Genomic DNA, 70,827 nt, shown 5'->3' with positions numbered 1-70,827 from the left:
ACTGGGGTGCAGGACGTGTTGGCTGTGACAGAAAGCAGTGACAGAGGCCTGCAGAGGACTGGCTTACCTTTGGGTCTCACACAGATGTCTGGACGGCAGGGGCCCCTGAGGCATCAGTGTCACCTGAGGTTACGCTGCACTGCGGGGGAAAAACCACCCAGTGTGTTTGGATTCTTACCCCGCTCACTGGACCCTGCTGTGCATCTCTCTGCTCTCGGGGAAAGCTTCCTCCCAGCAGTGGTGCAGGACCCGGGACCCAGACAGAGGCCAGGCCCTGGGCCTGGCATTCCCGCTGGTAGAGCCAGACAGAGGCCTGCATGGATTTAGACAGTTTCCCACTCACATTGGGCCTCCCCGAGCTCCTTGCCCCAAACACAGAAAGGATGACCCAGCAACCAAAGAGGCAGGTGCCTGCAGTACATGCTGGGGACACCCAGTGGCTTTGCTCCCCAGCTTTATCCTGAGGGCCTGTGACAGAAAGCCATAGCCCTCGGAACCCAGAGCAGTGGGAAGCCACCTCACAACCTGGCGGGGTCTCGGGCAAGGGCCTCCGCGGGCTCCACGCAAACCTCCCGTTCTCTCTTATTCCAGAAGGATCCAAGGCTTGCTGGCAAGACTCAGAGTCACTGTATGTCAGCCTTACGGGGAGCTATTCCCTGCACCTGCATTGCCACCATCTCCATGCACTGGAAGGGAGGGACAGAGACTGGGAGGCAGAAGTCATCACATGTCACAGCTGAACACGGCTCTACTGCCAGGGAAGGTGGGGAGCACGAGGTGCTGGTGAACTTGGTGAACCTCCCTGCCTTAGCAGGTACAGTGCTCAAGCACAGGACCCAGGCTCTTTCCCCTGTCATCCACTGTCCCCAGGGTGCTTGCTTAGTCCACATGTCCCAAGGGGGCGGCTCCCCAGGCAGCAGGAAAAAGAACCCCTTCCCCTTCCCTTTAAGGGCATGACCCTGAGATGCCCACACTGCTTTGGCTCACATCCCACTAGCCACACAGCCACACAAGGAGGCTAGGAAGGCAGCCTTCCTTTCAGTGACCATATACCTGCTAGAACTGCTACTGTGGAAGGCGAGGACAGATACCGCGAGCAGAGGGAAGAATCCACCCAGGTGTGTTGGGACCATTTGCAAGGTGTTTTCTGGGTAATCTGGTACCAAACAAAGTTAAAATATTAAAGTTTGTGAATGCTTTTTTGCAATTTGCAAATGATATCTCTCATTTTCTTTCATTTCGACACAATTCTGAGTGGAGAGCTGCAGCCAGCACATCTGGGCAAAGGAGCATGGCTTGAGTGGACCATGGACTTGTCACAGCAGGGGGAGGAAGAGGGAGGAAAGCACAGAACACTCTGGAATAGGGACACAGAGGGTGCACCTGTGTCTGGGCACAGGCAGAGACGTGGATTGGGAAGCATATGTGGTGAGCCCAAGCAAGTCGCATTGCCAGCACTTAGAGCAAGAGGGGCAGTGAGGAAAGACCATTGTGAGACGCCCTTTAGGGCCATGCGGCTGCCTTTACAGACATCATTCCCACCAAGCAAACCCCAGATGATTACCAGCTTCCCAAGGAATCAAATTGGGCAGAGGGTGGTGCCCGTTCATATGTTAATATGTAAATGAAATGCAGTAGTCGCTGTCGTGGGTCTTGTCCATTGAAAACCTCTTGCAAGTCTGGGGACCATGACATTGTGAGTTAGCTCTGATGCTGGCTCATTGATACAGTGAAGTTTCTGAAACTGCCAAGTGAATGCACGTCACCAGAGCATAGGGACCCTGTGTTAGGGGCCTGTCCCACTGTGAGCCCGGCCCCTGTGGGTAGCCAACTGGTGTGTCCTCCGCGTTTCTCTCAGGCATGGCAACAGGAGGTTAGCCCAGCACTATGGAGAAATATGCATGCGTACACCACAATGACTGCCTGCCAGCTAGAAGGTGCAATACGATGGCAGAATGCGCCCAGACAGCCATCCGTTTGCTGTAGGAGGCACTAGTGATGTCACCAAGAACCACAGAAACTCTTAGGGCAAACAGCACAGAAATCCCCAAAGTCTTTCTCTAGCGCTGAAAAATAATACTATTCCAGTATTTGAGTTAATATCTCTGATTTGAGATTCATATATTAGGGAGAAAAAAGGGACAGATCTCTTGCCAATATGCTACAATGGAAACAAAGTAATGAAACTTTACAAAATGCCCAAATCAGAAGTACATTAAAATATTAATATAATGAAAGGTACCCAGTGCCCCGCCTGTCAATTTTCTTAAGTGATCCTTTCATGTTCTGTGGAAAAGTATAGACACAGCTATTCTCAATAAATGTGTAATTTGGATGGAGAAAAGCCCAGAGCTGGCATAAAATACGTCTCTACTCGTTGGTTTTTAGATGTTTCTAAAATGAAACAGAGCAGAAACTATTTCAAAGCTCTGCGAAAGTGAGCTGTTTCAAAGAGGCAACAAATAAAAATGAAACTTGCAGAACCCACACACAGGCTTCTGTAGGTGCGTCAGCCTGCAGTACCTCCCAGCACGTTCGGATTCCAGCAGGACCGTGTGCACCTCAGGACCCAAAGGTCTTTTTTGTTCTGTGATAAAACACCCTTCACTGCCTAGAGCCAAGGCCGTCACCTCAAGTCTCTCTCCATGCCATGTCCTTCTCGTGCCACTGTCCCAAGGGGATGAAAGGGATGTCCTCTGATCACCCAGACACTCTCAAACCTTGACATGTTCAAACACCAGCATCCTGTGGGCCCTTCCACAAGGGCCACAGGTAACAACAAAGCCCTCCCAGGCTGCCCGATGGCCTCACCGAATGTCCAGCTGCCCCTCACTGTCTGCTTCTCGCACCTGTCAGGAACGAACTCCTATGCACGTCTCTCATGACTGCCATGTGGTGACAGAGCAGGGACATTGGACAACTACTCTGTAGTCATGTAATGCAGAAGGAGCCCTTCGTCTTTTTCTTTCTTTCATGACATTGATGGTTTGGATTTATAGAATGTTCCAAATTCTGGTTTTGTCGGGTTGCTTCTCTGTAATGTCGTTTATCTTGTTCCTGCATTCCTTGCTTTCTGAAAGTTAGGCCTCAGGCGGTGCTACCCCACAGAATTGCGATGTGTGCCACACACATAATTTGAAATTTTTCAGTAGCCACATTTTTAAAAGTTTAAAAACAGGTGAGGTTAATTGTAATAACATACTTTGTTTCACTCACCATATCTAAAATCTTATGATTTAACACAATTGATTTTTTTAAATTATTAACGAACAATTTTACATTATTGCCTCAACACTAAGCCTTCAAAATGCAGGACCTATTTTATGCCTAGAGCACATCTCATTGGGACTAGCTGCATTTCAAGGGCTCAGTAGCCACCTACGGCTGGCTGGTGGCTATGATTCCGAATATCACAAATCTAGAGGCCTGAGTGGATTACAGGTAACAGTTTTGGAGGCAGTGTCTCTAGGTGATGGCATGTGAGCAAACCACACTCAGAGGTGTTACGTTTATGTTAAGGCCAGCACCTTCCTCCTTCTTGGGACTCAGTAAGGAATCCTCAGGGTGACACTTTGGCACCATACAAATAGTCTTCTTGGGACAATTGGAAAAATTTGAAAGAGACAAGACATTAGATGGTTTTATGGAATTATTTTGATTTTTCTTAGGTGAGATAAGAGCTCTGTAGGTGCAGAGGAGAATGTCCTTATTACTAGGAGCAGAATGACATTTTTAGGAGTGAAACATCATGATGTCAGCAACTTCCCTACACACTCTATTAGCAAAAATTTCATACAGATATACATATACTAATAGAGTGATAGAGAGGCTGAGCAAATATGTCAAATATTTATAATTTTTGAATCTAGGTGCCAAGTATATGCTTGTTTATTGTGCTATATTTTCAACCTTTGCATAATTTTGAAATTTTTTATAATAAAAAGTTGAGGACAGATTTTTTTTAAATAAGAGTACTTGCAGCAACTATACTAAAAGTCTCCCGTGTGTTATCCTACTTAATCCCTAAAGTGACCACACAACAGGGAAACCAAGGAACAGAGAGGTTCGGTGATTTGCACAGAGCCACACAGCTCATGAAAGATGAGTAAGATTCGAAGCCAGGTTCTGAATCACAAAATCATGTTGCTTCCTCAGCACTCAAAAGAATTACAGTTCAGAAAGGCCATTTTTTCTAGATCTTTACTAGCTCAGTCTTTATTCTAAAGACCCAGCAGCACTGGGATGTGAACTTAGGAAAACAAAAGCCTTAATTCAGGACCCTGACAGTGAGCCCACCCACTGGATGGCAGCCAGGGCGCTCCGCGCAGGCCTAGACCTATGAGTCTCCCTGCTACACATCCCAGGACCTTGCATATGCTGTGTGCCATCACCAGTAACTAGGAGGCTTTTCCCCTACCACCCACAGGCTAAGGGCAGCCCAGTCATCTCAGATACCACTGGGGCTCAAGCAACGTTCAATTTCAACTCACTTCTCTCTCATTGGTTCTAGAACAATAATGGTGATGATGAGGACAGCTGCTCTTTATTGAACACTTGCTACGTGCCAGATGCTGTTCTGAGTGTTCTTCATATACTACCTAATAATTCTGCCAACAAATCTGTGAGGCAGGCTCTAGAAGGAAAATGAAGCACAGACGCATAGGTGGTAAGTAAAACCTGGGCAGCATAATTCCAGAACGAGCCCCTCCACCATCACGTGGCAAGACGGGAGGTATCATCCCAGAGTTTGGGGAAGGGGAGAACACACATTTGTAGGACACCTTCTCTGTGCTGATATTGGGTGGAGCCTTTAAAACCCAGTATCTTGTTTAAGGTGCAGGACCACTCCGGGGCACATAATTATCTGCATTTCACAGATGAGAAAATGAAACTTGGGAAATTAAGTCACTTTCCTGAGTCTCACAATTAGGGAGCGGTTCCTGCTATATAGTAAAAGTTAATAAATGTTTGCTAAGTGAAAGCACAAATACATAGTTTCCTAAGTTAAGAAGTAAGAACACAGAGCTGTCATATATTCTGTAAACTAGACGTATTGTTTCCCAAAAAGAACCATGGCCTGATGCCCAAGGGTTCTGTCCCAACAGAGCAGCCCTGACCCTGGTGTTGGAGGGGGTACCTGGGGGACAAAGGGACCTGGGGCTGCATCCTTTCATTTGCGCACAAGAAACCCAAGGCAACACCATCTGCTTCCGAGGAACAGGGTCTGGAATGAAACTCAGGGCAGGTGGAGAGGGCAGGGACCCCATGAGGACGTGTCTGAGCTATTCTTCCAGGTGTCCCAACTTATGACAGCAGCATAAGTGGCATGAGTGACCCCACTGGTCACATTGGAAAAGCAGGTGAACAGAACCCCCGAGAGCTAGCAGAAAAAAGCGCCCGCCCTGGGTAGGCACAGGTCCCTGACACCAGGCCCTGCTAAAAGCCCAGGCCCCACGTGCCCTCAGCCAGGAACTGATGGGCCGTGTGCAAACTGAACAACTGTCCACAGCAGCCCTGCAGCTGTGAGGTTGCTGGAGAACCTGCCTCAGACCCTGCTGCGCACTGCAGGGCCTCTGGACCTCGCCTCCAGCTGTGTGGGTTTTGACACCTAGAGACCCGACCTGGAGGTCTCGCAGAGCCTGCAGCCCCTGCCCAATGCCCACAATGCACATGCAGCCCCAGGGAGGGGCACACCCTCACCGCCCACTTCCCTCACTCCGGCTCCCTGGGATTGGACCCCATGATAAAAGACAACCATGTCCTGTCTCACACTGCTTTCTGGGGAGCCCAGGCTAAGACAGAACAAGGGAGTCCACAGACTCACGCCTAGGAAAACAGCACACGAAGTTGCTGAGGCGTGGTCTCAGCAGGTTTGGGGCTCTCCTGAAGGCTGGTGTAAAGACCTCAGCCTACCTTTGATAACAAAGGTAGAAACTACGGTTTCTAAGTAGAAACTACGGTTTCTAAGTAGAAGCACATTTCCTTTTCCTAATCCTTGGACACACCCCAGCATGGCTGGCTCAATATAGCACAGAGAAGCCTCAAAGCCTCACAGGAGCTAAAACGAGCATCCTGAGGCAGCTTCAGGCCGCTCAAGAGCTGGGTGAGCACTTTGCATGAACGTGGAAACGGGAGGGGTGTCTTCCCCACAGCTCAGCCCTGACCAGCGTATCCAACTTGGGCTTATATCATCTGTTCCCAAAACACCCTTTGCATCTTGGCAGGAAGCATCAAAATTGTCCAAAAAAGTCAGGTTGTAAAACCTTCTGTATTTGGGGAGCCCACAGCAGGAAGGGCTTTTCCCAGGACTACAGCTCTTCCCCCTGCACAGGAGGCATCTGACTCACCACACCTGTTCCCCTCCCCACACAGGGCAGGGAAATACTGTGGGATCTTGGTGGGTCCTACACGCACCTCCAACCTGGCTATCCTGAAGGGGAAAATGGTTGCCGTTTTGGAGACCTTGAAAGGAACCTTATAGCCCCCCTCCTCTGCTGTAAGGAGGAAGGGGCCCCCTGGCCGCACGCCTGCGTCTGGGACAAACACGCATTTGAGGGGCTGGAGGAAACTCTTAGCAACTGCTGAGCACACCACTGATTCACCAGCCTTGGGCATGTGTGGTCATCATTTTGACAACCTGTCAACTGGAAACCAACAGCAGCATCCAAATGCAACCCAGAGAACCCGAGAGGCAAGGAGACATTAGGTCTGCCTGGTACCCCTGGTCCATGAACAGGCGCCATGGATGGACAGACAGACAGCTCTTCTGAGCCCTTTCCCTTTCTTCTCGCCCCCCCGGGGAAGAGGGCCACCAGTCCCTGTAGCCAGCATGAGCCGCACGAGGCGTGGCCAGGCTTCATCATAATGTCCAACCTGCCTGTCTCAAATCCAAATGAGGACCCAACGTAGGTGCCTAGCAGATGGTTTCTGGAGAGCGCAGCCTCTGGGGCTCAGCGCAGCCCTCCCACATGTGCTGGGTTGGGTTGATGGATCTGGAAACTGTGACAATCAGGAAGCTAATAAAAATCATGCTAGCGTCCCCTTTCCAGATTTTATTAAAATGTCAGATGTGGGCGTTAAGTGGGAGAGATGGTCAGCCCCTGCAGCAACACTCCCGAGGGGATGAGGGGCGGACACCTGGCAGATCCAGGCCGCACACAGGGGGAAGCACACTAGCCCCCTCACCCACTCATGCGCTCGCTCCTGTACTTATCCCACAGACGCACTGCACTCATTGACCATTTATGGAAGTGGGAGGGTGGGGCACAGGTGTTCAAACTGCTCTGCTGACAGCCCAGAGTTCCCAGGGGGTGTCATTCACCAAATAGCAGTAGACCTACTATGTGTCAGGCACTGTCCTGGGTGCTGAGATCCAGGTGGTCTCTGTGGAGTTTAACTTCTACTGGGAGAGGGGACAAAATTAATAAGTAAAATCCATAGCAAATTGAGTGATAAATGCTGAGGAAAAAGTAACAATGCAGGGGACGGGGACGGGATAGTCAGCATCGGAGGCTGTGGTTTCTAGGGAAAGCCGGCTTCTGGGAGAGACGGTCAAGTAAACCTCTGAAGGAAAAGGAGACCCTCAGCCTGGGAAGGGAGAGGAGAGGTGCAGAGCCTGGGTGAAGGGGCAGAGCTGGAGGGGATGGGCAGAGCCTGGGGGGAGGGGGCAGAGGAGAGGCAGAGCTGGGAGGGGGAAGGAGGGCAGAGCTGGGAGGGAAGGGCAGAGCCTGGGGAGAGGGGATAGAGCCCGGAGGGAGGGGCAGAGCTGAGAGGGGAGAGCAGAGCTGGAAAGGGAGGGGAGGGATACCCAGGGCAGAGCCTGGGAAGTGGGGGTGCAGAGCCAAGAAGGGGGGAGGGAAGGGAAAAAAGGCAGATGGAGGGAACAGAGCCTGGTTGAGGTGCGGTAGGGGTGGAATGGGCTGTGTCAGGTTGACCGGGGACTTCGGCTATGGCAGCCCCATTTCCATGTGTCTAAAACACTTTCCCACACTCACTGTACATGGGGCAAGGGGAGCCTTAGAGCACTTGGCCTTGAGTTTGAAACCTACCAGAGCTCAGTGCACGTGGCCCTGTGCCTGTAGCTGTGCTTGAGAGAAACGCAGACATGGGACACACAGCCACATGCCAGGTGAGATGGAACCTACTGTTTTCACCTCCAGGGACCCTGGCATGAGGACAAGGAGTGTGTTAACACAGGAGGTGGATGCGGGAGGGCAGTGCAGTGAGGGAGGCGTGGACGAGCTGCAGATTTCACAAGCAGGAAAGTTTGGAGTACGGCAGGGAAGTCCATCCTTGATCGCTGGAAACAGTAGTCAGCACAGAAAGCCTCCAGCTCTGGAATGAGGGCTTTGGTTGAAGGTGAAGCAAGGTGGGGGACAATCGTTAGGACAACTTATAAATAACATGTGGGATGGATGACCAGAGATGTAAGAGAAAGGAGGGAAGGTGGGCTGGGGTAGCAACATGGATACTGTGAGAGGACAAACCGAAGGAGAGGGTGAGCTGCTGGAAGCCGCACGGTGAGAGACTGGCCTCTCAGGTTGTCAGCTGAGATGAGCGAGTCCATGAGTAGAACTGGGAAGTCTGAGGGGACGTGCAGGGGCTGCGGTGACGTGAGGAGTGGAGGAGCGGAGAGGAAAGGTCAAGAGAAAAACAGAGACTGACCCTGGGGACAGCCGTGCTTTCGGGAAGGGAGACAAAGGGGAGCCGGTGAAGGCAAGGAGCACGGGAGATTCCCAGGGCCCTAGAGACGTCGGAAAAGCCGGGGGTGAGCCAACAAGCCAAGGAGCCTAGAGGTGAAGATCAAGGGCCAAGCCAACAACACAGCCGTGAAGCTGGCCGGTAACACTGATGCCATTATCTCTCAGAGTGCAGCTTCCAGGGGAGAATCCCCAAGGTAAGGGGGGGGGGGGCGAAGTGTGAGCACAAGTGGGCCCCTGCCTTGTCAAGATAAGGGGCTGCTAGAAATTTTGGAGGATAACAGGACTAACAGAGTTTCTAAGTTAAGGGTCATCTGTGTGTGTCTGCCAGCAGCAAAGTGATGGAGACAGAAGCAGTGTGGTCAGGTTGGAAGAAAGATGGACTCGTTTGTGACAAGCGCTCAGAGGGCTCGAGAACACACCAGCACACACCGAGGCCATCAGCACACGGGTGCCGAGGCTGTGGGCAGCCAAGCTCAGACACTGGCAATTGTCTCAGTCTTTCAAGTGGCCCATTGGTAAAACGGAGTGGCATGTCCCTCAGGACGAGACCAGGCATGTGCCTGCACGTGTGTTTGTGTGGTCTCCCTCAGTGCCCTGTCTCTGGGGGCTCGACCCCAGTGTGGCCCCGGCCAGGCATTCACTGCTAGGATCTTCCATGGTCCTGTTTTCCTGACTGTTTCTCATCCCAGACACCTGGTCCTGCTGCCGGTCGCATGTTTGGTACCCACCTCTGCTGAGTCACATCCCTCGATGCCTTTGTAATGAAAACCCTTTCCCACCTGTAGCAGCTGTGCTCAGTATGGAGCATGTCACAAACCTTCCTTTCTCTCTCCCACAACATTCATGTTCTCGTCACCCTGAACTTCATACTACACACTATAATCCATCAGCTCGACATCTCAAAGTGACGCTGCCTCATGGATGCCTCTTCCTCCCGTGAAAATACCTTTTCCTCCCAATGAGGGGGCCCAGGCGAGGACAGGAACAGGGTGGGGTGCAGTCATCACCACGACTCCTCCAGGAACAGAGCCCCCCCCGAGTGGGGTAGGGGGACGACAACCAGGGGAACTGACAGGCAAAGGCGGGAGCTGTTAGACTCAGGGATGGTCTAACACCCCCAGTGAGGGCATGGTGGGCGTGATGGCAAACAGGGACAGGCAGGGGACAGGGGTAACAGGACAGGCAGAGGCCAGTAGGAGGCCCCGCTGGGAGGCCTGCTGCCAGAGACTGACGGCTGAAAGAGGGCAGAGGGGGCGATCCCCGGAAATGTGGACGCTGAGGCTGCACAGGAGGCCAGCAGGAAACAAGAGTGCCAGCTGGGTACAGAGCGTAAGTCACCAGCACACAGGAGCGGGCTGGACCTGCAGACATGGATGCGGCCGGAGGGAGAGCTTGGGAGCAGACGCTGCTACATGACGATTGATGGCAGTAGTGTCTGGAGCAACAGGACACAAGAGGCCCAGGGCAACAGAAGGAACCCGCTGGAGAGATGACTGTGATACACAGAGCGAGGAGGAGAGGCAGAACTGAAAGAGGAAGAGAAACTGGAGAGAAACTGAGAGCCTTCGAAGGGTGAAATGGAACAGAATGGAAGAGCGTTCAGACATATATGGGATGAAGACTCAAAGAGGGCACAGGTGCTGCCATACGAGGGATTTTCTGACTCAAAGCATAAAGATGTGAGCTGTTAGACAAGCGCGGCAGATCAGTAGCCTGGCAATAAATCAAAGCAATTTCTACAAATTCCTCTGAAGATCAAAATAAGAAAACAGGCAAAAACAAAACTTTTAACCTGAATCCCTTCAAAGTCCACCCTCAGCATGTTTTCTTCTTAAGCCTTCACACCATTCCTTAGCACCAGGCAGTTCCCACAAGTAAGAAGCAGGGAAGGTGTGATGACAAAGGAGGTGAGATGAGTCCATGACCCGGGATGCTGTAGAGATGGTGTGAAGACCCACCCACTGTAGTCCCTGGGTAACCATCAAGGCCAGGGCCAGGAACGGGGCAATTTGCTGTGTCCTCTTCGGGGCCACCTGATACAGTGCTACCCAGTCCCTCCCACCGCAGCCCCCTGCAAAGTCAGAACCCAGGCACAGCCCCCCCACAGTAAGCCTTCTCTCCTCCCAACTTCTGTTGCATCTGTCGCTCCCCTTCAGGTACCTGCTCTGGGCCAGAAGCAGTGTGACAAGTGACTCAGTGCCAGCCTCCTGAAAGCCCCTGCCCATCCAATGGCTGGCTCCTTAGCATTCAGGCAGGTCTCAGCTCAAGTGTCACCTCCCACAACAGCCCCCACCCCCAACCGCACACTTGTTCTCACTGCTTCACATCCCTTGTCACCTCCTTCTGGAATGACCATGCTTGTTTGGTGTGCCTCCTGCAAGAAAGAGGCTCCATGAGGCCTGGGAGCGCAGCCCGGTGCCTGGCACAGTGCACAGGAAAGTGGTGCTTCCGTGTCAAACGAATGACCAACACGGCCCTCCAGTGTACAGGGTGTGCTGTCACACAGGGCGGTGGGGTGTCGCTCAGACCCCGTCTTCCACTGTCACCCCACTTGTCCCCCACTCTACCATGCACACAGTGGCCTGGGCCAACTCTCTATGCCTGTGAGGTCTACTTTAATAAAATAAAAATGAACACAGCACAGCTTTCCATTGTAACACTAAGAAAAATGTTTCCTCTTCTTCATTAAACAGCAAAAGAGTTGCAAACTGTTCTTTCCTGAGGCAGGTTTAGAGTTCAAACAGGACTGTGACATTGTAGAGACAGCAGTCTGGACTGTGCAGCAGGCCTTCCTGTCCTGGGTCCACCGGACGCTGCCAGCTCTTCCTTGAAGACACCTCTGAGCTTCCGGTCCCAGCCGCAGAGCCTTCAGCTGTGGCTCTGCAGTGCCACCATCAGGATGCCTGGGGAACTGCCCCATGTTTGTCTGCACGCCAGGAACAGTCCAAAGGCAGGAAAAAACCTGCCACCCTCACCTTTGCTACCCTCGCCTTTATGCACTGGGAGCAGAGAGAAAAAGCGGCCCACTTCCACGAGGGTCTCAGAGACCCATCACCCTCCTGCCTGGGCACTGAACCAAAAGGGTAAAACCAAGAATGCGGTTTTGATTCCAGCTGTTTACAGCCTGTGGCCTTGAAAGACCACCATCTCCAAGTGTGAACAAGAAATTCCGTCACAGCCTCTCTTAGGCGGTGCCATGGGGAATTCAGCACAGAGGCGGAAGTCCATGGCTACAGAGAACTAAGCAAAACGATGCCAGACCTCTGGTTACCAGAGCTTAGAAAGCCGCTCCACACGCTGTGTAAACAGAGGAAGAGACGTAGGACATGCAGCAGGCATGAACCACCTCCCAGCTCAGTCAGCCAGCGCGAGAAATACAATCAAATTTGGGGCACGAAAAACAGGCTATTTCTCTCAGGTAGCCAAAAAAATCCATTTTATATTATCTGCTCCAATTACACATGCTTGAAAAAGTAGTATTTAAAAAAAACCTCGTTTAGAAATGAGCCTTCAAATAATTAAGTCTACATATTCACTGAAAAAGGGATATGAGAGGAATTCCAACATGGACTCTACAGATAGCAAGACAAATAAATAAATATCACAACTGAGAAAAAGGCTAGCATTACATAAGAAACATAACTACACAAACATAATTTATATAAGATACAAAAATGGATAAATATGAAAAACATATAATTGCTTAGTAATTAAAGACATTCAAAACAAAATAACATTTTGCATCAAGGAAGCATAAAACAAAGAAAATCAATAATATTAAAGTTGATTCACTACTGGGAAAATACACTAGTATACTTTCTGGAGGGCAATTTGGCAATATTTATGTAAATCCTTAAAAACTGATAGGATTTTCTGACAGGCAATACAACTTATGGGGATCCATCTGATGGAAATAAAGGCAGAAGGAAAGATTAAGCTGCATGCACCACCTGTAAAAGGATACCTGGAAAGATCCTGATATGTAACCGTGGGGATTTATTAAATAAAACAGCTATGTTACTCAATGGATGGCTATGCAGCCACTAAAAAGTATGTCAAATGTCTTTATAGACCCAAAGAGGTATTACTGAAATATTACACAGGAATAAAAGTTAGGTAACTAAAAAACCCTGCACTTATGATGCCAGTTGACCACACACATATATATAAGTAATATATATATATATATATATATATATATATATATATATATATATATATGATGTAGAAAGCGCAAAGGGAGGAAACCAAGGACAATACAGAGGCCATGTGGGGAGCGGAAACTAAATGGTTTTAATTTTTTCCCTTCCATTGTCATTTCCTGGGGTTAATACAATGAAATATATTGCTTAGGTAAAAAGAAAAGGTGATTAAGAGCATTTCTCAGACTGAATAGAAAGAATCCTTTGAAGAGGAAAAGCAGACTGGAACAGGAAGAGCGGGCAGGAGGACGACCCCACCTCCGCCGTGGGGCGCGCGTGCCGCCCAGAGCAGGTGGGTGCAGCGCCTTCCTTGCGCATGAGGCCCTGGGTCCCCAACAACTCGGAAAAGGGGGGGTCCACTCCGCGGGGGAGGGGGGATGGGGAGGCTCCCCAGCTCCAAGGGGGGTGGGTCCACTACGCGGGGGAGGGGGGACGGGGAGGCTCCCCAGCTCCATGGGGGGGTCCGCTCCGCGGGGGAGGGGGGACGGGGAGGCTCCCCAGCTCCATGAGGGGTGGATCCACTCCGAGGGGGAGGAGGTGGGGCCCTGGCTCCCCAGCTCCATCGGGGGTCTACTCTGAGGAAGGTGGGGTGGTGTGGAGCACAGAAAAGCAGCCTTTCAAGATGACTGCCCGTATTGCTTGAAGAATGGAAAAGGCAAAGGCATTTAAACAGGACTTGATTACATCGCCACCTAACTGCAGTAACAGACAAGTTCTGCACAGCGCCCAGCAGCGAGGGGCAGCAAAGCATGGCACTGAGACAAAGACCACACCTGGACCAGCACCCAGCCCCCACAGCTCTTTCTGACCTCGCCAAGCCCAGGGCACGTTTCAGGGTGCTACTGCAATACTTGTCCCGTGAAAGACGTGATAAAAAGTACTTGGTGTGAAAAACATGGCTGCAGACAAACACTGGTAAACGCAGAGGACGCCACACCCTGCCCCGCGCATCCGAGCACCCCACGTCCGTCCGTGGTCCTCCCGTCTGGCGGCCTCCTGGCGGCGGCGCTCTGCATGGCCGCAGCTCAGACGGTGTACCTCCGCTCGCCCTCGCGGCTGGTCTTGTGATACTTCACATAGTCACTGTGCAGCTCCTTGAACGCGTCCCTGACCCCCGGGGGCAGCGAGGCCCGGAGGAACTGGACGTCCGGCTCGATGCACAGGTCCATGATGAGGTAGATGCCCTCCTGCAGGAGACGCTTCACTGCTGGGCACAAGGTGACCTGGGGGGGGGGACACCTTGGTAAGAGCAAGCAGAGACCTGACAAGGGGCTTCAACTTCTGCCTCCAACTCGAGGAAAGACATTTCTTTTAAAATATCATTACACACATCACTTAAATAATCAAATATTCATATGTTAAAAGTTTATATTTTGGGAATATAGAAGCCAATCTAACTGAACAAAAACCTGGGATAAAACATCAGAAAGTCACAGGGGTACTTTGCTGTTCCATAAATGATGGCCATGTGTTTACCAGCAGCATTTAAAAACTGGAATCTGTTAAATTTAAAAATCGTGTAGCAGTCACCTGCACGTGGTGTCTAGTTCCTCAGCGCGTGGATAGCTTTGGTAACCACACGCCCTTGGGGTAATGGCAGTAGCTCTCACTGCGGGGCTACCCCACCTCCCCAGAGCAGGGGGCCGGTGGACTCTGACACTCTCCAAACAGATCCCTGGCAGGCCTGTACTGGTAAGGACACCACCTTACCCCCCAACATCAGGTGTGACTTAGGATTACCACTTAGTGGATATTCTGATTTCCATCAACAATAGCACAATGGGCCCTAAGTTCCTAACTGCCTCAGAATAGCTGCATTGGTCCCTGAGCCTAAAGATGCGCTTCTTTCCAGAAATTCTGGTTTAATTAAAATCGGGAGTGCAGCAGGGGCATGGGCAGCCTGGCTTCAATTCGCTATGTGAGTATCACACACAGACTTTCAGATCAGAGATTGGGACAAATATAGGTAAATATAGGTAACCCCCGCATAACACGGCACTTCTATAACACCGTTCAAGAATTGGGGGGAAGCCTCGTACAACACAGCATCCTAGAACACGGTTTCACTCTAACACGGTTTGAGAATTAGAGAAATCCCCAAACAACACGGAACGTAGTAAGAGCTTTAAAGAGCAAAAAATATCTCATTCGAAATTAGGGAACTCCCCGAACAACATGGAACAGTAATAAGAGCTTTTAGGAGCAAACGATACCTCAACTGAAATTTTTCATTCGAGCATGGATGTCGTATCAGATTTGACTACAGAATTTTAAAATTTATTAGAATTTTAAATCCACTTTGTTTGTGGAGTATTAAGTTCAGAGGATGAAGATATCTTGTCAAAAAGAAATCACCCTCGGTTAATGGTACTTAGTAGTGATGATGAAGAAAACATTATTTAATACATATTAATATGTTATACTTTTGGTGAAAATTGCTTTAATAAAGATATTTCTCTTAATTATAAAAATATAATAGTACGTTTTTTAAATTTTTGGAACCTAACCTCCTTTTTTGTACTAGTTCTTTGTTTCATGTAACACAGATTCATATAACACGGCATTTTTAGGAACCTAACAACCGTGTTATACGGATGTAAACTGTATCTAGACAAAGGGCCGAGAATAGGCTCTACTGGCATTTTCAGTCTGAGCACCGCAGAAGCTGAAACCCAAAAGCAGTTGCAAGGTCCCAGCCAAGTGCCTGAGTGCATCGGATTCCTCACTAATGTCCTGATGACCTACCAGTGAGGACACAGCTTATGGACTAGACGTTTGAGGCACCACGGCAACCACTGGGGGGCAAATTCCCAGAGGCGATTGGTTCTGTCACTAAGATGATTGTGTTCTTCAAAGTCATGATCATTTTCACATGATAGTTCAGATGATCTGTTAAATCATATTGTCTTACAGATGTCTGACAGGATAGCCTGTCACAGAGGAGGACGGGGACATGCAGGACAGCCCGTCACAGCAGAGGACGGGGACATGCAGGACAGTCTGTCACAAGAGAGGACGGGGACGTGCAGGACAGTCTGTCACAGGAGAGGACGGGGACGTGCAGGACAGCCTGTCACAGGGGAGGACGGGGACGTGCAGGACAGTCTGTCACAGGAGAGGACAGGGACGTGCAGGACAGTCTGTCACAGTAGAGGACGGGACGTGCAGGCAGCTGGGCTTACCTTCTGTGCCTCCGTCACATACTGGGCCACCATGAAGGGGGAGAAGACCGTGACGTCTTCGGCCCGTGCAGCAATGTGGCTGTACATCCTTTCCACCAGGCGGGCGCACTCGATGACCACTGGCAGGTCGTCTGTGCTTCCTGCAGAAGCCAAGTATTGCCAAACCAATTAGTTCAAAAACCATGTGTGTTAACTCTTCTAATTTTATACTTTGTGGCCCAAAATTATTCAAACCTTCCATTTTTTTCCCATTCTTTAACTGGTTTATTTTGCTGACAGAATGAGGGAGAGACAGCATGTCCAAATATTTATCTATACTACATGGAAGAACACTTAAAATACTCACAAGTACATGGGGTTTTGGGGGGTTTTTTTTGGGGGGAGGGTATTTTTTTAGTCTAATGAGAATAATTAAGATTTTCAGAATGAAATCTAGGATTGCTATTGTATTTAAAAGGAGATGGATCTCTACAAGGAAGGTTTAAAATGAGAAAAATGGAAAATTCTCTTTATAAAAGTTTTTTACATCGTGATTTTAAAGATAAGACGGCCTAATTGTGTCTTGGCCTCCTTAAGTTTTCCAAAACTATTTGTGTAGGATTTTTCTTTTATAGCCAGATATATACAACTCAATTATCATTACTGTCTTCCCAGATTATTTCTGACTCTTAGTTCTTTCCAATTTAAGGTGCCAGGGCCACCCAGGCCCATCTTAACAAAGTCTCTCAAGAAGTCGAGCAGCTCAAAGATCTAAAATGCTAGCCCAGGCTGTATGCCCCCACCAGGCCTTCATAGCAGAGCCCAGGTGGGGAGCCCAGCACATGCCAATGCCCGTCCCCACTTCCATTCTCCGATGACATACCCACGACTATAAATTCTAGAAAATGCAAACAGATCTACAGTGACAAAGAGCAAATGAGCAGCCGCCGTGGGGAGCGGACGCAAGAAGGCTGTTTGGGGCAAGGCCTGCGTTCTGTATTTTACTTGTGCTGGTGGTTTCCCGAATGTGCTTACCTATCAAAACTCATTAAATTGTGTCCTTTAAATGGATGTAGTCTGTTATGCATACATTATGCCTTAACAAACTTGACTTTTAGAATGTTTGTCTTTTTTAAGACCCTGAATATACATACAAACATCCTACCTCTATGTAGTTTTTCCAGACGTTAATTTTATGAATTATGTAAATGAACATTCACTGGACACTTCGACAGGCCACATAGTTTAGTGGGGCACCTGAATTTCTAACACACGCCACATCTTCTCTCTTTTCACCCTGCTCAACACACACACCAGCTCACAGCATGAACGCCTGGCATTTACCAGAGATCCAACACGTGATCATTAAAGAGTGTGTTAGATGCCAACAAAAAGAGAGCGAACAGTCAAAGCTCTAGTCGGTTAAGCCGTGAACACATCAGAGAACCAGTGGCAGACTGGAGGTGACTCAGCTGCACCAGCAGGGACATAGCTCAGAGCCATGCATGCGCCCTACATCCTGCCAGAACAAAGGACACAGTGACAACTACACGTGGGACACGCCTGTGGCAGCATGTGACCATGTCTGCTCCACTGCTCGGCAAGGCTGGGAACAGGGCCCCTATGCAGCCACTTCACACGTCCTGTCCAGGCTGACCGCACAAGACCAACAAGGATTCTTTCTTGCTGAGCTCAGACATGACCGTGGCCCTGACATGGAACTAGTTAGCCACCAACTGACCAAGGCTAGCGCGGGACCTGGAACCTGCTCCTGAGTATACTCAATGTCACACTGAGGCATCCTCTGCATGGGACACAGGGAAAGCCAAATACCTAATTGTGCCAAACCAGGCAGAATATGTGGGGAGGAATTACAGTGCAGTGTGAACACTTTTGTCCTTTCTTACAAGTTACTTGGTGTAACTAGTTATTACGTCTGTAAGTGCAAACCTATTCACTGACTCCCACTGGCCGGGGTCGGGGAGCTGAGCAGCACTCAGGGGTTTCTAGTCCAGAACCACTGCCCAGGGTCATCCCTGGCGCCCTCCAAGTTCCCCGCCTGTGGTCCCAGCGCTCCCTCCAGACATCCTATCTTCATGCTTAGCACACCACCGGGTATGAGGCCCGTCCATGCAAGTCTGAAATACAGTCTCACTTTACAGGAAAATTTTTAATTAATGAGATCTCCCCAAACTTAAAAATTTAGCAGAAATGAACAAACTTCAAGGCTAGAAAATAAGCTGTACACATAATTTCTGCTATTGCCATATGGCGCTTTGCTTCACGACTTCGCCGAGATGGGGCTGGAATTGTGAGTTGCAATAAGTCACCCCTTTTATAGAACAGGACAGCTCTAACTGCTGTCTCTTCTCCATCTCCCCATTAAACTGGGGAGTCCCTGAGGCCAACAATGGGATTATAGTTGCTTTTATATCCCCTTTACTCGAGAATAAACATTTCCTGAATCTAAATACTGTTTTTTCTAGAAAAAGAATTACTTCAATTAGGAGACATTAAATGCATTCACTGTTCTAGGTATAGTAAAAAATTGTGACAGCTTGAAATTTTTTAAAAAATTGTTTTGCATACTTACTTGATGATCTGAACATTCCTCTTACTTAAACTCAACTGGGTGTTTTTATTTTCAGTAATATACGTGGCCAAAGACACCGCAATATAAACACAACTGAAACTGTGCAGCTGATGTCATGACTGGGAATTACCTTTGTCTTTCTGCCGCCCTTCGTGCATAACTGAAAACAACAACCTATTGAAACAGTTCAAGAAAGAAGGGATGGCTTTCAGCATTACCTGTAATAAAAATAGACAAAAGAATATAAAAACATGCACGTAACTGTTTTTTTCTCAACTTCTCTTCGAAGGCGCTCATCATCTTTATGTCCTTCTTAACTGCATCTATCAGGACACTCCGAATAGTCATGCCGACTTCTTTTTGCTCAGACTTTTTAGGGAACTGCTCAGGCACCTCACTTGACTCTTTAACATTTGTCCTAATGGTCTGAGGTAGGGCTTCCATGCTATGGAACGTCAGGAATGTAGCGGGGCCACCCGAGCTTAGAATTTGCTGAACCTGTGTCTTTTATTGTAAGTTGTTACTAGTGTGTTCTGGAAATGGGTCGAAAAATAATAATAAAAGGAACAATAGCCAAGGTATTTAAACATAACCAGCACTAGAAATAAGGTTACGTAAAGCAAATCTATTTAAAATAAGGATCAAAAATTCTCATTTTTCAGTGATGAATGACAAGGGCTGGCTGGGACTTTATCTTGAAAAATGATATGAAAATTATAAAGCATGCTTTTTTTATACTCAACCATCCTTAGATGGTGATCAAAACAACATACTGTCCAATAAGCCAGCCGCAGGCCACTTGTGGCTACTTAAATGTAAATTAATGAAAATTGAAATCCAGTTCCTAATCACATTTCAGTTGGTCAGGGCAGCGCACACAGGACGTGCCCATCATGTTCGGAAGCCCTATGGGACAGTGCTGCTCTAATTCTTAGAACAAACAAGGACCAAATCAAGTGTCGGAATTCTTTGCTTTGGCCTAAATTATCCAACCAAATTCTTGATAGCGTAACATCACGTTCTTTCCTTCAAACCATCAACTTCTGCAACGTGTTCAGAAAGAGGTCGTTTTTGCAGAAGCATTCCAGAGCTCCATCAGATCTTCCAGATCTCTCTCAATCCTCTGCTATCAAGGTAATTAAAAGCACACAAATCCAGGCCAGCCTCTGAGTTCACACCTGGCCTAGTACGTGACCCTGGGCAGGCCACCCAATCGTTCTGTGCCTGTTTCCTCATCTGCAAAATGACGATAATCATGGGTCATGAGAATTAAATGAGTTAAAACTCGTAAGGTGTTTGGAACAGCTCGAGCTGCTGACCACCCCGCTGGGAGCTCAGGCCGGGCTCACTCTGTGGACCCCCTTTAGATTTATTTACCTAAGCAGATTCTGCCTGCTGCTCTCACCAACAGGACCCACTGTGTACACTGCAAGCAACACTCACATGCCACAGTGCCCCTCGTCCCCACTTTGCCCCACAGGCCGTGTGAGTGTGACCTGCTATCATCACATCATCTCTCGTGCACACTGTGTCACTGTCCTCATCAGTGCTCTCAGTAACCGGCTACTTCTGTTAACAGCTCACTAATTACCGGTTCTGCAGATTTATACAGCTAACGTCACTTCATCACCTGTATGAAATCCTGCATCTTCTGCAACCTCGGCAATTTCAGTTTGTAATCGATTGCCACTGCGTTTATATTGTACGGTCACATAAAACACCTAGCAATCAGCAGAGAGATTTAATAACAAAGATGCAGACGAGACAGGCAGGCCAAAGGCAATTGTTTAGCAAGGAAAGCACTGGAGGGAGGCCCAGTGTCATGAGTGCTTAGCTTGCCAGGGAATAAATTTTTTGAAAACTGTACTGCTGGCAGGTCTTCTAACCTTAGAACATTAAAACACTTAATAACCTGTGCATGTGCCTGTGGGTGATATGTGGATGTATCCTTACTTATGAACACCCACATACAGAGGTGGCACAGTGAAAAGGACATTGGCCAAAGAAATCTGGCCAATTCTAAGACTCAGCTGGATGACACTAGTCAAATCATTTAGCAGCTCTGAGCCTCAGTTTCTTTATCAATAAAATGGGATTACCACCTACTTCTTAAATTTGCTGTAGGGGTGAAGTGAGATGCAGTAAACGCTCACTAAATGTTGGCTGAGCTGGCACCTCATCTAGGGGCATCTGTTTCTAGTGTCGGCTTAATTTGAAAGGCAGCAACCTATAACTGGGACTCAGGATGCCTCAATCTCCATACCCATTTGAATTAACCCAAGGAGAAAACTAATCAAGTGAGTGACATTTAAATATGGGTCCTGCAAAACCAGAATAATTTCTAATGAGCTTCCTGTAATAGCTAGTACACAACACGGCTCAGAGTGTCAGATCCAACAAAGTTTGAGTTTGCAAACCGCCCGAGGCGAAAGTCGAGCACTGCTGTGCTGGAAAGCCACCCAGGCCCCGAGGAATGCTGGAACCACACTTTCACTTAGCAAATCACTATTTTTATTATCCTGCACTAAGCGGCTTTACTGCTGCTTTTTGGCCAGCTGACATCAGGCTGCTGGCACCGAGCGAGCCGCCCCGCCTCACCTGCGGATGACACTGTAGGACCGAGAAGAGCACGCTGTGCATCCTCAGGAAGATGCTGCCGTATTCCGGGGGCTTCAGGTGGTCCAGCGGGACGGTCAGCAGGATGCTGAAGGCCAGGCCGACGTGGTGCGGGTTGCTGATGCTCCCCTCCCCACGCCGCAGCAGGGCAGCCAAGACATCCAACACACGCCCGACCACCCCTAGGGGCACCGGATGCTCCTGACATGCCTCTCGGTTTTGCAGCTACAGGACCAGAAGGAATAAAGGGAAGAAAATGAAGGTGATTCTCAAAGAAAGTAACACAACACCTGAAGCAGACTGAGGGGAGAACTGATGTGACAGGTATAAGCATGTCCAAAATGAACTGATGGCCAGTGGGCAGTTTGAAGTGACAAGAAGGCCAGTGTATAGTCTCCAAGGGCAACCATGATGGGTGCAGCCGTCTCGGTCCACACTTATTGGATTCATTTACCGTGAAGAGAGTAATTTCTTAGGAAAGAGTTTATTCATCCTATTTCTCTAAACTAGAGACTTCCTATCAGACATTTCCCCAAGAAGGTCCCGAGTGCTCGGTGTCTATAACTAAACTAAACATCAGCTCTAAAGGCGTTCAGTTATTGTTCTAGGGCATAAAGAAAACACACGCGAGGAGGGGCAGCTCAGCCTCCTTACCTGTGCGGCCTCCCCTCATGGCCATCTGTGAACAGCGGCCTGGCCCGGCCTCCCATGCCAACCTTGCACACGCTCATCTTTTCCGGGGTGCTCTGGCTGTGCTAACTCTGTGCTATGCCCTTGAGATGTAGCTGAGCCATTTCCAGCCCAGTGTTTGTATCAATGCAGACCTACTATGCACGATGCCAACACTGACCACCAGCCACATGGCCCCTCTTCTCCGACTCTACCCCGGTCCCTTGCTGATGCCACTACACACACCAGGTAGAGATCTGGTCACTGCAGATCCCAGGAAAACAACAGAGAACAGTGCGTCCACTCTGAAGACCCTGTGCATCTGCCGACTGAGCAAGTCACTCAGGCAGCACGAGCTGCGACCAGGGCTGACCTTGTACGTCAGAAGGTGTTGCTGTTTCGATTTGAGCAGAACACTGATGCCAGACTCTTCACAGAACAGAACGCTGAGACAGACCCGATCTAAAGTAGGCTTTGTCCTAGTGAAACAGTCTTATGACCACAGTGTATAGTCACCAGGTACCCAAATGTCATGTTTGGCGGGATTATGGCAACCTTACTATCCCGTTCTACAAAGCCATTTCTCCCTCACCATGGCAGACTTGAAACACACACCCCTATAATGAATGAATACACGAAACTGAGCACAAAGTTCTGTGGCGACAAAGGCAGCCACAGAATCCTTCTCAGCTCATCTGCTAGCACATTCCTCCTGCTGTTTCCTGTCCGGGGTGGTCATAGCCCAGCCCAGCAAGGGAGCAGCCCCTCCCCTGGGAGAAGTTCCCCACCACAAGTGATGTGTGACTCTTGGAGATGAACGCCATTGAAACCAACGCTGGCACCTAGAGAAAATGAAAGCTCACTCTTCCTAATGCTCCCTGTGGCCCTCCACCACCTCCATGCGCCCTGGACCGACGACACCACTGTGGAGACAGATCAGACAGGACACACTGACAGTAAAGTGTTCTGCTCACAGCCATGTGCAGGACGTCGGCCCTGGAATGCCCTGCAGAGAAGCAAGCACACGGCCCGTCTGCACAGGAAAAGGGGTGACAAGGAGCAGTACTCACCGTCAGAGCCGTCACTATCTGGGGACATGCTCGCCAGAACAGACTTGCCTTCTCTCCACTGAACGGGCAGGCCAGCAGCAGCTTAGTCAGCGAAAGAGCCAACAAAATGGCCTAAGGTAAGAGAGAAAACCTTAGCAGAAATAGCCAACTCTCTCTTAAGAAGTTCATCTGGGAAAAAAGCTGATCACCAGTGCTGACGTCACAGAGCAGAGCCCGTCAGAGCACAGGTGTCATGGTCACAGGTGACCTGGTTTGGTGAAGTGCTGAGGGTGATGGCCTTTGCATCACCAAATGGTCGGGGAATGAGCAGGATGAGCAGAGCTGGGCAAAGTGGGGGCCTTTTCAGTAGCATCTCACTAACCAAACATGTTGGTGTGCCAGGGCAGTGACACAAAAGGCACAGTGATGGAAAGAGGTCCTGTCTCGTCAGGGCAGTGCTGGAAGAGGCAGCTGGCTGGATTCTAAGTGCTTGTGGATGAAAGGAGGGCCAGAAAGAAACGTGGGCAAACAAAGCAGCCAGATTAGGTGCTGACTGCAGTGACAGCTTTGAACTCTGAGGAGGAAACTGCCCTCACCGCGTGCCTAATCAGTAAATGTCTGCCCCTGTGCCCGCCATCGACTTCAACCCCACACCAGCCTCTTCTTCCTCCCCCAACAACCCACTTGGCTCCCACCTTCCCTCTCACTCCCCGCCCAGACAGCCGTGCACATCCTCCCCTCGGCGGGACGCATCCACACCAAGGGCCTGCCGCCCACCCTCACACGTAACTCTGCTCCTGGCAGACCCCCAGTCAGTGCACTGTGCCCACACCACCCTGTCTTCATAGCAGTGTCCCCGCACCCAAGCCCCCCAAACCACGTCCTCCGTGACCCTTTTCTACCTGACTGGTCTGAACAGAAACAGTTTGTTGTGTTCTACCTGGAAGGCCAGAGGCCCCTCAGAGCCAGGGCCTAAGCACGCTGAGATACGTACACCAGACACTACAGAAAGCGAGGCAGGTCTGCGGAGGACACACAGACGCCGGCCCTGGTCCAGCGCAGGCCTCAGGCGCCCAATGGACACAGGGGTCCTCTCTGGGCCCCACTGACCTGCAGCCCCCCCAGCTCCTCCTGCCAAACCAACACCCAGCCCGATGGACACAGGGGTCCTCTCCGGGCCCCACTGACCTGCAGCCCCCCCGGCTCCGCCTGCCAAACCAACACCCAGCCCGACGGACACAGGGGTCCTCCTGCCAAACCAACACCCAGCCTGTGCTGATCGCAGTCGAAAGTCCAGAGGCCGTCGTGAGGCCGTGAAAGCCAGATAACCTGACTGGAATCCTGGCCCCGCGATGCTTCGCTCTGCGGCTTCTCCCTCCCGTGCAAGAGGGGACATGTGGCCAGAGCAGTGCACGGGCCTTTTAGAGGACCATGTGGGCTGCATGCAGAGGCTGAATGCAACGAGCGCTTCACAGCAAATGAACGAAGGCACAAAGGACGGACAGGCAGCTTGCTAAACTAAGGGATTCTCAAATAGGATCCGGGCTGTGTGACCAAATCAAGTTTCCAACAAGTGTAACGGGAGAGGTCAAAGAAAAGGACCAGCAGAACCTAACCTCTTTGTGTGTCAATCCTACGAGTAATATTTAGTAGTTCACATAAGGAGAACATAGCTGTCATTTGGAAGGTTCCCCTTTGAAACGTGAGGCCTGGGCTCCCTCCGTCAGTGCCTCCTTTGCCTGGAGTCTCTATGGGTGTGACTTTGTGCTTGGTTTTCGGAGTGACACTGCACCGTAGGTGTTCCCATTCGAGCTGACACCACTTGTGTGACGCCACGCGAGGCTGAGACGGGCGACCCACCGGCTGGTCTGCTGTCCACACGCTCCTGACGTCCAGTCCCTGCAGGATACACTGCATCACTGTCCTGAAGTCCTCTGTCGTCCCAACCTCTAACATTTGGGTGAACAATGCTCCAAAATGAGACTCGATATCCTGACTTACTTGAACAGGAACGGCAGTATCTGTGTGGGAAAGAAACCAAACTGTTACGATGTCCTGGACGAGGAGCAGTGGAATGAATTAGAGCAGCCACGTGATGACATGGTGCACAGCCACTGACAGTCACCACTTCAGGGGCACTCGCAGTGAGACACCTCTCCCGCTCTGTGGGCAGAGAAGAGCCTGAGGGGGGTGACAGAAATGCTTAGCCACCGGAGACAGGTGGTAGTCACCTTCTTTACACTATTTCTCCTTTCCTTGTATTCTTTTATAACCTCAGCAGGGGCACGGGGGTGGGCTGGTACTTTTAAACAGACATGAGCATTGACGCGATCAGAAGAGCCCTCAGCTTCGGGGGTGCCTGCTGCAGTCGCCCCCAGCTGTCACTCAGTGCAGGAAAGCCTCCCACGGCCCCTGGGTCCTCCGGCCATGGCTTCGTAACACGTCTCAGAGAGGATATTCACAGCCCAGTGATCTGACACCAGCTTTTCCTTGCAGCCACATTCCAGCCATCAGACTGGCCCATATTGCCAGGGTCCCTTCCTGGGTCCCAGTCTTTACCTATGACACACAGCATCGAGGGCACAGGGACCAAAGGCTTTGAGAGACCTGGGCCCAAGTCTCCTACAAGCTGTCAGACCCTGGATGTGAGATTCTCTGAGCGTCACTTCCCTCCTCAGTGAACGGGCTAACAGACCACGCCTTGTGGCTGGCACTGCACTGCCCAGCAGAGCGTCAGCACGCCCATATCTCCGCCTGCCCTACCTGGCCTTCAGAGGCCACTGCTGACTAGTGGGCTGCCTGAGGCAACGTCTCAACCCGTACCCCACAGCTCTGGTTCAATCACAGCACCCCACCACCTGTGATTTGTGTAAATATCTGCTTACTTAAGGAGGTCAAAATCAGTGCTTCGTTCATCTCCAAGTAGGATAAAGTTGCACGTGTATGTGAAGCATTTTTGAAAGTGATGGTTTGTATAATTGAATGGAGGTCATCTATTTCACTGTCAGAAAGCATTCCCAATAAACGCTTGTTTACATGAAACAGTGGAATCACCCGAGGACACAGGTGGCCACCCTTCTGTTATTTGCAGCCACCGTAATCCTCCCTCTCCCTGCGCAAAGCTTTGGGCCTCTCCTCACTTGGCATTTTTTCCAGACCTCTCAGCGCTCTGGTCCCTTCTCTAGACAGTGTAGCAGCTCAGGTGTGAGGCCTGCATCAAAGGTAGCGCCGGGCCTGTGGTCTGAGGGCTGGGAGGTGGCAGGTCTTACCCCTCACCAGACTGAGCTCTGTCCCTGAGGTCGGAGGACACACCATCAGCACGGAGGCCCTGCACGTTCTGAGGCTGGAGGGATGAAGAAGACATGGGTCCTGCTTAGCAAAGGGGAGGGGTTGGGGCTTCCAACTCCCAGCTGCCACTGCTTGGGGCGTTCACTTAAGACGCCGTAACTAGTGTCCACAGAAGACTAAATTTTAGTCTCCACGAAGAAGGTGAACACCACTCCCCAAAAAAGTGGCTGACAGAAGACAGAACACGTGACACTAAAGCCTTTTAGTCAGTGACAATCAAGGCCGTGAAAGGGGCCCATGCAGTGCTGTCCAGGCCCCAGCGCCCTGGCTCTGGCGTCGGCCCCGGTGGTATGTCCTACAGGCCCCTGAATACTCTATGGCCAAGCGCGCCTGGGCCTCGTCCCCCAGCACAGCTTCTCCAACGGGAAACAGAGGTGGGGCTGTGCTGATGACTCCCCAGCCTCACCTCAAGAGACTGTCCTGACTCGCCACAACCCCTCAGTAACAAGCAAAAGAAAACAAAGCCGCACTAGCTGTGGTACGTGATACGTGCGACCTTGGAAAAGGGATGAAATGTGGCCCGGTAACCTCTGACCTAGGGGACAGCAGGCATGGACTCCTCGTGCATGAAGACACTCGCTGGCTCGGCGGTCCTGTGACATCCGACTAGAACACAACGAGGAAGTGACAGGCTGAGCCAGCCAATCAGCATGCATGGCCCCAGGACGGCCGGCGCCACACCGAAACCTAGGCAGGGGGAGTCTTGCCCCCAAGGAATTTTATGAGGTTCCCGATAAATTAAGTCATTTGCACTTTTCCAAACTTGGCAGATTTTATGTACTTCTTCAGTCAGTTGATGGAACTGACGATCTGACACAGAAGCCAGCTGATAAGGGTGGAATTATCTATGCTGACCGTCCAGAGCAGGACAGGTGGAAGCTAGAAAAGAGAGAGCAATGATTTCAAAGCTACAAACTAGAACAATCTCCAAAATGAGTGAACTAAGGTGCTAAACAACACACCCAGAAGGCTGTGTGTGGCGCAGGGACCACCATGAGGGTGGCAGCCGTCAGAGGCCAGGCCCTGGGTGGGTACTCCCTGGACAGCCCTGAGAGGGAGACACCCGAGTTGTACCTTTAAAATGAACATCTGTTCTCAAAACGGGAGGGACAGCAACTCACCCCTCAGCCAGCTTCTCCCAGAAGTACTAGAGCACAGAATTAGCTCAAAAGAAAACATCTTACCTGCAAGAACTTTCCTCACAGAATGGAACGTGGAAGTAAAAACAGACTCCTTCTTGGGATGTAGTTCTGGGGCCAAAAGGAACAGCGTTAAAAATCGCACGGCTGCCAGGAAAGCCTGGGGACTTCCTGCAAGAGCGGGCAAGTCAGAGAGGACCTGGGAGAAAACGCTGCGGCAGAAGGCAGCGTGGGAGAGCTGCACGCTCTCTGTCCCCCTGTGGCCGCAGTACTGGCCCACGTCAGCCTCCAGCAGCACACTGACTGCCGACAGGAAAGCAGGGTGTGGGGGCCGCCCCCAGGGCCCGCCTGCTGCACAGAGCTGGAGTGCGGCCCCTGCCTGGAGCAGGAGCCCCGGCAGCACGTCTGGGGCCTCGTGATACTTCCGCCCTTGGACAAAAGGCCCCAGGACTTGGCACAACTTGGTTAAAGACACCAGAAGGACCTGCCGGCCGAGAGGGTGCTGGGCTCCCAGCTGTCCGCCTGTGGTCGCTGCACTGCACTCCTGGCACTGCGAGAGGAAGGCAATGATTTTCCCAAAATTGAGCGCTATGCTGAGCTTTCCCTGGACGAGCACCTGCAACAGCTGCTCTAAGAGTGTCCCTATCACCTGGAGGAATTCCAGCCAAGAGGGGTCATCACTATCAATCAGAAGCCCGCTACTGGCTTTGAACAGCGAGGTCAGAATGATTTCAAAAATGTCACTGATGTACATGACCTTGAGCACGGAGCGAGCACTCTTCCCTCTTTGTAGGCAACCAAGAAGCCGGTAGCAAGTCATCAAAAACTGGAGGTTCAGCGAGAGGGAGCAAGAATCCCCCAGCTTGGCAACGGCCATGGACAGTAACAGAAGGAAGTAGTGCATGTGGCAGGGGGGCAAGAGGCTGTCCAGCTGCAGAGCAGCAATGACTTCCAGAAGTCCCAGGAGACTCTCTGATTGCTCTGCCTCCAGCTGAATGGGAAAGTCACCCCTGACCAAGGCCAGTAAGTTCTGGGCGAGTTCTCCTCTTGGTTCTACACCGTCGGGGCCGACTTTTGCAAACCTGTTTTCCCAATGAGCCACATCTATGGAGTCCTTTTCAAAAAGCCAGGGCAGCTGCTGCCGGAGAAGCCCTGGGTGGCTCCGGGCGCCTGAACACAGAATGCTAGTACACTGCGCGCTCAGGCACAGTAAGAATGCAGAATGAAGTGACTGCATTTCTGGAAAGAGAGGGTTGTGGAGCACGGCCTTGGATACTTTTCCTAGCGTGATGTTTGGCTCTTCGTCTGCTGAGCCTTCCTGGGCTTTGGGCATTTGCAAAGTTCTCAGCAGGACGCCAGCCAGGTATCTCACATCATCTGGACAAAGACAGGACAGTAAGATTGTGAGATTTGACACAATCAAGTGCCAGTGCGCCACAGGGTACGTGAGCACGCTCACTGTGCTCACTTGGCCGTCCCAGGAGGCCGTTGTACTCTGAGTCAAGCTTTCTCTGCCAGAACCGAGAATGTAGGCAGCCTCACTTCTCAGCGTGCGCAGGGCTTCTTCAGACTGGAAACCGGTTTGCATTAAAGTCCTCTTCATTTTCTGCAGGTAGAGCTGTTCTAAGCAGTACCTGCCAAGGGAGTTGACCTGAGCTATAGCCCTTTCTATCTTCTTCCACTGGTGTGTTTCTATACCTGGGAGCAATGAAGGGCGGTTCAGGCTCTCCAGAGCAACACCTGTAGGAGCCTCAGACACAGTGTGGTACCGGCTACAGTTTAAACTGAGCATGGTGTCGACCTGGGCCCAGGTGCAAGAGAGCAGCAGCACACAGTCATGGGCCTTCTGCAGCCACAGCTCAGGCTCTGGGCCTGAGGGGTCTGGCAGGAGGTCCAGCAGGGGCTGCAGCAGCGTTCGGAACGTCCTCTGCATCACACACTGCATCCGTCTGACGACGGGCAGAGGTGTGCCGCTGTCCAAGGTTCTCATGTTGCACATGATGCAGTGCAGCAGTGAGCTCAGGGACAGTGCCTTCAGGGCCACGTCAGCGTCACCCCGCAAGTCAGGCAGCACCGAAGACTGGAACTTGTCCAGCACGAGGGACCAGGTGTCCAAGACCTGACTCGGAGGCAACTCCAGGAGGCACTCTCGGAGCACTGCAGCAGGGCCCAAGGCCAGCACCAGCGGCGTCTGCACCTCGGCAGCTGGACGACAGATCACCCCCAAAACCTCCTCAAACAGCCGCGGCACTTGCCGCAGTTTGACATACGTCTGGAAGAGCGTGTGAAGAAGGGCTTCCTGGGCCTTTCTGGTTCGAGAGTCTGTTACTTCTGCACCAATCCACGCCGAGGCCAGCAGGTCGCCCAGGTCCGGCTCCAGGACCAAATGATTCAGAGACACCAGGACCTGGAGGCAGCGGAACCAGGCTGGCACGGGCGCCTGTGAGCGCTTCAGCAGCAGCTCGGCCAGGCGGCGGTAAAAGCGGAACTGGGCCTCACCATGCCGGATCCTGTCGGCAGCCACGTTGTACACACCAGTGCTCGCCACCATGGTGAGCAGCTGCTCCACAGCTAGGAGTTCTGCCGTCCAGTCAGGCGTGGGCAGGGCCCCTGGCTGCTCCTCCTGCAGGTGTGACATCCTCAAGCAGTCGAACAGCCTGGGGAGCACCTGGAAGCACAGCAGTTGACTCCCCTCGCTGAAGTAGGAGTCCAGAAAGACCTTGTACAGCAAAGGCACAGAGCCAGCCACCACAGCGGCATGAAGGCCTGGTTGGCAGCAGCCAGGATCCACCAGCTTGCCAATCACAGTTCCCAGGGGAGCTAGGACAATCTTGATGGCCCCCATCTTCGCGTCAGCCTGTTGCTGCTCCAAGAGCTCCTCTTTGTAGGAAGAAAGCAGCTCGGGCTGGAAAGCTCCGCCTCGAAGCATGGCCTCGACCTGACCCCTAAGGTCCCGGCCCAGTGCCTGCCGTGGCTGGCCATGGCCGGCTCGTGCCCAGGCACCCCCTGAGAGCAGATGCCTCAGGACCAGGCAAGGCTGGAGCAGGTGCCCGGTCATCTCCCCGAAGGCACGTCTTGGGTTGACCTGCTGCTGCTGGATCAAGAGGTAATGGCCAAGGGCCAGGTGAATGACCTCAAATAATGGGTCTACCACGGCTCCTTCCGGCTGCCTGCAGGCTGCCCGGCACAGCTGGCTCAGCAAGGCCACCATCAGCTCCTGTCTGGCCGTGTAGATGACAGCAAGGCTGGGTGTCGAGAGGATGCCCTGGCAGCAGCTGAGCACAGCACACATGTTTCTTTGGGATCCCGAAAGGGAGAACTCGGCTATTCTCTCATTTATGATCTGAGCATTAAGAAAGAAAGAAAAACTCATCACTGACCCTCAACCCACACATACACATAAAAAATACAACAGAATCAATCAACTCACTCCTTACCCTCATCTTAATAAGAAAGAAGTGCCAGATGATCACATCTGTGAACCTGAACCCACTTTAATTCCTGCACATGCACACGTCCATCTCCTAACAATATAAACTCAGAAAAGGGAGCAGTGCCTTTGTAAATCTGCCGTCCCTTTTGAAGCTGGGTTTTACAAGGCTTAGGCTCCCAAGAGCCTAAACCTGCAATTCCACTCAGATGCTACAGGTGACGGACAGGAGCCTTCGGTGATGATACTGTGGCCCAATTACATTTCATAGTCAATTACACTGTTTCTATTTTAAAAGCCAAAGCAAAAACACTCTTAAAATAGGAAAGCAAACGTTAACAGTTACTGCATATTATGCAGCAAACCTACAGTCTACTGCTCCCAAAATTCTGAAATCACAAATACCAGAAATCACGAGAGCCAGGCAGATTCCAAAATTCACTCATAGGCTAAGTGACTGGCTCCTAGCCTTACGTCATATGAAACCAAATTCATCCTGGGTGCTAAGGCATTGTGTCAGTAGCCCAATGACACAAGTGTGATTATCTCCAAGCAACTGCTGGCTCTGGAAAAGCTGAGACAAATATGTCAAATACTTGAAAGCCAATGTATTACTACAGTGATCTCCAAATTTTTTTTCTTTTTTTTTTTTTCTTAAAGATTTTATTGTGGAAGGGGAACAGGACTTTTATTGGGGAACAGTGTGTACTTCCAGGACTTTTTTCCAAGTCAAGTTGTTGTCCTTTCAGTCTTAGTGGTGGAGGGCACAGCTCAGCTCCCAGTCCAGTTGCCATTTTCTAGATGCAGGGGGCGCTGCCCACCACCCCTTGCGGGAGTCGAGGAATTGAACCGGCAACCTTGTGGTTGAGAGGACGCGCTCCAACCAACTGAGCCATCCGGGAGCTCAGCAGCAGCTCAGCTCAAGGTGCCACGTTCAATTTTAGTTGCAGGGGGCGCTGCCCACCATCTCCTGCGGGAGTTGATGAATCAAACTGGCAACCTTTGGGGTTGAGAGCCAGCGCTCCAACCTACTGAGCCATCCGGGAGGCAGCTCAGCTCAAGGTGCCGTGTTCAATCTTAGTTGCAGGGGACGGAGTCCACCGTCCCTTGCGGGACTCGAGGAGTTGAACTGGCAACCTTGTGTTGAGAGCCCACTGGCCCATGTGAGAATCGAACCGGCACCCTTCAGAGTTACGAGCATGGAGCTCTCACCGCCTGAGTCACCGGGCCGGCCCTCCAAATATTTCTGATCGCACAGCTCATCTGTACAACTTTCCCCATATCTGTACCCACTGCGTGCATGTATTATAGTGCTCACATTTTACGTAATTAAAAAGCATCCATAAATATTAAACTGTGACTTTAAAAAAAAACATATAGAGACACTGTAAGATTTTCTTTCCATTCTCCCAAAGGACCATTCAGAATAACCCACTTTGGTGGCCACCAGTCTATTATTTTAAAAAGTGACATACAGGGCAGCCAGATGTCTCAGTTGGTTAGAGCACCAGCTCTGAACAACAGAGTTGCCGTTTCGATTCTCACATAGACCCGTGAGCTGCGCCCTCCACAACTAGATTGAAGGACAATGACTTGGAGCTGATGGGCCCTGGAGAAACACATTGTTCTCCAATAAAATCTTTAAAAAAAATTAAAAAATAATAAAGTAAAAAGTGACATACAATCTATTAGGTTGGTGCAAAAGTAATTGAGGTTTTTGTAATTATTTTTAATCTTTTAAACTGCAATTACTTTTGCACCAACCTAATAGAATATAATTTCGAGGACCACTACAGTCTACGAACAATCAGGCAGCTCAGCTATTTAATTCTTCTTTACTGATTTCCTTCTGCCTGCACACCCATGGGCGAGGCAGTGCGGTGGTGAAGAGCACAGGCTCTACAATCAGGCAGGCAGCAGGTGCTGTGCCACCGACCAGCTGGGTGCCTTTCAGGTTACTTTACCTCTTTGAGCCTGGCACACACTAAGTGCTCATTATTAACGCTTTTTATTGTCACCAGCTATTCTCACAGCATTTCAGAATATTGTTTTGACAATGAAGTTCATGATTCAAAATCACTTTGGGTCAAAAATCTTTGAGGAAATTCCTACCAGATTTTGACCTTTGACTTCCCTTCAGGCCAACAGAAAGGGGGAGGGGAGGAATCAGAGAGTACCATAATTTGCTAGCTATCTTTTCCAATTAAAAAGGTAATCAACAACCACTCTGTGAAGCAGTTCTAAGCTTTTCTTGAGTATTAAGTAACAAAATACTTAGCATAGTGTAGAATATACAATACTCGTTCAATAAATACCAGTCATTATTATAATTCTAATAACATTATTTCCTTCTCCCCTACCTTGGTATTTCCTGCATCTTCGTATAATTAACCCTAAAACAAATAAGCCTCCAGCAACAATAGGAAATCAACAGAAATGCATGTAACACACACACAACACCACGAGACTATTAATTACCTTGACCAGGGAAAGCTGAAGATTAACGGTCTTTCCATTCTTGAGGACATTCTGTAATTTTTTGCTATGTAGAATGCCATCGATATAGATCCAAAGCCTTTCAACAACGTCTTCCTTCAGTTCAAGTTTTTTCTTATAAAATGCAACTAACGACTGTCCTGCCCAATCAAGTAATACCTAAATTTGAAAGAAATATACTCTGAAAATAAATGAATTTATTTATCAAGAAATAAAAGCACTAGACATTTATAGGGACAATCCATGTATAACCAATCCAATTGCCAGGGGAAAACCTCTCCTTTAAAACTTACCTCTAGTAATGTTGTATTACATAAATGTTTTAGTATCTTAAAATGTTATATAATTAAAGAATTAATAAAAAGAGAACAGAACTTATTTTGTCTTCATCTGAGGCCAATAAAAAGTTTCCAGTGAAACTCTTTAACAGTTTCTTCTAACTAACTCCTCCATACAGTTACACTAAATTTCGAAAGTTAGAAGCACAACAATTGCTCAGAAAGGCCACGGACTAATGACACACAGAAGCAGAGATGTAGAGTTACAAGACAGGGTGTCTTCTGCTTCCCATGTCCTCCGAATGTTTTACCGTACCTAGAAGACAGTCTTCTGTAAAGTGATGCACAGTGCTTTCTGACAAGGAGGGTTGAACATATAGACTTTCCATTACAGTGACATGTTTCCTTATGCAGAAACACAAGGAAAGGTGGTGAGGTCTCAGCTCGCAATACAGAACTGCTGTAACAGTGACAGATGCTAAAAGGAAAAAACATCTCAGGATAAGGAGTGGAGACCTGATCAAACTGCCTGCCATGACTTTCCTTCCATCTCACCCAGTGTAGCACTGGCCAGGAGACTGTCTGCTGCCAAGATGATTCTCAGGTGCAGCCAGGTTTGGAAACTGCTCGATATGCTAGTGCTCCTCACACTGTGTGGCATCATCATTTTAATAGTTGTAATCTACGTGACACACTTTGTGCTGTCTTCCTCAATATTAGCATATGGGTGCATATGAATCCAATTCCATGAGCTCATACAAACATGCTTAGCCAAATGAGACTGAGAAATGTTAACAAACAGCAATGTCTTTCTTGGTCCCTAATCTATTTCTAGAACGGCTTAATACAAATACTAAAGCTTCTCCACTTTCTAACTTTCAAATCATCAAATTCCAAAGATGTTTAACAAAGCTCCCAACAAGCAGTTGCTTCTGGAGTACCACTTTGCGTTTACGAGCAAATGGAGCTACTGACCACTCAGAACCTAACTTCTGTAACCTAATTTCCAATTTGTTCACCAATGCATATACTTAATTCAGAATGTAAGAAATGCTAACTAAGGTTTTGCAACAGCAAGTTTGTTAATGAAATACCTGACTTACTACCTTTTTTCACAGACATTACTTTAACTTCCAACCGTGTTTCCTTCCCCAACCTTTTCTCTAATCTTTCAAAATTTCAACTAAATGTCAATATGCAAGCTACATAAAAAATTGTTTTAGGTTATAAAAATGTTAAGTTTCACATTAAACTTACTTGTTCTTTATTTGGAAGAACGCACTGGTGGGAAATCCAAGCAAAGTGAGCTAGCTTTAGTTTATCGTCCCAGGAAGTTGTCTTGCTTTTAAGCTTAAGGGAAATGCCAGAATAAACAGCAGCCATTGCTACACTTTATCTACAATTTAAAACAATGGAAAGAAATTATATTAAGGTCAAGCTCAACAGACACCAAGAAAAAAACACTGTGTGTCTTATTGCTACGTGATATATGTTATATCGAATATATATATATATATATATATATATATATATATATACATATATATGTATACACACACATATATATATGCATATATATGTATGTATGTTTATATATATATATATATATATATATATATATATATATACACACACACACACACACACACATATATTCCTTTAACGAATTGTTGGGCATAAATCTACACGTAAGTTGCTTGAGCCCAAGAAATTTTCTGGGGGAAATTGAAACAGAAGCAGGACGAAGATGGATTACACACACAGGTACAAATATTCTGCTGTGGTGGAACACCACATCCTGAGAGTTAAGTGTGCAGGAATTCAACTGGGCAAAACCCAAAGTGTTCAAATTACTTGTGAAAGGAGATTCATTTGCACGTGGTTTAGATTGAAAAAGCTAAGTCTCTGTATAAATCTCCTGAATTATACTATGTATTATATATTAGGCACAGCTCCATTAAGTAGTTCAAACAGCTAAATAAGTAGTATTTGGAGAAAGTAACATTTCTCCATGCAAAATGAAGTACAATATAAACCCAGTCCCGACAGAGTAGTTATTTCAGCTGCAACAGTAACTTCCCACTATAACTTTATTCCTTAATGTATAAATTTACAAAGACACACTACTTCCTCAAAGACTCTACAAAATATCGTTATACAATTAAGACTGTAAATATAGACTACAATAAAATCATGAATAAAGAGGGAAAGCAGACATATCAACCACCTGTAACTCTATATAACTGAAGTAAGTGTAGCTTTGAGTTTCCTAAAAGTCATGGTAAAAAGGGGAAACATATCTGGTCAAGTCATTTTCATTATATGAAAGTACACAAGTCAGTTCTTCAAAAGAGAAAATTTTTCAGGATACTTAACAAATATCCTGAAATAAAATTATTGTAAATAAAAACAGAACAGGACAACGGAAATACAACGAAGAATCGTAGTGCCACGAAACTAACATAAAACTATCAAACCAAAAGAATTCGATATACTGAAGGAGGGGTCACTTGCACTTTTTAATTAGAACCTCTGGGGCCTGAGCTCCTACAGCCCAACCTTCAGAACTCTCAATGGGCAACTCTGGGGAATGAGCCAAGACCGGGTGAACGACACACATGCGGTACAGCATCCTTCAGTTACAGAGGACAGTCGAGCGCTGTCATTTTCCTATTTTGTCAAATTGTCCCATACTTATTTAACAACTGCTTACTTAACTTCTAAGTTCAACGTTTGTAGCCATCGCCGCAGCTACAAAGTACTTTAAAAGTGGCAGCAGGGTTGGCTACAAAGACGCCCCGGGTACCCTCCCGGAGTCTACCGACGTTCCGCCCTCGGTGCCTCCAGTGGTCTTAGCAAGGGGGTGTGAAAAAGCCCAGTGCTGTACAGCAAACCCGGTCAGTACTCACGCAAAGACCGCTTACGCGCGGCTACACTGACTCCTGCGGAGCAGAAAGAAACCAAGTAACAAGAATCAGCAGAGCAGCGAGGGGCCATGTGAGAAGCCGCCGAAGCGGCGAGCGCAGCGGGCTCTCGCCCAGCGCTTGAGAACCCGAGGAAGCGCGGAGCCCCGGGCGGAGGGTCGCCCCAGGTAAGCAGCTCACCTCGAGGCCGACCCCAGGTCGGGGCTAACCTATAGGCGGTCCCCAGGTAAGGGGCTCACCCGGAGGCGGACCCCAGGTGGGGGTCACCTGGAGTAGGTCCCATGTAAGGGCTCACCTCCAGGCGGACCCTGGGCCTGGGCAACCTGGAGGCGGTCCCGGTAAGGTGCTCACCTCCAGGACCCGCCGGGCTGGGAACCGCAGGCGGGCGGGCAGGCGAGGACGTAGTAGCGCAGCAGCAGGTCCCGGCTCCCCGCCGCCCCAGCACGTGGGACCGGCCCCCGCTCTTCCGCCCGACGGCGGCGACGCGGGGGCGGGGCGGCGCGCACGCCAGGCATCGCCAGCAGAGCGCCGAGGCGCCTCGCCCATTGGCGGAGACGGTTGCGCGTCGGAGGCCGGGCCGACCCAGCCCGCGGCCCGCTCCGTGTCAGTCAGTCATGGAGCGGCCGCCCAGAGCCGCTGCTGGGGCGGCGGGGCGCGGGGCGCGGGGGCCCGGCTGAGCCGGCCGTGGGAGCGAGGCCCTGCCGCAGAGACGACGGAGGCGGAAGCGACCCGATCCCAGGGGCGGCGGCGGGGGACGCCGGAGCCGCCTGGGATGTTCAGTGAGTGCGGGGCGCGCGGGCACGGAGGGCCGGGAAAGGGTCGCGAGCCGAGCGCGCGCGGGCGGCGGGGCCGGGACGGCGGGGGCGCGCGGGCGGCGGCGCGCGGCGAGGCCTAGGCGGGGCGCGCGCCCCAGCTCCCGCCGGCGGGCGGTGGGGGCGGGGCGGGCGGGGCCGGCCGTGCGCGGGCGCGCCTCCCCCTCGGCCTGCGAGTCCCGGGCGGCCGCGGGCGGCGTGGCCTGCAGTCGGCGGCTGCACCCCGAGGTGCTCCGCGTTCCCGCGCGGGGTGGGTCCGCCGGGCGGCTTCGGGCCCGGGCGGGAGGGGCCCTGAGCGCTGGGCAGCCGGGCGGGGGCACAGCTCCAAATCTTTTTCATTGAAGGAAAAAGGAAATGTCTTTTGGCCGAACTCAAGATTAAACTTCGCACATGGTGATTGTGGGTGGCTGGGTGTGAAATCGAGCTCTGCGTGTGACAGGGGCAGGAGATCTCGACTTGAGTAGTTGTGCTGCTGGGCACCGACCTGCCAGGCTGCCTGCGAGGGGCTTTAACCCTTGACAGCGGAGACAGAGTTGCGCGCTTCGGCGGCACTCGCCAGGCTCCAGGGCTTTGAAAATGGACTAGAGGAGGCGTTGGTCTGAAGTGACTTGACGATTAGAATAGTGGTGTCGTTTTAGACTTAGCGGAAGCGGAGTGCAGGAAAGCTTTCTGCGGTTCTCCCATCAGTTGCGAAAGTGTCCTTATAATGCGGATCTCGCGGCACGTATGGTTCTAGGATCAAAAGGTAAGTGCGATCCCATGCGGCACTCGTCTTATATTAACTAAACTCTGACCGTGAGGATTGAAATCTTGGAATGGCAACTCTGGCTAACAAGCCTTTGGGTGCTGTGTTGGGAAGAACAGTAAGGGCAGAGCTTGTCTTCTGTTAGGTGATACAAGTGTGTCATATACCTGAGTTGTGGGGTGAGGGGAGGACGCCGCCGCGATCCCTCGAAGTGGTCACAGCCCTGCTTGAAAATGGGAGCAGGAAAGGGAGCTAGTGGCACTCCTTTAAACTCAGAGAAAGTTAGTGTAGCGCTTGGGTCTTGGTAACTACAGAGACCTGAGGTTGAAACCTTGTAACTATTTGTAACCTCTGGGAGCCTTCGTTTCCTCTTCTGTAAAATGGAGTAATGGCCGATAAAAGTGGAGCTTTTAAAGGGTATGTGAAAATACCTGACGTATAGAAAGCATTCTGTAAATATTAACTGCTAGATACTGTAGCTTCCTTTTTGTTAAAATGTTTTCTAGGTTCTTTGTAGGCCTAAACTTTTTGTATTAGATTTTCTTTACGAATTACAAATTTGTCCTGCCTTGAAAATCAGTGTTCAACTAGAAAACCAAATGTGGGCTTGCCCTGAGCATTTTTCTTTCTGATTAGTGTGTGTTGGAATAGTTTTGTTGTTACTGCCTCTAAACGTGAGGTTTCTGTGTGCTTCTGGCACACTGAAACTCAGTAAAGGCCTTACTTAACTGCTCAGTAACTGGTTCTTGGTTTTTAGTTTTGCAAACATATGACAGATATCTCTGGAGAAAGGGAAGGGATTTTGTTCTTACGATTTGCTTTAGCTGGAAGGGAGCCCTGGGGATCCTCTGTTACACCAGCATTACTCAGTGGACAGTACTGGAAGTCAGGTTTCCAGCCTCTCTTTGTGTGACAGCTTCTCAGGTAGTGACTGTTCTGATCACTCTCTCCCCAAGCCTTCACTTGTGTGCCCTAGGGAACCCCTGGTCTCATGGAGAACCCTTAGAGCAGCAGGACACCACAGGGTGAGAGCTCAGACCCTGCGGCCTTGTGGCCTGACTTCCATCTGGGCACTCTGGCACCTGGGCACATTGCCCCACTTCTGTGGGCCTCCCCTCCCATCTGAAGACTGTTCACTAGCTCATAGGCTTGTTGTGAGGTACAAACTTAAGATGGTTCCTTACCAGTGGTACAAAATCATAAGTGTTAGGTATTGGTCATGGTAACATAGGAGACAAATAGTGTGGTGAGTGCTGTGATAGAGGTTTGGCCCTGGGTTCAGTGGGTGGAGAGGCCGAATTCAATGAAGCTTCTGGAAGGAAGAGATGGCTCAGCTGAGCTGAACTGGGAAGCATGAGTAGTATTTAGCTGAACCAGTGTGGGGATGCCTTCAATTACGGAGCCCCTTGGAGTTAGAAGGTGGGCGGCACCCAGCAGTTAGGTGAACGAAGGCAGATCAGAGTAACCTTGACATTACCCTCCATGCTGGTGGAAGCAGCAGGAAGTTTTTAAGCTGAGCACAGATGACATCACATTAGCTTTCTGGAAAGACAATGCCTACGGAGTGTAAGATTGGAGTAAAAGTAGGGGAGACCCATCCACTTGTCCTGGCAGCTTCATGGCTACCTGTGACTCCAAAAGGAAAATGATAGGCATTTTAATCCCAAACTGGAAGCTCAGAGAGCACTTAGAGAAGTCATGAAGAAATCCTTAGATAATTCCAGGCAGCCTTAACTCTTAAAAATTATCTTCAAGTGTGTACTGGATGTGCCTGACTATAAGACAAATGTCCCTCTGAAAAGAAGGTGGCACCACATGTTGAAGCCTCTCAGTTACTCTATTTTGAACAAGACACTATTTGGTAAATACATATTGGGCTAAAAACAACCTCAGTCAATGCTGCTTTGGGATGTTTATACAATCTATCAATACAGTCAGTGATGAATGAATAAAGTTGTGCCTGCCTGAACGGGTATTGATGGCTTGGGTTGAGATTTCCAGTGAGAGTATCACATGTGGATTCAAGAAATGCTCTGTCGTAGCTGATTTGGTAGATGCAAGGGTGGTGTGCTTTGGAAAATGGAATTTGACGATTCAGAGGGCCTCAGGGGACCAGAGAGACACTGATGTTGGAAGTAAATAGTTGGAATAAATTTGTTTCATGAATTGCTATACATAGTGCCTTATATAATCTATTTTAAATACATATATATAAATTAATTATAAACAGACATTTGACTGTTTTGTCTACAATCATAAAAGTGTTTTTTTTAAGTTAAACAAATTGTCTTTTTCTTTCTTTTTTTTAAAAAAAAAAGATTTATTGGGAAGTATTGGGGAACAGTGTGTTTCTCCAGGGCCCATCAGCTCCAAGTCATTGTCCTTCAATCTAGTTGTGGAGGGTGCAGCTCAGCTCCAAGTCCAGTCACCGTTTTCAATCTTCAGTTGCAGGGGGCGCTGCCCACCATCCCATGGATGAAACTGGCAACCTTGTTGTTGAGAGCTTGTGCTCTAACCAACTGAGCCATCCGACCACCCCAAACAAATTTTCTTTTTAATTTTCTCATTGCAAGGGTAAAGTTGTCATAGGTTTGAGCTTACCTTTTCTTGGACATTTTACAGAAATTAACTGCTGCTCTGTTGCTCTGCTGAAGCAAATTCCCTTTCCTGTGTCGTTTTTTAACCCTAAGACAGTTTAAAGAATGTGTACTGGCAAGGTTTAGAAAACACTGTAGAGAACTTCCATTCATAATACTTTGTTTGGGAATCTAATAAGATGTCCTTCTGGGAAGATTTAGTGAAATGTATCTGTGGGCTGTTATAGTAATCTTACAATGTTTGTTAATAATAAAGGTAGCTCTGTTTTTACTAACAAAGTACTAACATTTGGAGATTTGGTAATTTAGTAATCAGAAGTGTTTGCGAAACTTTGTGAGTTAACATTGTTAAGCTAAGGTGCTGATGCTTTCATTTCACAAGTCATGCCGTGCTCTAGAGCTGTGTTGTCCAGACAGTAACCATCGGCCACATGTAGTTTCTTTCATTTAATTAAAATTAAGAACTCAGTTCCTTGGTTACAGTAGCTCTTTGGTGGCCGCCATACTGGATAGTGTAGACCTAGAACATTTCCGTCATTGCAGAAAGGTCTGTCAGATAGCACTATTGTAGAATGAAAAATTGAACGTCATTCTCTCTCTCTCTCTCTCTCTCTCTCTCTCTCTCTCTCTCTCTCTCTGTTTCTCTTTCTTTCCCTCCCTTCTTACCTCCCTCCCTCGCTCACTTTAATGTCATTAAAGCATCTCTGAATCCTCACTTGCATTCTGAATTCAGAATGATAAATACAGGAAAACATATTCTCCCTTATTCTCTGAGAGCAAAACGTCCTGTTCCTTCTGTCTCCTGTGGTGTTTGCAAATAGAGCAAACGTGGAGGTTTTCTTCATGGAGTCAAAACACAGTAAATGTAGATTTCCGTTCTGTAGATTGTTCTGTATTCTTCCAGGTTAATGAGGTTTTGTATAGAAATAATTTGTGCCATAAAACAGTATTAAAATAGGAATCAGATATTTCTGGCTTTTTCAGTTCATAAAAAATCCAGAGAAATATGAGTTTAAAGTAAATTGTCAATTCCAAACGAAGATAAACAACACTCGCTTTATTTTTAATGTGAGTTTCAGAGATGGGAAAGGCCCTGTCCCAGGGAACTCTCCATCTGTCAGGGGACTGAGGCACGGTGATGGCAGGAGTGATCGGCCTGCGCCATGTGTGGAGGGTAGATTTTAAGCCTGGGAGCAGCGTAATCAGATTTGTCTTTTACTGTGGTTGCATTTAAAGCATGGTTTGAAGTGGGGCTAGAGGTGGGAGGATATTGGAATAGCCTGGTTCCGAAGGGATGCGTGCTGTCAGATAGCAGCAGTGAGGAGGGTAGCAGCAGTGGCTCCAACAGAGAAGAGGCCTCTGTAGAATAGATGGCGCTTGTAGCCACTTAGAAGTGAGAGGAAAATGAGGCATTGTAAGATGGTGCCTGGGATTTTTGCTTTCATGGTGGCTGATGGCACCATAGGACAACTACAGGAAGAGGCTTTGAAGGAACATGAATTTGAGCGCTTTGAATTTCCGATATTTGCAGCATCCTGCTAGCAAAGTCTTATTAGTCTTGAGCTCAGGAAGGTGACCTGGAGACTGCCTCCGTCTTGTGGTCACAGTGCAATGAGGTTGGCAGGGAATATGAAGAGTGAGAGGCAGACCAGGAACAGAAAAGAGGGAGCCAGAGGCACGCTTGCAGGGGTAGCCACCGAGAGGGCATTGCAAGGAAGGAGGCATGGAGGCCAGTGTGGGAAAGTGCCTGCCAGGTTTGGCCAGTGTTGAGGAATCCCGAGTCCTACTGAATAGCCCAGTGAGTCGCAAGCAGGTCCCTGGCTGGGGGAGGTGACTGCAGGTTTGGAATGGCTGGGTGGGAAGCTGTAGGGAAGAAAAGACTTCTGGGATATCACAGAGGTCCTGGCTGATGCTGGAGAAAATCAATTTCTAGTGGCATCTGTCTGCCTGGTTGTATGATTTCTGCTTCCAAAAAAACCCCCAGGTTCTACTTTGCATGTTGAGCCCCAGCTGTGAGCTGTATTCATGTGCCAGGGCACCTGAGGGAAAGCAGGACTTCTGGAACAGATGTGTTCAGGTCAGTGTGTGCTTGAGCAGACTGAAGATGGAATGCCACCAGAGTGTTACAGTTCCGTGAGGTATGTCTGACACTGAGAGGACGGCTCATTTAGTTTCTTCTGTGGTTTATATTTTCTCAAAGCTAATTGAATACACGTTATCAGGATGATTCATGAAAAGGCCTACATTTTTAGGTCCTACTTAGAATGACCTTTTAATAGCTATTTCAACCATTTAGACTACTGAAAGTAAAAAGAAGAGAACCAATATTTGAGTGCCTACTAGGCACTTTACATGACATCTCATTTAACAAAAATATAAAATAATTTTTAATGTTTTAAAGCATAAATTTACAATTGGAAAAAAATGCATTTACTTAAAAAACAAACAAACAAACAAAAAACCACCTAGCTACCTGTCAGTATAGTCAATTGGGGAGCTGATTTTGAGGAGGGTGGTGGTGAGTTTGCTGAATCTGTTTTGAAGTCGCCATACTCAAAGCTGCCACCTTCCGTCTGGGGGCGGGGGGGGGCACTGTCTACAGTGCTCTGTGGCATTTCTCGGACTTGCCTGGTGTACAGCGTGGAGTGTTGGGCTGGAGTGTCTCTCCAAGCACCCCTCCACCCACCGTATACCTTTGAATATGAATGCATGGGCCTAGGATGCCGTGAAGAGGGAAGAGACTTAATCAGCTGCAGCCCCTTGTTACAGTCATCTTAAGAGTGTGCCTGGTTTCCGGGTGTCTTTGCAGCCCCCAATTTCTGTAGTTAAATATTAAGAGTGTGGCTGTGGTTTTTCCTGCATGGTTGTTACTTTGAAACAGGAAAATAATCATGTCCTGATATTACATAGCAACTTTGTTGCAGTATTAAACAGTAGGCAACCATTGGTACATGAGAGATACATTGTGTCAGAACTTTCATTTTAAATTCCAGAAATACTACTAGTGACGTAAAGAAAAAGGTATGTGATCATATATTTTTACCTTTAGAAGTTAAGATAGTGTATATAAATTGAAAATTAAGAGAAATCCTAAAATTTTAACAAAGATGTAATTGTATCCAAACTCAATTTAAATTTAAAAGATTTTTATAATTGTGGGAAAAGCTCAGCAGGTAATCTGAAATTGTGCAGGCGGGTCTCATGTCTGAGTCGCTCAGGAGACAGGTATATTACTATAGGAAGTTTCTGTTTTTCATGTGTCCATTTATGGATGTTAGGGCTATGGAAGTCAGCCAGGGAGGGGGACTGACTTCTCTGCAAAACTCTTTCCATTAACTATTTATTTCACTTGAAATATGTGTGCTTTGGAATCAAATCCAGTTAAGTGGATTGGATCATGTTTCTGGTATTTCAGCTGCGTGTGGCTGTGAAAGAGAGTTAATGCCAGCATTCCTGCCCTGAAGGTCCTGGGCCCTACAGCTGTTTCACTGCCTCCCCCAGGGAAGCTCCTTTGTCATAAATGCTAGTTTGGACCCAGAGAGACCGCCTGTGGGGCAACTAGTTGGGGCAAACTTGTTAAAATTAGTATTTACAAACTAGTTTCTAGCAATCCCAAACATGGCCAGTTTTTACTGTTGTTCATCGCCCTCCTTTCTGTTTGCTCCTTCATGACTTTCCTCTTCCCCCCACCTTGAGGACACTGTGATTATAGGGCCCCTTCTCTCTTTGTCAGTTATCCTGTGTCTTTCACATGCCTGGTTTTTCCCGTTAGAGATGGTACTCCCATCTTACTTGGAACACTAAGGGACACACATTGATACAAGCATGCATTCCCATGGCAACAAGAGATTGGCAGTAGGAAATCTGGAAAAGTTTTAGTCTCAGCTAAAATACAAGGAATCAGGCTGCTTTGGAAGAGTTTGGAGACTAAGAGCTCTTGAAGTTCGATTAAAAGCAGCTTTAGCGAGGAGTGGGGGGTGAGGGAAGCAGAGCTGGTTGGATTGACTGACTAGTCCTGACTTTGAGCCAAACTGGGAAAGGGCAGTACTGTCGCAGTCTCTGTATGCATTTCATTCTTTTTCTCTAAATATAATATTGAATCAGAATCTCCAGGGCTGCAATTATTTACACACGCGCACGCACACGCAAGATTCTTATGTGTAGCCAGGTTAGACCCATGGAGGATCACTGATACAGACTGACAGAGGAATGCTTATTAGTGATCACAAAGAGCGATTCCCTGTCTTCACTGATGGGCAGAAATGCTCAGGGCAGGGATCCCCACAACCGATGTACCAGAATCCTTATGTTATCAATTTAAAAATCTGTTAAAAAATAATCTCAGTTGTCAGTACAGTGAAAGACTAGTACACCATAACGAAGAGGGGCAAATTCCACAGGGAAAAGATGGTTAAGTATTGGGAAATTCATGAGTGTTTCATTGTATCATGGAATCTCAACATATCAGACCAGGTACCCCTCTTTTTAAAGAAATAATTTATACTTTCTTTGGTAATCCAGAAATGAAATGCATAGATAATATACTTTTTTTATATACATAGCTTAAAATATCATGTTTATGATGTACTAATACTTTACGTTTGCATATATCTGTGGGTGTCTCCAGCCTTCACTGTTTGCTCTGTTGTATGACTTTTTGGGACTTGAAAAGTAGATTTTCAGAGGATATTTTAGTGGGGCTACCACAAATCAGTTCAGAAAGATTATTTGCAAATGACGTTGGAACAATTTGTTTGCTACGGTTTCTGGGTAAAACATTTGTTTGGTTCTTCACCACGTATCCTACACTAAAAGAAATTGTAGATGACTGAAAATTAGATACAAATATATTTCATTAAAGTTTAAAAAAATAACAGATTTATGGAAAGGGGGGATTTTAAATCTTAAAAAAGAGTGGAGGAAATCACAGAGGAGGCCAGTGCATGTAATTGATACTGAAAACTTAAATACACCCAAATAAATTATCAAAAGCGGATCTTCCCCCGAAAAAAAAATGGGAACCCTTGATTCAAGAATGTTCCCTTGCTGGGGACAATCGCATGTATGGGTAGCATTGTGTGCATTTCCAAATGGTCACCATGTTTTGATCTTGAAGGGGAAAATATATTTTACATGACAGAAATGAACCAAGAATATTCATCCCTCTGTCACTGGTCTTTCCTTCTGACAAAATAGTGTTTGAGACCCATGGCGATATCAGGGGTCCTGTCATTTTGAGAATAAATTTAGTAGTCAAGGAAAATAGTCATTCTCAGGGGGAACCCTCACATTAGCTTGAATTATCAAAAGGAATTTATTCCTGTTGAATACTTCCTACCACTTTCCTCTCCTTTCTTACAAGAAGTCACGAGACGTGTTCTAACACATACACACACCCTCTTACCATGTTGGTACTTTTCTGTACTTGTGGTTACAAATAAAGAGTGAAAGAGGTAAATAGTATGAGCAAAATGGAACAACATTGCTCAAATCCTTGACTTAGTGCTGGCAGCCTTTTCCAGACTATTAAGAAAAAAAAAAAACAGCATTCCTTTCCCCATGATTAACTTCTCACTTTCTCAACATCTATTTGTCCAGTTTCTGAATTTTCAGGTCTTTGATTTTCTACTGCCTCCTGCCTGCGTTTTTGGCTGGCTCGCTGCTGATTAACACCTCTTACCACCAGTCAGCAGGAGGAATGGAAGGCCTGACAGTCCACTGGTCTTGCTGGCTTTGTTTGCATCTCTACTGAGAAGGCCCACTGCCCTAAGTGAAGTTGGGGGTGATCTGTAAGGTTTATTACCTATGGTATTCCTACTTTCCATAACTGACGTTGGCTGTATTGTCATTGGGAAAATAGCTAAGGAACTTAATTCTGCGTCTTAACTAAGTGACTTAACTCGCCGCGTGGCTGGCCTCTATTATTTTGCCGTCTGTGGACCTGCTCTGGTCACATGTGCTCCTGGCCCTTACAGCTCTGTGGTTCCCCCAGGTCATGAAACGAGTACGCGCCGAGCACATTCAGATGGCAGTGTCCTGCTACCTCAAACGTCGGCAGTACGTGGATTCAGATGGGCCCCTGAAGCAAGGACTGCGGCTGTCACAGACTGCTGAGGAGATGGCCACCAACCTCACAGGTAACCAGCGTGGGGACTGCTCCCAGGGCGAGTGGCAGCACTCGTGTCGAGGCCCAGGCGAAAGGGCTTGTCTCTGGAGGTGGCGCGTTCGAAGCAGACTCCCCACCCATGTGCCCCGATATTGGCTGGCTTCAGAGCCAGGCACAGGTGCCACTTGTGGAGCGCCCTCCTCACAGTGCTAAGTAACTTCGTCTGTACCTGGGGGTGGTATGGCCTTTGCCTCTGTAAACCATTCCCTGTAGTTCCCCTCTTGCACACGCCCCAATCCTGCCCAGAGCCTCTCACGCTGGGGACTGACAGGCTGGGATCGGTGGTTGCAAATATTGTGACATAGATGCAGTCCTGAGATTTTTTCACATTTTTGGTTTTTGTTCTTTGTTTTGAAATTGAATTTTTTTTTAACTTTGTTTTGAGTCCATCTGGAGTAACAAATAATTGTTACTTGGCTATTTTGTGGGTTCAGGTTTTTATGTGATACAGTTTTCTTATATTGAATTTGCGTGCTGGAGATTTTGAAAAAATTTCACTGCCATGTTTTTGGGGTGATTATGAACCTCTCCAGTGGGTATATGTGGAGTCCCCAGCTCAGCCCTGGTTCCTCTTGTCTGCTAACTCTGGACCCTTCTCTCTGTTTGCATAAGTGCTGCTGCTTTTCTCAGTGTCTCCCACCACTTCCTCCACCCTCTGTAGTTCCAGCTTTCGCACTGGTAACAGCAGCTCCCTGGTGTCTTATCACCTTCAAAGCCAAGGCCCAGGCCCTTTGTGTTCAAAGGAGGCATTGCCATCACTATAGAAAAGAGTGATGGGACAGTAAAAACCTGAGCGTGGCCTCAAAAGAGTGCTCCCCACCCGTCTGAGACCGTCAAAGAAGCTCAGTCACTATCTGCCGTCTTATCCTTCAGCTTTGAAGCCACTCCATTCTTCCCTCAGAAAATAGGGCCAGCTGAGGAGCTGGGACTAGAGTCACAGGGCCTTATTGTTCCTCGTAGGCGAGGCTTCCTCAGGGCCAGGGAAATGCCTTCCAAACTTGCCACCATGGCCTTAGTGTGTAATAATCTCCTATTGCCCTGTGTTCATTAGGACCTGGGGACAGTAATTCTGTGCTGATGTTGACAGAAAGCAGGGCAAACCCTATTGAACAGACTTCCACGCTCCCCTCTTTTGAGCTGTCTTAGCTTAGACAGCTTCTTAGAGCCACTGCTGTTCCTGGAAACCCCGCAGGAAGTGTGAGTGTGCTTAGACTCTGTCCTAGGCCCTCTGTTAGCTAGCCCAGGGGTCTAGCTAGATAATTATGTCTTCGTTCAGCAGACAGTTACTGCACATCTGCTGTAGACCAGGTGCTGGAAAGTTCCAGGTAGCTAAGGTGTGATCCTAGCTCCTAAGGAGCTCTGACCTTGAAATAGTGCGAATGCCAGCAAGAGAACGTAGGACAGAATCAACACTGTGATTCAAGAAAATGTTCAGAACTGAAGGATATGAATTTCCAGATTGAAAGGGCCCACGGAATGCCCAGCATAGTGGTAGAAAATAGACCCACAGCAAGACACATCTTTGGAAAATGGTAGAACATGGGGTCAGCCGCTTCCAGATAAGTCTCGTGAATTTACCATATTTCGCCATGTATAATGCGTTCCTGTGTGTAATATGCACTCACATTTTTTGTGCAAACTTTCGGGAAAAACAATCTTTTGTTTTAATGCTTTAATTCAAATTTTTATTTGTTTATATTTAGGTACTTTTTTTTGGATTATAAAGGAATTTTAATATATTTTTTTAACATATTATGGTAAAAAAAACTTTACATAGCAAATAATTACAAAACACAAGAACAGATACAAGGTATAAGAAATTTTATGTACCGGTAACAAATTTACGATATTTACACATCATAGAAGGCCAAGAACACTTCGTTGTTGCAAGTTTGTCGTAAGTTTAACAGAACCGATTATCATATCCCAGGGTATTATTTTGCATATCAATATCACTATTGATTTCTAGGGCTACACTTTTAACTCATAAGCATAACTAAAAGAATTAAAAACATTTATATAGATATGGAATTAGTACTGCCATGTATAATACGCATCCTTATTTTTCCTTCACAAATTTGGGCAAAAAAGTGTGCATTATACATGGCAAAATACAGTATGTATTTTGTGGTTTTCAACTAATGTATTTTGTGATTTATGCCTTTTCCTTTCTCTGCTCTCATTTTATTGGGTATCATGAGGGAGAGGAAATAGATGTGTGTCATCAGCCTGGCAAATTGAACCAGAAGCCCAACACGCTTTGCAGACCTGCTGCCATGTCCCTCGCTCTGGACGCACGCTCACGTCGCTCCATCCTGCCCCCACACCGCGCTAATAATGCTCTTTTATCCCATCTGTGTACTTTTCCTCCTTAGTCCAATCAGAGTCTGGTTGTACCAACGTGGTGTCCGCAGCACCTTGCCAGGCAGAGCCCCAGCAATATGAAGTGCAGTTTGGACGACTGCGGAATTTTCTCACCGGTAAGTACTCAGCACGAGGGGCTTTTTCTTCCTGAGCAGGAGTGGTGCATGTTTCCTCAGTTCCTGCTGTGTCCCAGGGGTAGTGTCAGGGACAGGTTCTTGCCGCCGCACTTAAGGTGTGCTAGGATTTCTGAGCCACAGGTTACTGTTTGCAAGGGCTCAGGCTCGGGGTGTGTTAGTCACTGTTTTACCCATCCTTCGCGGTGCCTGCAACGCGTGCGAACGCTAAACAGCCGTATAGAGAAACACGCTTAATGCAGAGTGTTTGAAATGTACAGTGATATCACTAATAGTAATATACTACATCTCAACATGGTCTTTCCCCCTTATTTCCAAAAGTGCTAGACAGTAGTCCTCATGAACCAGCAAGACAAAAAAATTAGAAGTTGTAATTTAGACCAGTTTGTGGGCGGTGAAATGACCGCTGAAATACAAGCTCAGTTGACATGAGTTCTAATCACTTCTTCTGACTCACTGTGTGACTTTTAAAATGGAGTCCCTTGGCCTCTTTGGGGTCTTTATATCCTCATATGTGACATGAAGACAATTCAAAGGGGAAACCAAGTGAACTCACCCAGCCGTAAGATGACTGATTATAATTTTAATGTTGGAAAGATGATTGCAGTAAGAAAGACCACATAGATTCTAGTTATTAATCAGTGTTGTTGAGTATTTTCTTTATATAAAACAACTTGAGTTGTAGGAAATATGAAACTTTCTCTGCCTTCAAAGGACTGAGAGTAATTAGCATGTATTGGTTAGTGGGAAACTATAGTTAAAATACTTGGAAGTTGTTTTATTTACTTTCCTTATTTGAACAATCCTTGGATTAATAATTTTTGATGGTAAAGTTACATATAGGTGTCATTATGTAAACAAAATAATATACCTAGTTTTACACACTCTTAACGTTGTCCTAATTTTACTTGATCCTATAATTGTTAGTATTTTAAAGGAAAGAATCCATATTTCCTATATTCTGTGGTTGGGGAAAAATGGCCAAAGTGTTACAGGAAATAAAGTTTAAAAAATAAAACCCTAGAGAGTGGTTGTCTTATCAGTGTCACACTTGTTGAGTGATGAAATTGCTAAGTAGAGACCAGTCTGTTAAATAGTTACAAAAATGGGAAAAAAATCATTAAAATTAAGTGTCTAATAAAAAGATTCTATTACGTTTAAAGTGGAAAGAAAGAAATTTCATTTAGATCCTCATATCATATGAATGTTAAATATCTGAGAACAGTGGTCAGCTGCTTTCTATCTCCACTAAGATTAAAAAAAGAAAAGTTTAATTTATAAGAAGGATTTCATTCAGAGGTAAGCAAGAACTTGGAGATAATGAGTTATTTTTAATAAGTAAAAATAGTTGGTTAACTTTGGTTTTTGAGGCTTTAAGCAGTTTTTAAAATTTTTAAATCAGTTCTTAGAGAGTTATTTTTCTCAGTTTTTTAAACACGATTATTATTTCTCTGTGATAGATCTCCCACCATTTTGGTGGTGGGGAAGCTGGTGTTTCATTCATTCAGCCGCCAGTTGTGTCACGCACTGAGTACCTGCCGGGCTAGGTAACACAACCAAGGGTACTGATCACTACCTGATTCCAACTTTTCTGACCATATTTATCTCTTTTGGGCTCCTGATGTTTTTCTTACGTATGTGCCAGAGCTCTTACAATAGAATAGCTGTCTACCCCTTGTATTTGATGGTGCTGAGGCTTTTTCCCTAATATGCGGTACCTTCTTTATTTTATCTCTTAATGTCCTTTGCCCAGAATTTTACATTTCAATAAACTGTAATCTATCAAACTTTTCCTTTGCAAGTTTGTGTCTTGTTTCAACACTGAGTAAGTTGTCTGTTATATTGTCTATAATTTAATTCTTTAATCCATTGGTCACAGATTATTTGGAAGAGGTGAGTATGTGTTTTTCCTTACAGACTGCTTTTCCTGGAACATTTTTCTCTGCCCTCAGTCTCTGAAGAGCAGTCAACCAAGTCAATGAACCGTATTTCCTGAGCACCAAGACAAAGTATAACATGTAGTCATTCATCTAAATTGGGAGCTAATCCGAACATAAAAAGGCTAAAAGTAAAAGTTTTTAAATAAAAGTTGAACTTGAATGTAGTAGCAGTGTTTTCCCAGACCGTTGTGGATTCGGCTGCTGAATGCTGTACACAGGAATTGCACTTGGAATGAAAGGGGCAGTAGCTTAGATGGGTGTCAGAGAAGGCCTGGCTGCTGCAGGTAGGGCTCGTAAGGTGGGCTGGGTGTGGGTCAATTGTGGAGAGCGAGTAGGAGGAAAGACATGAGCAAAACTGCGAGACGGAGTATATGGAAGACACAAGCAAACGTGCAAGATGGCAGATGTGGCTCTTTGTGCAGGAACAGTGAACGGACTGGCTTTGTTGAGAATGGGCTTTGAGCTTGGCGATAAAGCCAGACGCACTGGGGCCAGATGGAGGAGAGAGGTGACACCAGCCCTAGAGGTGTGCACCTCGTCCTATATGCTGGAGACGACCACTGGTGTGAAGCTAGTCTGAACGCAGTTTAGGAAAGGCTTTGTAAGGCGGGGGACCAGCAGACGCCGAGAAGTGAGCTGAGTGTGGACCAGGACTCCATAGTGTGGTGGGAAGGGGGGCAGGGTCTCGATTCCACCGTCAGACTCCCAGGGCGGGCTGGCCAAGGCCAGGGAGGAGCTGAGCCGGTCTCGGGCTGTGTGCTGCTGGGGGGTGAACAGAGGAGACATGGCTATGGATGGAGCGCGTCTGGCTCATAGGAGGCAAACACTCACTGTTCATTCTTTATAGTAACATGGGCACTAGAGCAGTGAGAGGGCGAGGAGCCCAAAAGTGGGGGTACAGGGGTTGAAGAGTCACGCCAGGAGGTGTGGCGGGCATTTCAAAACAAAGGACAGGTGTGGTCAGTGGAGCCCAGCCCTACAGAGAAGTGAGGAGAAAGCAGCTGACAAGCGCAGTGTGTTTCACTTAGTGTCCTTTTCACTACTAATCTCTGCAAACTCCACGTTTCTTTTGTTTACCACCGGCAGAGAGGAGCAGCGGGTCTCGTTTGTTCTGTATTCAGTGGGTGGATGGACGGAAGGAGGAAAAAGCACACTTTTCAGAGGATATGTTCCTTTGTAATTAGAAATGTTTTAAGCAAGTCTACTTTCAGTAAAATATATAAACTATATGTTATGATGGCAAGGGAACAAGAGTAAAAGAGTTAAGACATCTGTGAGTTTCACCTTGTTCCACGAACAGAATGTGTTGATTGAAATTTATTATATTTTTTACCCAACACGGTTCTCTTCAGACAAGGAAGAAAAGTAAGCAGTTTTGAAACTGAGCTGAAACAACAGTGAATTTCAGTAAGTTTTAAAGCATGTGTCCCTGTTTCTCAATGGCTAGGTTTTTCCTAACCTTACTAAATTAAAATGTTTCTCATTTGGAATATAATCCTGAAACTAAAAATTTTAAGGACTTGAAAACAACCCTTCATCCCCATAGAATACAGGAAGTCTAATGAGTAAGGATTGAGTCTTTTTTATTATTAGTAGTAGTATTTTGGCAAAGAAATTTTCCAGAGGTCTTTTAAAGAATTACAGTATTTAAAGAAATACCAAAATCTGTATTAATCAGCATTCTCCAGAGAAATAGAATGTTGACGTAAGAAATATCTAAACCTGCAGAGAATTATAAGAGTTTATTTGAGCCAAACTGACGACATGCCGGGGAGCAAGATCTCAGATGCTCCCGAGAGTGACAGTTCAGTTACTTTTATGCACTTGGAATTAAGGAGGGGACGTGAGGAAGATGACATGGGAGAGCAAGGCGGGGACGGCTCACAGGGCAGGTAACAAATATGCGCTCTTAAGAGTTAATACCCCTTCCGTTCAGGGGTATTACTTTGGTCACTTCAAAGGTTGTGGACCGAGATACATGACAGCAGTGGACAGGGCTGGCTTACACCTCTCACAAAAGACGTCGTAGGCCTGGGCTGTGACAACCCACCGTGACCTGCCCACCTAGGAATTCAGGATCGGATCACCCTGTGACGTTCCTTCCCATACAAACCCTTTTTTCATCCACCAGAACCAACAGGATATACATAGAGAGAGGTTTGTTTTAAGGATTGGTTTACGTGCCTGTGGACACTGGCAGGTCGTAAATCTGCAGGGCAGGCCAGCAGCTGGACAGCCAGGGAGGAGTTGAAGGGCAACCTTGGCAGGATTCCCTGTTCTTCAGGGAGCTCAGCCTCTGTTCTCTGAGGCCTTCGACTGATCAGATGAGGCCCACCCATATCATAGGCTGATCTGCTTTACTCAGCGTCTACTAATTTCAGTGTGAATCTCATCTAAAAGATACCTTCACAGAACACCCAGAATAGTGTTTGACCAAATGTCTGGGTATCGTGACCCAGCCAAGTTAACATAAAATGAACCCTCCCAGGTCCACCCCGTCAGCTTGACACCCATGTTCATCTCCTTAAAGACACTTAATCGTCATGTAAAGACAATAAGGTCGTAATTCTACTTACTATAATACAGCTCTCCTGAGCACAACCAAAACCCACTAACCCCTGCCCCAGAAGAGGAAGCGAAGTCTTTGAGTGATGTTTACTCTTCTCCTGACATCCCCTTCCTTAAATACTATAATATGAAGTCAGTATAACTTCTGGTACATGGTCAGGGGATAGGAGAGGGAAGAAAACAGAGCATGTTTACACACAAACATGACAAAATGAGGACGACACGTGACAGTCCCAGTCCTCAGTCCTGTCCCTGCTCAGTGGTCATAGTTGATATTTAACCACCTTCTTCCACTACCTGTCTGCATTCCTTTTGTCTTCAGCACGCACCTCACCTCGTCCTGGCTCCTTACCTGGTGGGTGATCCAAACCTTCATTCCTGAGAGGTCTGGGCCACTGCTAGTCCTGCCTGGATTGGGTTGCTGTAGTTTCCATTGGCCTTAACCACAGGAGGTGGTGACACTAAGTGACACCCTACGGGATCTCCTGGATTCCAGACTCTTCCTGCCTCCGTTGTGGGATTAGCAGTCCAGTTTCTCCTCGGGAGTCAGGACCTGTCGCCCCAGCCAGCACAGTAACTCCTTTCTTTGTCTGTTGACTCAGACACGTAAGGAGCCCAGAGTAGCTGGTGAGTCGTACCTTCCAGATCAATGGAATCATTGTAATTTAAGTTCATCTCCTACAGACGTATTTAAGTAGGGACACTTTTATTCTAAAATGCACATATACAATTAATTCACCTGTGATGAAGGAAATAAGGTACTAAGCAGAGATATCATCATCAAATTAGTATGTGTTCCAAGGACTTGAGCCATATATGGATTTCTCTTCATGAAAAAACTAAATGCTAGTGGAAGTGCAAATGCTGACCTAAAGCATTTTTTATTTAAATGTGTATCAACATTATACTATAATAGATAGAAATAATATGAAACCAAAACTAATTTACAAGTAAAGTATAAGCAAAAACTACAAAAGCAATAAAGTTCAAATTAACAGTGAGTGAGTAGTGGAATGATGGATGGATTTTGCCAGACCAATCTGCTGCCCACGTGGGCACAGGGATGGCACCGATGGCCATGACACAGGCTGGTTTTCCGTCATCTCCCAGAGGTGCTGTGCCTGCAGTGGTCCTGCTCCCACCGCTGGGCTCTGAATGACCGGGAAGCCTTGGCTCCCTCACAGCTCTCTGTTTACTCCCCCTCACTTATTTACGTGTCACGCACACCTGAGCCTTTCTCATTAGCTCATGTCAAAGCTGTACACTTTTTTGAACATTCTTTGTCACATAGTTTCATGTTCTTAAAGTCTCAAACTAGTTAAAGCTTTAGGCTTAATAACAAAAATGTCTTGTTTGTAACTTAACACTGCAAAAGAGAAGTTTTACTCTTTAATCAACAAAATCAAAATAAATGCACTGACAGATATGGGCAAATTATGAATGAATGTCATTTTTTTTTAAGTTAAGGTTTTTTGTGGGGTTTTTTTTGTTTTTTAAATTTTATTGGGAATATTGGGGAACAGTGTGTTTCTGCAGGCTCCATCAGTCCTTCAGTCTAATTGTGGAGGGCGCAGCTCAGCTCCAAGTCCAATCACCATTTTCAATCTTTAGTTGTAGGGGGCGCAGCCCACCATCCCATGTGGGAATTGAACTGGCAACCTTGTTGAGAGCTCACACTCTAAACCAACTGAGCCATCTGCTGCCCCTTCGGAAGCTCAGCGGCAGCTCGTTCTCTTCAATCTAGTTATGGAGGGTACAGCCCACCGTCCCATGTGGGAATCGAACTGACAACCCTGTTGTTGAGAGTTCGCGCTCTAACCAACTGAGCCATCCGGCCGCCCCTGAATGTTGTCATCTTAGCATTAGGACATGGCAACCTGGGTAGCCAGACGTGTTAATGACCCCATAAAATAAGTGCTTTGGTATTTCTGTAGGTGATGAATGCCAGAAGTCGTCACAAAACAAGATAGAGCAGTAAAACCATGTCAATACTTACTCGCTAAATGGCATTCCACATAATTCTGAATATACTTGTGTTCATTGTTTTTTAAATTGTCGTCAAGTTAAAACGTTTCTGTGAAGAGCTCAGAGTCTCCTGAAAATATAACTGCAGACATTCAGAGGTCTAAGGTACCAATGCGAGAAGCACTGATATATTGGGGAAAATACTAAACCTTGAGGATCTGGGTACATGCTACTGAATTGTGGAAGCTTAGGCAAGTCCCTTAACTCTCTGGGCATCAAGTGCCTTCTTTATGGCCAAGTTCACAGCCAAGTTTGCTGGACTTCGAGTACATGCTCTTCCTTGTTCAGTCAAAAGGCATGGACTCTTGAGTTTCCAGAATTCTTTGTTGGGCTTAGAGTTCAACCGCTAGCCTCAGGGAATGGGGTCCTGACAAGTGTGATGTGACGGTGGGCCCCCCAGGAGGGTCACGTTGTCCTTTGAGGTTCTGCTGATTGTAAAGCCCTCACGCTTTTCATTTCAGATTCTGACTCCCAGCATAGCCACGAAGTGATGCCCCTCCTGTATCCTCTCTTCGTCTACCTCCATCTCACCCTGGTCCAGAACAGTCCGAAGAGCACAGTGGAGAGTTTCTACAGCCGCTTCCATGGGATGTTTCTGCATAACGCCAGCCAGAAGGACGTCATCGAGCAGCTGCAGACCACACAGAGCATCCAGGACGTGCTGTCCAACTTCAAGCTCCGAGCTTTCCTAGATAACAAGTACGTGGTCCGCCTCCAGGAAGAGAGCTACAACTACCTTGTCCGCTACCTCCAGAGTGACAACAACGCCGCGCTCTGCCAAGTGCTCACCTTGCATATCCACCTGGATGTGCAGCCTGCCAAGAGGACAGATTACCAGCTCTACGCCAGCGGCAGCGCCGCGCGAGGCGAGGGCAGCGGCCTGGAGCCCGCCGACATGCCCGCGCCTGTCCTGCATGACGAGGCCGCCCTGGCCGTCCTGCAGGACAGCATAAGGCGCGTCAAGGACGGCCCTCCGTCCCTCACCACCATCTGCTTCTACGCCTTCTACAACACCGAGCAGCTGCTGAACACGGCCGAGATCTCCCCGGACAGCAAGCTGCTCGCCGCGGGCTTCGACAACTCCTGTATCAAGCTGTGGAGCCTGCGATCCAAGAAGTTAAAGCCGGGACCTCATCGAGTCGACGTGTCCCGTGTCCACTTGGCTTGTGATGTCCTGGAAGAGGAGGTATGGGTATCATTGTTTCTTGCCTACATCTGCCTTACTAATTTGCTTAGAATGTCCTTACCAAACAGGACAGACCTGTGGAGAACGGACTCCATTGTGTCCCCCATGTGGCTAAGGGCAGACTGATGGCAGGTGCCCGCTACCATTGAGTTCCTGCTCAGGCCTAGCCTTGGAAAAGATGAACACTGCTTTTAACAACAGCAACTCAGCACTGTTAATGAGCGCTCAGGATCGACCACTATCTGAAATGTGCATAGCATTGCTAAGCCTGATTAAAGACCTTTAGCTAACATTGAGATTTGCTGTGTGTGTGTGTGTGTGTGTGTGTGTGTGTGTGTGTGTGTGTGTGTGGTGCAAATATACACACAAGTAAGCTTCCTGGATCAGAGGGTCTGCACTTTCAATTGTGACAAATATTGTGCTCTTGTCCACTCATCGACAGTAGATGAGCGCCTGCTTTCTGTGGCCCCACCGTCACCTGGCGTGCAAGCCCTCTGGCTTCATGTGCCCAGGCTGTTCCAAACCCCATTCTGAAAAGCACGCAGAGAGTTGACGTTTTCCTCCATCAGTCAGTGTAATGATCTTGTTGCTTTGATTGGGAATGGTCGTTGAAAAGGGCAGGCCGAGTGGCCTCAGTGTCTAGTCACTGAGAAGCACTGCCTTAGGAAAAATGTGTGCGAAGGGAAATAAAAGTTGAACTTCACGAAGTTACCTGTCCCTGGGAGTGGCCCCACAAAAGCTGAGGGCTGATGTGATTTTGTCATATCACCTCTGAAATGCAGTTAGTTGTGCCTCAGCCTACTTTGGGTGGAAAATTCTTTGCACAGGGGTGAAAAATTAAGGAATGAAACAAAAATCACTCAAGTTAATATCCAGTTGCTGATAGGATATCAAGAATATTGGATGCACAAATTAAGCTCTTTTTTTTTCCTGTTCCTGTTTTCTTGGTTACCTTCTAGTTTGTATGTCCTTTGAATTTTTGCTTCTTGCAACTGAGACAATATGATTAGAGGAGTAAAGAGTCCAAATTGTAATGTACAAACTATGATTTCTAGAATTTTACAGTACCCTCTAAAATGTCTTTCATTGTACATGTATTTGAATTGTCAAATTTTTCTTTGGAGATAATTCTAGCCTCTTCATGCAACTGAGGGACACTGCCCTAATGTACTTTAAAGTCTCTGTAAATACAAAAAAAATTAATTATTTCTAGTGACCTTATTAGCTGTGATGGTACTGAGTTTCAGGATTATTCTAGGCATTAAAATTTAATATAAAGGAAGAAAGACACAACAATGGAAAAAAACATTAGACTAAAATTTTAAATGTTAACATTTTTCCCTGGCTATGACTGAAAACTAGCTCTATGACTTGTTCTGTGAAGGCTTCCAGGCATCAGCAGACAAGTATTTGAAGACCCGGAAGTGAAGAATAATGTGATGAATTCCAGGAACCGGAAGAAGTTAAATATGGCTGGAGTTGGGAGGGGTGAGACAGGAAGCAGTACGGATCCACTGTCTCTTTGGGAGACCGTGGTAGCCCAGGGGTCGCGCCAATGGACAGGTTAGACAAGAGCTCAGTCCCTGGGTGGATGGAGGAGCTGAGGAAGAACGAGTCCAGGAAGACATCAGTGTCTCAGGCTGAGCAGGCAGGGGGGTGCCCCCCACCTCAGAGAGAACGAAGGATGTCAGAACAGTGGCTGTTTGAAGCGTCTTTCTGCTTATTCGTTATCTGCATTGAAAGTCCCCCATTGATTCTAGCCTCTGCTTTCCTTAAGAACAAACTGGGTTTTTTATGGTGGTGGTGGTGGTTGTTTTTAACTTTAGAACTGAACTTGAGATCCTCCTAGTCTGTTTTTGAGGGGTTTTCTGTTTGGAATTTCTACACCCCCACCCGTTTTGTCACAGCAGTTCAGGGAAGTTTTCTTTTTGATTTCTGACAAGGAACATTTTGGGGGAAAGCAAGGTATAAATTAGTTCTGGTAGTTGGTATTTAATGTTTCTTCAATGAAAACTTGTACTTTCTTCCTTGTAGAATTCACAATTAAAATCAAGATCCTTAATGCAAAGGTCACAAACCCACATGCTTGTAAAAGCCAAACAGGTTAAAATAAATTGGACCAAAGAGGTGATAGGAAGTAAGAAAGCACCACAAAATCAAATTAAAAAGCTGATTTGCAGTCTGGGCTTTAATTTCTGTGAAGCAGTAACTGTTGCATAAGTTACTGGCTAAAATATTTTGACTGCAGGCACTTAAAGCACTGATCAGACCCAGCCATCCCATTTCTAGCTATGTAACCAAGAGAAATGAAAATATATGTCCACACAAAAACCTGTCCATGAATGTTCATAGCATATTCATAAGAGCCCAAAATGGAAACAGCCCAAATGGCCATCAGCTGATGAACAGATAAATTGTGGTCTGTCCATACAATGGAATATTATTCAACCACAAAAAGGAATGAAAATACGTAGTGAGAGTGCTACAACATGGATGAACCTTGTAAACATTGTGCTGGGTAAAAGGAGCCAGTCACAAAGGACCGACTATTGTATTTTCTAGGAAATTTCCAGAACAGGCATATCCAAAGAGACAGAAAGTAAGTCAGTTCTTGCCAGGGGTTTGGGGAGTGACTGCTCATGAGCACAGGGTTTCTTTTTCAGGTGATGGAATGTTCTCCACCCTGATAGTGGTGATGGCGGCACAACTCTGTGAACGTACAAAAAAAACCATCGAATTGTACACTTTAAAAGAGTGAATTTGATAGTATGTGAATTATCTCAGTTTTAAAAAAACCGAGCACAGTAACCGAAAGGTCCTATGTAAGCATATTATTTTCTCTGTTAAGTGTGCCAAATAAAACTGGATTGACAGCACTGGCCCATAGCTTCTGTTATGTCCACCTTGAAGATAATCTAGAGTAAGTTTTGGAATCTGTTACCTGGCATTGCGGGGCCCCTGTCCTCACCCTGTGCCAGTGGCCCCTTCTTCAGACACTGCACGTGGAGAGCAGTGGGCCTGCTCGCTCCACACTATTCCACACGAGACGGAGATAGAAATGAGATCCAGCTTTTACCCTTGTTGATTGGCAGCTATGTGTTTTTAATATGTGAACAACTTGGCCGAACCACAGATAGCAAAGCAGGGGTTTGCTCTTTCTGCTATGTGTACACGCCCACCCCGTCACCAGCAGCCTTCCACCTGCTTAGCCCCACGACAACACCTGGGTTCACTTCACTTAGTGTCTCGTGATCCGTCTCCCAATCTGGTAGTCTTTACGTTTGAAAAGGAAAGAATTCAGTTTTGTCATTAATATTCAGTTCTGTAATTTGTATATAAAACTGTCGTTTAGATCTATGCTGCTCCATAGAACTATAATGTGAGCCATATGTAATTTAGATTTTTCTAAAGCCACATTAAAAAAAGTATATAGTCAAAATTAATTTTAATAATGTATTTCGTCCAGTATGGCAAAAACGTTATTTAAAATGTAAGCAACCTAAAAACTTATTGAGACCCATTACATTCTCCTTCTTGGAAACCCAGTGGGAACTTTACACTCAGAGCACTCATGTCCATTCACGCTAGCCGTAGCTGGCGTTTCTGTTCTAGGACAGGCTACCATCGTCTCACGCAGATGGCAGTGCGGCCTTGCAAGTCTTAACCCACTCCCAAAGCCGGCCACACTTCATTTCTTTCAGTCCCCCAGCAACTAATTAGTGAGAAGTGCCCAATGGCAGATCCCAGGCCCCAGGTACCCCTGATCTGGGGAAGACGGGCATGTGTGCTGAGGCCCTGGGATGCCCCTGTCCAGGGGCAGCCTGCGGTGTGTAGGGCCTCCATGGTCTAAATCAGGGTCTGCAAACTACGGTACAGGGGTGCATCAGACAATAGTTGAAGATCTGTTAATACTTTTTATTCCTCTTCAATTTCTATGTTATGCAAGCCGTATAAAGTACATAATACAGTTTATTATTACACGAATATGCATATAATGACTTCTGTTTGGGATGCATGCCCATTTACTGTGGAGGGCTCAGTCATTGTAGCAAGTTGGGGAGTTTTGTCCCATTAGCATGAGAGGAAAGACAGATCTGTGGGGACGGACATGTGTGCCCAGCTGCTTGTACCAGGCTCTCAGTTCCACGGTGCTGAGGCCCTTGTGGGACTGAGCCGAGCCACAGAGGAAGACGTGGCTGGGTCATTTGAAGCTGTGTTCCCGGCAAAGGGCTGATAGTGATAGCCAGCAGGAACGTCTGGTTCCCCCATTTCTTGGTCTGGAGAGTCAACCAGGCACCTTTCCACAGGCTTGGGACAACTGTCAAGACTCTGGGGAAGTGCCAGCTTGCCCTCCTCTTCCACCTGTGAGCACGCTAGTCAGGTCCCCACTCAGGCGAAGACACTGTCCTGTCGCTTCCTGCTCTCCGCGAAGACCATGCAGGGCTCAGAGGAACGTGCCCTCTGACCTGCCGCTACCTCGCAAAGGATCTTTGTGGAATCCATTGGGTCCTTTCTTCCTCCCATATTTCTCATATCAACTTTCTGGTGTAGAGTAACGAGTCATTCTTGAAATGATAAAGTATCGTGACCTCTTTGGAAAGGAAAATGGCTAATATTCTTGGTAACACTCAGTAGAACCTTAAGCTCCCAAATGCTTATGTATCTTTAATGTTGAATGTCTGGAATAGCCTTTAAAAAAAAAAAAAAGAAAAAAAGATCTTTTGTTTAAGTGTGTTTTTCCAGGACCTATCAGCTCCAAGTCGAGTAGTTGTTTCAATCTAGTTGTGGAGGGCGCAGCTCACAGTGGCCCATGTGGGGATCGAACCGGCAACCTTGTTATTAAGGGCACCGCGCTCTAACCAACTGTGCTAACCGGCCGCCCCTGGAATAACCATTTTTGAATAATCATGGACATCCATGTTTAGTGTCCCTTAACTTTCTAATATGTACACATTGGAAGTGTTTGTTTTATTTTAAATTTAATGGTTTTCAAATAGAGGTTAAAAGGATGCCCTTTTCCTATACAAGAACCTAAGGCTCTCATTTCTATTCCAATAAAGCCGGTTGGTTTAAGAGACTTCATCTTACTCTTCCTTCTTCTAGTGTTTCATTAAAACCATTTTAATTTATGAATTCCAAGATGGAGACAGTTGTGGTTTTAAGGAGGTTGCCTGTGAGAGAATGAAGGGAAAAGGGATTTTGAACACAGATAGTGTCCTGGTGAGACTCTCTCCCTAGGACTGTGAGTGGCTGGCTTTTCTCGTGTCCTCACACATAAGAATTATTTCCAAGAATCACATGAGTCACTTGGCATGTTTAAAGCAATTCTGAGTCCATGCCTTGTTTTGTTACTTTAGGAAAATGTTTGAGACCCTCCATAAGGTCACAGGTTTAAAACTTCATCTTCTTCATTTCTTTTTGGACACCAGCAGTTTATTCCTGGTTGCAGGGCGTGAGTGTCATTTACTGAGAACTGCAACCTCCGGGCTCACTCGTAATTCTGACACATCAGGTTGTATTTTGGCTAAACTCCTGCAATGGTTCCGTGTTCATCTCGAACTGAGACCACATCTGCCTTTGTCATTGACCCCAGTCGTGGGAGTAATGAATGTGCCAGGATTTTTTTAGTGGATTGAAAATGGGGAGCAAAGTGGCTTTTGAAGCAGCTAAACCTGACATACCTATAGAATAAAAGAAATAAAAGAATCTAAGAACTGAACATAAATAGTTTCTAACAGCAGATATCAGAATTAACAATGAAAGTTCCCATAAGCTGCTTTTTAATTGGCTTTTGAAATCTGTTATCCTCAGCCTAAGAGTAAGACCCCAGTCATTACTTGATAATAATAGCCTTGTATTTCCAGATCTTTGATTTGATATAGTCATGGCTGCACGATGAAGTTAAGGAAAGCAGTGTGTCAGTTGTAGACTTTTTGTTCAGTTAGGTTCTTATGAGCCGTTTGCCTGGGGTCACCCTTATCGGCAAGACGACTGTCGTTTACTGAATAGATGCTGTTGCCCAAGCAGTGCCGTTTTTTGCCCTGAAGTTTTTGTTTTCCATGGCAGACCACTAAACGTCTCTTTCTTGTGTGTCTCCTTTGCCACCCTCACCGGACGTCCCAGGATGATGAGGATGAAACTGCGGGCACAGAGATGAAGATCCTGCGAGGACACTGTGGCCCAGTGTACAGCACGCGCTTCCTCGCGGACAGCTCAGGGCTGCTGTCTTGTTCTGAAGACATGTCCATTAGGTACTGGGACCTGGGGAGCTTCACCAACACTGTGCTGTACCAGGGACACGCGTACCCTGTGTGGGACCTGGACATTAGCCCGTACAGCCTGTACTTCGCCAGCGGGTCCCACGACCGCACAGCGAGGCTGTGGTCATTTGATCGGACGTACCCGCTGAGAATATATGCAGGACACCTGGCGGACGTGGACTGCGTCAAGTTCCACCCCAACTCGAACTACTTGGCCACGGGCTCCGCAGACAAGACGGTCCGGCTGTGGAGCGCCCAGCAGGGCGGCTCGGTGAGGCTCTTCACGGGCCACCGTGGCCCCGTGCTGTCCCTCGCCTTTTCTCCCAACGGCAAGTACTTGGCGTCGGCCGGCGAGGACCAGCGCCTGAAGCTGTGGGACCTGGCGTCCGGGACCCTTTACAAGGAGCTCAGAGGCCACTCGGACAACATCACCAGCCTGACGTTCAGCCCGGACAGCAGCCTGATCGCCTCGGCCTCCATGGACAACTCGGTGCGCGTGTGGGACGTCCGGGGCGCGCACGGGGGCGCACCGGCCGACGGCTCCTCGGGCGAGCTGGTGGGCGTGTACAGCGGCCCGGTGAGCAGCGTCCTGAGCGTGCGCTTCATGGCCTGCAACCTCCTGCTGGTGACCGGCATCTCGCAGGAGAGCCCGGACCATTGACCGTCGCCTTCGCTGGGGCGGGCTGGGGCGGCGCTGGCCTCCACATGGCAAGTCTCGCGACAAACTGATGGAATCACTGACTGTGAAAGACTCCCCATTTATTACCCTCCGCTGTGCAGGCGTCCTGAGCACGGCACCCCTTCACTCGGCTCCCCACGTCTCAGGACTGGGGTGGGGGGACAGGTGGTGACAAGCAGACATGAGATCAAGAACTGAAATGCTCGCGAGGTCAGATTGCAAGTCCCACCGAGATTGCTCCACGTCCCCGTGCGAGCGCCCGCACCTCCAACTCTTTCCCGTTTGTGAAACCCACAAGAGCTGCTGACGCCGGTGCTGCATCGGCCTGGGGGGGCCCTGGCGTGGCCTGGGCGCCGAGTGCTGTCCGAGGAGCAGGGCCACAAGGTCGCCTGTCGTTAGGCACCGGGGAAGGGGATCTTTACAGGTGTGGGAATACAGGGCTGGGGACTGGCAAAGGGGGCAGGGTTGTCCCGGCAAAAAGACTTTCCATAATTACAGAGAACAGGATTTTTTATTATTGTTATTGTAATTATAATATTATTATTATTATTATTGAGAGGGGACCGCAGCACTGGCAGAGCCTTCTCTGCGCTCATCATTCAGGTCATACCCCTGGCACTGGCCGTGACACTTGGAATTTTGAGGTTCAGGGAACTCAGAGAATTTGGTAGCACAGTGTTTGGGAAGAAAGGGAAACTTTCTGGGTAACAGATCGGCTACTCCCGCTGACATGTTTCTAGAAGTGGGTGGATTTGATTGAGAAAGTCTTGGGCTCTTGCAGTGATGGTGGGAAAGAAAGGTTCTTTTCTTGGCTGCACTTCTATTAGCAATTCTCTTCCCTGAAAGGACAGATTGTGGTAAAGAAATGAGAATAATTTGAAGCGAAAAGTCAAAAGATAGAATTATTAAGTGTTGAATTTCCAAATGAGTATTTACTCAGAGGTGTGGCTTTTTCAACGTCTTTTTCTCCTTAGGACCATCCACTCCCACCTCCTGCATTGCAATAGCAGTTTAATAGAAAACACTTTGTGAAACAAATTGTAAGTACGTATGCACGCATATAAAACTATGTTTTGAGGATAAAGCAAGTTCTAATTTGTGGAAAAAAGATTAAATATTTCTGTTTTCTGAAAAGAGTTTTTTGTATTTTGTTTTCTATTAAAATGTATTTAGTTTCCAAAAAAAGTGTTGGCATCTCATTTAAACTGAGAGCAGGTGGGCATGTGGTCTGCCTTGCGGTGACATGCAGCTCACTTCTGTTTAGGGTGATAGCCAGTTACGTAGGCCAGACCAGCCCCAAAGGAGGGATGTTCCTATCCACTCTTGTATTCTGTTCTGTTTACTTTGAGTTATGTTCTTGGCACTCACGTGGATTATTGCTAGCATTCAGTACTGTTCATACATCCAAGATTGCCGATTGCTGACCTGGGACAATATATATTTTGCCATCTAGAATTATTTGGTAAGATCCTATTTCAATTTTTAAAAACCCCATTATAAAATCTCGAAGGGGCATAAGAACTGTGTTATTTAATTAACTCAAACTGTTTATTGAGCAATTCCAGATAAAGGACTCATCCAAAGATTTAAATGATGCCAGAATTTTAAAAATGTACTTTGATACATAATTTCCTGGCAAGGACACCAGAATTATCAGGAAATTAAATAGGAAGACTAGAATTCTATGCCAAAATCTTTTTTTCACTTGAGCCTAAGGTGCTAAATAATAGGAAATGTTTCTTATTCACAAAAATCTACATATTTGAAACATTGTAAGAAGGATCCTTTGGCAACTTAGCCAGATGGCATCACCTTCCACATGGTCTGTGGGTAAAGCCTAGAATCTAAATGTGTTCTTACTATAATAAGTGAATTCTAAGTTAGATTTCTAAGTTAGTGCATGATACATTGCTAGAAATCATGAAATCCATGAATTGGGCTCTATCATTCTGAGAAGTGAAAATATCACTGACTTGGGATGATTTGGAAGTTTTGTGTTTGTTTTGTGATGCAGAATTTCTTTGATTAAACACAGAAATGTACTGGGTTCGTCAGTCTTCACATTACCAATTGTGTATCTGCTCTGTGATTTCAGTTCAAGGTCTTAATGGTCTGCATATTTGGCCTTTTTTTCTTTTGTGAACTAATTTTAATGTGGGGTAATTGAACTTTCTAGAATCACCTCACAACGTCCCCCAAATCTTACAAATACAGTATGTGTGTGTACACAAAGTGCACAAAGAACATGGTCACCCTCTTCAGGCTGCTCTCTGCGTTGTTTCATTTTATCTTCAGGATATCCCGTGACGTGGACAGGACTGGAGGCATTACCATTTTGTATTGAAATACCTAAAGCCCAGAAAATCCTGTATCCACACCCAACAAGGAATAAAGAAACTTGAGAATACTCAGCTGTTTCGAACCACTGTGATAAGTGTCCGCAGTGTGTATAAGGTGGGAAAAAACAGCTGAAATTTCTGAGACTAACAGGCTTAAAAGATCTGACTGTAATTTTAATTTAGCAATAGACTGGACAAAAGAAAGAGAAAGTTAGGATAAAGGAAAATAATGAATAGAGACAAAACAGTTTAAAGTTTTTATATTTAAGATCCAGCATCTAAGGACATGATTACTGGCTTTTCATTTGTTTAATCGTGTGTTAAAAATGTCTTGATTGTATAAACAGAGTTGGGTATGTAGGCTTCTAATTTTGCTACTGCCCAGATTGGTATTTAAGTATATGGATTAAAAACTTAGTCTGTACTTCAACTTGTCTTTCAGTTGCATGTTTTAGAAAAGTGTCCATTAAATCTATGCCCAGCTCAGACCAAAAATTCATATTATTGACACCTACATAGCAGCCAAATGACTCTGAAACTACTTTGTGGTAAAAAGAAAATCTTCATTCAAGAATTCAAGGAATGCAAATGTTCCTTGTCAATTTGACCATGAAAGCTCAACTTCAATACTTTCATGTGATTGACTAAAATTCCTATTTTATATTAAATATGTGAGTCTATTATGCCTATCAGACATTGTGTTAGTAGGTGGGGATACAGTGGTAAGCAAAGCTGATAGGGTCCCTGTATTGAGGTTGCAGTTTAGAGAGGGAGGCAGACATTAACCAGATAATCCCATGAATATGGAATTCCTAACTGTAGTGGATGCTGTACTGGGCACTGTGGAAGAACATACCCAATGGTCCAACTTAGAGCAAGCATTCAAAGTCCTCCCTGAAGAAGTAATAATTAAGTGGAGACCTGGAGGGTAAGCAGGAGTTAGCCAGGCAGAGATCAGGAAAGAATGGTCCGGACCCACAAGTGGGAAGAACCTGTACGCTCAGGGCAGACAGTGGGCAAGCAGCATGAGGAACGGAACAGCATGCGTTTGGGTAACTGCAGGGCTCTGGCACTGTCCGGAGTTTGGCTTTTATCTCGAGGGGATGGAAGCCATTGAAGGGTGTAGAACGGAAGCCACAACATGGTCCAATTTCTACCTTCAAATCACTGGCAATAGGAGGACATAGACTTATTTACAACTGGAATTCCACTTGAACATCAGGGTCACTAAGCAACATTTACTGAACCCAGTCTGTGCCAAGCACTGCCAGGCACAGCCGAATGAGAAGCACTGCCATGTGGTGAGCTGCCCTGTGGAGTAGCCCCTGGGGCCATGAACTAGAAATGGCCTCCAGCCAAGATCCCGCGAGGCCTAGAATCCTGCCAGCAGCCAAACAAATGAGCCTGGATGCAGGTCCTGCCCTGGTCAGGCCTTCAGATGAGACTGCAGCCCTGGCTGACTGATGGCGGTCTCCTGGTCGACCTGGAGACAGAGGCAGCAGCGAAGTCTGCCTGGTTCCCAGCTCACAAACTGAGATACCAAATCGTGTTTTAAGCCATTCAAGTTTGGGGAGATTCGGTGCATAGCAATAGATAATTAGCCTGTGTGCCCCCTCCACAGTCCCTTCTTTTAACTGCTACACTATAGAAAATGAAATAACTATTGATTTTTTAAAAACCTCAGTGGTTGCTGTAAGGAACATGGATTAAGTGTGAGACAGAGTAAAGAGGCCAGTCAATACCACGGCAGTTGTCCAGGGGACAGATGAGGGTGACACGGACTAGACTAGCCACACTGGAAATGGAGAGAAGTGGACAAATCTGAGGACTGTCGAGATGGATTTGGCTGGATCGGGAGGAGAGGAGGCAGGAATCATGGACGACCTATGTGTTTCTGGCATGAATGATTTGATGGATTGGTGGCTACTTATTGTGATGAAAATACTAGAGGAAGAGGATTTGGGGGAAAAGATCAAGAGTTCAGTCTTGGACCTGTAAAGCTTGAGGTGCTTATGAAAGAACCAAATGAAAATGTCCAAGGGCACCTGGAACTCACAGGAGAGGTCTAGGTTGATGTGCTGATTTGGGACAGAAATCTGACTCCAAGTGGTTTTTAAAATAAGGGAATTTTGGGCAGCCAGGTGGCTCAGGTGGTTGGAGCGCTGTGCTCCTAACACCGAGGTCGCCGGTTTGATTCCCACTTGGGCCAGTGAGCTGCGCCCTCTACTAAGGCTAAGATGGTGAACAACGGCTCGACCTGGAGCTGGGCTGCCATGGGCTGCCATGGACCACGGTGAGCAGCTGGCAGCTAGCGTGACTGGCAACTGGCCAGCAGCCAGCAACAGCCGCAGTGAGCTGCTGTGAGTAGCTGACCGACGACCAGCGACCCACTGACTGCCTCAGCCAGGTAAAACTCAATGCTCATAATACCAGCATGAGCAAGGGAGCTGTGTCCTCCACAACTAGACTGAGAACGGCTTGAAGGGGGAAGGGGGGGAAATGGTGGACGGGGGACATGGGGCAGTGCAACTATTGTCTATGACACTCTAACGATGGTGTCATTATACATTTGTGCAAACCCATAGAATGTACACCAGCAAAGGTGACCCGGAGGCCATCTATGGGCTTTGAATAATGGCGTGTCAATACAGGTTCATTGATTGTAACAAATGTCCCCTCTGGTGGGGACATTGACGGGGGAGGGCTGTGCCTGTGTCGCGGAGGGGCATATGGGAAATCTGTTACCCTCCTCTCAGTTTTGTTACCCTCCTCTCAGAACCTGCAATTGCTCTAAAAAATAAAGTTTATTTTAAAAAATCCTAGAAGTAATACTGCAGGATCAAGGAATATATGCATTTACAGTTTTAGTAGATATAACAAGTGCTTCCCATAAAGACTGCCGCAATTTCCATTCCTGTCGGCATCGCCTGGTCGAGCTCATCCTCATCGATGCAATGGCGTCAAACTTTCTGATCTTCCATAAACTGAAAAACGGAAAAGGATGCTGCCTGTCATTTTAATTTCCATGTCTCCCATTATAAATTAGACAGAATCTCTCCCTCCCTCCCTCCCTCCCTCCCTCCCTCCCTCCCTCCCTCCCTCCCTCCCTCCCTCCCTCCCTCTCATATATTTGTTTGAGCCATTTGAATTTCCTTTTGGGTGAACTGCCTGTATTCTTTGCACATTTTTCTTTTAGGTCTGCACAGAATTTTATAGTTAGAAATTCACAAATTAGGGTGGGAATGATGGTGTTTAAATGTCATGTTTTGGACTGAAATATGTAGTTATCATATACCTCACAGGCAACCTTGCATCTGTAAGCAGGAGGTGAAAGTAAACCGGGTCAGAACTGATAGGACATGGGTAATTTTTCTGTCTGGGCCCAACCTCAGACTCTTAACCTAAGAAAAAATACTGTAACTATTATGAAAAGCACAAAAGCAGGCTCACTGTCTAGTTTCCTCTGTTGCTTTTTGTAGAATAGTCTCATTTATTGTCTCATGGTTCTGGAGGCTGGAAGTCTGAAATGAAGGCGTCAGCAGGACGACGCTCCCTCTGAAATCTGCAGGGGAACCCTTCATGGCCCCTTGGTCGCCTCAGGTGTGTTGCTGGCAATCTTTGGCATTCCTTGGCTCGCAGCAGTATTCCTTGGTTAGCTGCACCCCAGCCATCTCTGCCTTCATCACCACATGGCATGACCCTGTGTTGTCTTCACATGGCCATCTTCTCACTAGGACACCTACTCCTCCTCCTACATGACCTCGTCTTAAGTGATTGTATCTGCCACAAGTCTATTTTCAAATAAGGTCACATTCTGAGGTACTGGGGATTAGGATTTCAACACAATTCAAACCATAATAACTTTTCCATAGAATCTTTTGGGAGAAGGTGAGAGATAGAGAATGGAAAAGCCAAAGGCGCCGAACCTTGCACATGCACTGCGCCCCACCTGCCCGAGTCATGTTGCCAAGAGACCATTACAGCTTCGGCACGCCCCATGAGCACAGTGCAGGTGAGCCACCTCGAGCTTCATGCCCACCCAGGAATTCACAAAGCACCTGTACCTCAGGCGGAGTCTGTATCCCTTCCTGGGTTCGTGCATCACTGCCTGCAGGCGCCACCTTCAGCCAGCACCCCGCCCCACTGCCCTGGATGGGGAGACCGCACCGTGAGGTAAGAGAAAAAGGAAAGTACTAGGAAGGGTCAAATGACCCCCATCGGATCCCCGACAGCAGGCCAGGGAGACGTGTGCTCTTGTTCTTGTGCTACTCCTCCACGGCCCCCTCCCCACCCCCACTGTCCACGTGAGCTCTCTTGTCGCCCTTTGAGAGGGACAAGAACCCACAGGTGGAACTGGTCTGGAAGTAAGTCCAACTGCTCTTAAGTTTTGGTCAAAAGACGTCCT

The 70,827-nt window shown here is 47.4% G+C and overlaps 2 protein-coding genes across 8 annotated transcripts; one reads left to right on the top strand and one right to left on the bottom strand.

The window, feature by feature from the left end:
* Positions 1 to 11,298: 11,298 nt before the first annotated feature.
* On the bottom strand, positions 11,299 to 37,109 carry URB2 (URB2 ribosome biogenesis homolog). Of its 3 annotated transcripts, none has more exons than XM_019754787.3 (10): positions 36,959 to 37,109; positions 34,941 to 35,079; positions 33,388 to 33,564; positions 27,525 to 30,822; positions 24,853 to 25,013; positions 23,014 to 23,124; positions 21,257 to 21,499; positions 18,789 to 18,876; positions 16,087 to 16,226; positions 11,299 to 14,127 (listed from the first exon to the last, which is right to left on the bottom strand). In XM_019754787.3, the coding sequence occupies exons 2-10, from the start codon at positions 35,064 to 35,066 to the stop codon at positions 13,930 to 13,932; spliced, it is 4,542 nt and encodes a 1,513-aa protein (XP_019610346.3). In that variant the 5' UTR covers positions 35,067 to 35,079; positions 36,959 to 37,109; the 3' UTR covers positions 11,299 to 13,929. The 3 variants fall into 3 exon arrangements, with proteins under 3 accessions (XP_019610346.3, XP_019610348.3, XP_019610349.3); XM_019754789.3 differs by having other exon boundaries at positions 36,903 to 37,040; XM_019754790.3 differs by lacking the exon at positions 36,959 to 37,109 and adding an exon at positions 36,788 to 36,926.
* Positions 37,110 to 37,203: 94 nt separating this feature from the next.
* On the top strand, positions 37,204 to 65,268 carry TAF5L (TATA-box binding protein associated factor 5 like). 5 transcript variants are annotated; one of them, XM_074316424.2, is made up of 5 exons: positions 37,204 to 37,386; positions 46,754 to 46,898; positions 49,303 to 49,407; positions 56,420 to 57,144; positions 63,268 to 65,268. In XM_074316424.2, exons 2-5 carry the CDS (start codon positions 46,757 to 46,759, stop codon positions 64,063 to 64,065), a joined length of 1,770 nt encoding a protein of 589 aa, XP_074172525.1. In that variant the 5' UTR covers positions 37,204 to 37,386; positions 46,754 to 46,756; the 3' UTR covers positions 64,066 to 65,268. The 5 variants fall into 5 exon arrangements, with proteins under 5 accessions (XP_074172525.1, XP_019610343.2, XP_019610345.1 ...); XM_019754784.3 differs by lacking the exon at positions 37,204 to 37,386 and adding an exon at positions 37,624 to 38,164; XM_019754786.3 differs by lacking the exons at positions 37,204 to 37,386; positions 46,754 to 46,898 and adding exons at positions 52,718 to 52,772; positions 54,256 to 54,560.
* The last annotated feature ends 5,559 nt before the right edge of the window (positions 65,269 to 70,827 follow it).

This window comes from Rhinolophus sinicus, chromosome 6, assembly GCF_057876585.1.
Source record: "Rhinolophus sinicus isolate RSI-liver-muscle chromosome 6, RSI-T2T, whole genome shotgun sequence".
NCBI lineage: Eukaryota > Metazoa > Chordata > Mammalia > Chiroptera > Rhinolophidae > Rhinolophus > Rhinolophus sinicus.
The sequence above is the reverse complement of the archived record's forward strand: the minus strand, read 5'-3'. Positions and strand labels throughout refer to the sequence as shown.

Bases quoted from the DNA above. Each gene is read 5' to 3' on its own strand.
- URB2 (XM_019754787.3), bottom strand. From the start codon at position 35,066: ATGGCTGCTGTTTATTCTGGCATTTCCCTTAAGCTTAAAAGCAAGACA. The intron at 25,014-27,524 runs GTAAGATGTTTT...TTTCCCACACAG, and splicing joins TGTGAGGAAAGTTCTTGCAG to ATACTGCCGTTCCTGTTCAA. The intron at 18,877-21,256 runs GTGAGGCGGGGC...TTTTTATTACAG, and splicing joins TCCTACAGTGTCATCCGCAG to GTAATGCTGAAAGCCATCCC.
- TAF5L (XM_074316424.2), top strand. From the start codon at position 46,757: ATGAAACGAGTACGCGCCGAGCACATTCAGATGGCAGTGTCCTGCTAC. The intron at 49,408-56,419 runs GTAAGTACTCAG...TTTTCATTTCAG, and splicing joins ACTGCGGAATTTTCTCACCG to ATTCTGACTCCCAGCATAGC. The intron at 57,145-63,267 runs GTATGGGTATCA...CGGACGTCCCAG, and splicing joins GTGATGTCCTGGAAGAGGAG to GATGATGAGGATGAAACTGC.